The sequence below is a fragment of the Pinus tabuliformis genome, chromosome 8, assembly GCF_031772625.1.
Source record: "Pinus tabuliformis cultivar Carrire ecotype Pingquan chromosome 8, CPIR1, whole genome shotgun sequence".
Lineage (NCBI taxonomy): Eukaryota > Viridiplantae > Streptophyta > Pinopsida > Pinales > Pinaceae > Pinus > Pinus tabuliformis.
Genome location: NC_142294.1, coordinates 138,144,178 through 138,216,266, shown reverse-complemented (window position 1 = coordinate 138,216,266; position 72,089 = coordinate 138,144,178). Strand labels below are relative to the sequence as shown.

The window sequence follows — 72,089 nt, the reverse complement described above, 5'->3', positions numbered from 1 at the left end:
CAGATCTCCTGGAAGAACCCCGCCCGCTCTGCGAATTATCTGTCCATTCTCTCCTGCTGCCGGTGAGCCTCTTCAATGTTTGCTTCAGAGATTGCAAATATACCTTGCGCTCCTCCTGAGAACCGGCAGATGATTCTTGATTCCTCGGATAAGCCGGCATCCTGTGCTCCGAAGATGATCTGAGAAACGAAGAGGGATACATGGATGATATGGTAAATCGCTCTGATCTCAAACCACGCTCATACCAACGCCGTCCTGATCCACTGATGTCTCGGCTGCACGAGGCGGCGCCGCTCATTGAAGCCTGCTTTGACAGACGAGGGCGTGTTTCAGAGGTGGACGGACCCTCAGAGCGCGAGTAAGAGAGCGCAGTGACGCTACAATTCCTTTGTAGACCCGGTTTTAGCCCTTGTGGGGTGCAAATATACCATTCGGTGGCCAATTGATCCGACTCCTTGCGCAGCCTCACCAGAGAATGCCCCGTGGAGTACGAGCGACGGAATTTCTTGCCCTGATCCAGGCCCAGCCCGGAGAGCGATTCTTGGGAATCGGCGCTCTCTGGTGCCATCCCGTTCCTCGCTCCGTCTACCACAACCGTTACCTCCTCCGATGGCGTGATCTCGGGGGGCTCGACGAGTCCGTAGCCGGTGCCCGTGGAGCTCGCGTCGTCCGTGGGCACCAGATCGGTTCGGCAGACGGGGCACGTTGTGTGCGAGAAGAGCCACGTGTCGATGCAGTCCGGATGGAAAGCGTGGCTGCACTTGGGCAGCAAGCGGAGCGGCTCGTCGTCTTCGAATTCGCTGAGACAGACCGCACACTCGACGATTTCTTTGGTCTGCGTCTTGAGGCCCTTCACAAGATCGTAGCTGAACACCGGAAAGCTTTCAATCACGGCCCTGTCGAGACCACGGTTGCCCTCGTTCTGCCTCCGGGCCTGTGCATTGGCCCCTCTCGTCCCTTCTCTCGGGCTTTCGTCTCCTCGGCCGAATTTACAGAAGCAGATAAAGACAGAGCCCGCGAAGAAAAACAAGCCCACCAGCACGAAGAGGATAATAGTGGAGGATGGGCTGAAACTACCGTTAAAGCCGCCGTAGAGATTGTTGTTGTTATCGGGAGGGCTATTGCTGTTATCGGCCAATCTCAGGGCAGAAAATGGGGCAGCAAGACTGAGATTCTCAGAGTTTCCCACAACGATCAAATTAAAACTTCCGCCATTCGCAAGTGGGTCATTCGAATGGTTCACCAGCTTTAATCGTCTGCTCTTCATTCTTAACCTGATCAATTCACACGACTGATAAAATTGAAATTAGAACGACCTCCGTGCAGAGAAAAGGCTCATAGCATCTTGGTTTATATAAAATAAAAAGTCACAGCACATGTATTTAGACTTTGATTCTATGTTGCCGTGGCCTTCCAGAACTCTATGCATCTAGTAAGCCATAATTCTCGATAGGGCGGCTGCATCAACTTAATTTTGAACAGATCAAAACTAACTCCTGCCAGCAATGTCATTCAAGAGCTACCCTTCATCTGTAGGCCCGGGATATTTATTATAGCAGGTGTGGGGAAGTCAATAACGATATCAATTTAACGGGTAAAGTTTTATTTTGCTTAGATATTTTATAAACGAAAAAATTATATAAATTGTTTTAAAATGAATTGTATCATTTAAATTTTTATTTTCATTAATGGAATAGAATTATATATTTTAATTTAAGTTAGAAAAAGATATTTTTTAAATAAAATTTTGAAGTTTTAGTGTTTTTGAGTGTAAGGTTATATTGTGATTAGAAAATTACTTTAACTTTATAAACTAAAATTCAAATAAAATTATATTAAAAATATATAAATTTATTAAAAATAATCTTAATAATGTTAAGAAAATATAAGGAATATTGTCCACAAATATGCCTAATGGATTTCATTCTCTTATTTTTATATATATATATAACCTAAAGCAGTGGCTGATGTCTAATTAGAAAGCGTAATAGGTTGGCTGTAACCAGTGATGCACTGATCATCTTTAAAGAAATGAAGAGTGAGTATACTAGTGATCCATATTTTGGCAGCACTATTGTAACTGTAAGTGAACAAGACCTTGCTACTTTACATTATTTTGAGGAATTCCCGCTGTTATTTTAAAGCATTCTCAGCATTTCATTCCCAATAAAGCATAGGATGTCTTTATTATATTAAATAAAAATATTTAAGAATTTTTTATTAAAAATATATGAATTTATTAAAAATGGTATTAATAATAATAATAAATTTCATTTTATTTTTTATATTTAAATCGTTTTTTACTTTAAAACAAAATTTTAATTTTCAAAAAAATTATTTTTTAAATATAATTAAACAAAAATTAATACTTAAATTGAAAAGCACTCTAAAGTTCACTATCAATAAAAGAAAACAATAAGAGAGAAATATTGTAAAAGCTAGTAAAATGAGAAATATTGTAAAAGCTAGTAAAATGTGGTATTAGATCTAAAAAAAATATACATAATATTGATTTAATTAAATAAATTATAAAAGTAATAATAAATCAAAGCAATAAATCATTTTAATTCAATTAATTATATTGTAATTTTGTTTTTATTAATAAAATTTAAATTAAAAAATCATGATATACACATCACATTAAAATAGATTTAATAATAATGATTCATATGTGTAAGTATAATATTTCAAAATTTATAATTAATAAACATATGAAAATTTAAATGCATTGAGGGTTAGTTTAATTGGTTGAGTTTGTTGGACATTGGATAAACCAATTTTTCTCGTGTGTTTAATGACATGGACTATTCTCATGGATCCTTATCTCTAGTGATGTGATCGTTAACTAACACCTGCAGTTTTTGGTTTAGCAACAATCGTGATTCCCAACAAGTGGTACCAGAGCGTAGGTCACGAGTTCGATACACACCCAGCTCGGAATGAGGGCAAGTTCGATACATATCCCACTCGGGATGGGGATAGATTGTTGGACATTGGATAAACCAATGCTCCCCGTGTGTTTCGTGACATGGACTAACCACCTCTCGTGGATCCTTATCTCTGGCGATGTGATCGTTGATTAACACCTATGGCTTTTGTTTAATGGCAATCATGATTCCGAACAGAGTTTTTGTTTTTAAAGCACATTTTTTATGGGAGGTCATGAGATAATCTTATTGATATCGCTCTAAAGTTGTGATAATTAAATTCAAACTGGTCACCATTGATATTGGATATTTTAGGGTTGCAATATATCTAGAGAATTGTGGAGGACTAACGCATTGATCCAAAAATAATTTATAACCTACAACTTCAAGATTAAAGAAAATACTCCCTACACTATCCTCTTGATTGAAGCTTGCATTTCTCATATTAAAAGAATGACTATATTTAGGTATCTAATGTATAAGAAGAAGCTTTACAACATGGAATTCAAGAGGTTCCCCAAAATTGTTTCTAATTCTAGCCAAAACCTGCACCTCTAACTTAAGGAAGACTAGCATAAGGATACCAAGCCTTGGCTCAACCATTGAGGGATAAATGAGGAGATCATCTTGGAGAATAAAGATAATATTAAAAATACTATTACTTCCAAATTTAACGATAAGTTGTGGGATGATAAGGAGTTATAAGGGAAAAAGAAGCTGAGGTATTAAAAGGAGGTGACCAACCTCAATTTTGATAACCAAAACTATATTTGTGTGTTGATGAGTGGTAAAAATAAAATGAACATTGCAAAGATAAGAACTAATTCTCATGGGCTTTGAAGTGAAATTATATATTGGGACTAAAGATTCTCTCACCTTTGTGATACTAAGAGTGTTGAAGTTGGAAAACACTTTCTCTTGGATTACCTGACTCTAACTCATATTTGTTCTCATTTCCAAGCTTCTTGACTTGTTAAGTGAGCAAAACTATAGTGATCTAGGAATGTTTCTCTCCCTTGAATCTTTTTTATCATAGAAATAAACTTTTAAAGAGTCTCATTTAATCTCTTACTTTTTTAAGGTCTAATAGACCATATTTTTCTTAATGGACATTAATCATCATCCTTAAAATAATTATTATTCATAACCATAATGTGATAAAACTTCATATTTAAATTTAATTTTATTTGTCAAGTTGTTTGAGTTCTCAAGAGATTACATCAAGGGTGACCTATAGCTTGAGAAACCCAAAACCAGACACAACAAATTATAAAACATGCCATATATATATAAATATAAAATTAAAATTAAAACTTTTAACCAATTATAAAACATGTCATAAAAATAAAATCTATAAAACATTCGTTTATTTATTTATTTAAACTTTTAAAAATAAAAATAAAATCTATAGAATATTCATTTATTCATTTAAACTTTTATTATCCAAGCACTTCAAATATTCTATAAAAAATAAAATTTCAGAATTTTACTACATTTTAATACAAGTTTACTTGTTCCATATATTAAGTTAATTATTTATTATTCATATTTATTAAATATTTTAATTTATGTGAATGGTTGGGTTTTAATATTTTTAATAGATTAAATCGCTAAAGTTATAACTCATTAAATTTTCGATACCATTTTTAAATTAAAATAATGATGATGATGGTTAACGTCCATTTAGACCAAACTTTGGTCTATTGAAGTTAAAGAAACGAACTATTTAGTTTGATTTCAGATTTTATTCCTATGCTCAAAAAGCTTGGAGAAAAGCCTTTCAAGGTCACCATAATTTTGACATCGTAAAAGGCTAGGAAAGTCAATATTGCAACAGAGATTTTGAAACTGAGATCTAATGTGGTTGTTTGAGAGAAGCCTTTCGAGGTCACCGTAATTTTGACATAGGCTAGGAAAGTCAATATTGCAACAGAGATTTTGAAACTGAGATCTAATGTGGTTGTACACGGGGCACTGAAAGGAAGTGATTTTCATCTTCGATGTTCGTATTCTTACACAGACGGTGGAACCTTTCCATCCATGGTGTTTTAGGAACTATCCAATGACCAGTTTCACTATGGAGTTTATGAGAGTTCATTCTAATTAACTATATTAATTTTCTTCTATAAACTAGTTAAAACAAAATATTTGAAAAACTAATCCTAAATTTTTTTATATCAATAAATAAATATATATATTAAATTTCCAAAAACAAAATGACGATTTTAAAATATAACCACCCACTCAAAACCAATTGACGAGCGCAACGGAGAGAGACGAACGGTGAGATAGAATGCCGTTGCCTTCTAGTCAATCGACCTCACACCCTTACAATGTCAAGGCTTCAAGTTTCGTCAATCCATACCTTCTAGATGATTAGATTGGTTCCACCGCCGATCTCGGAATTCTCCGTGCTGCCACGTCAGAGCACTGCTCAGATCAACTTCCATGAGTTTGATAAGTCAACGACGTCAGGCCGCTATAATTCAGCCATCACTGAAGATGTTGTAGAATATTTTCGTTATATCTATTTTTTGAAATTTTTGGGAGCTGAAGTTTATTGGGTAAATTTATATATTAACAAAAATAAAATTTAATTTTTTATTAAAAAATTTAATTATTATTATTTTTCTTTAAATTATTTATTTTATTTTTACACAATAAAATTATTTTATCTCAAAATATTTTTTTTTAAATGTATAAGAGTTTCAGAAACTATATATATATATATATATATATATCTTTTGAAATAAAATATTTTTAGTGTGCTTCGGATGCGGGTGTTAAATAAGTCATTAATGCGCATGATCTGTCGGACAAGCATGTGGCTAATCCGTATGGCAACCTGCGCCTTCCCTTGTGGGAAATTAAGGTAAGTTCTAGCTCCTTGGTCGGCGCCATTAACCAATTTGGAAAATCGAGAAATTCTCTGCAAATTCAGAAATATGGAGCAAAGCCCCCCGCATTCACCTATACGACCTCTCAGTTGTTCTTGCCATCCCTCTGCAGCAGAGCTGAGCCTTCGCACTGCTACGGGAAGATGTTGCAGACTCCTCTGTTGCGTCGACCTGGGCAATGGTCACCATTTTTCTCAGTCCTCTCTTTGCCACCTGCATTTTGAGGTCTCGGCCCCTTCCTCTGGTCCGGATTTGAATTCCCCTGCTCCTCACAACATCCCCTCTGCCATTCTTGGCCCGCCTCCTAACCCTGCAATTCATCGCTCGCTGCAACTTTCTAGACGAAGAATCATGCACCAACACCATAGAATGAGGTGCAGGCGAGGTGGTAGTCGGGGCGGTGCTACTCGCCCTTCATCCCTGCCCCCTTTTGTCTCCACATCCCCGTCTGCCTCCCCTCCCTCAAGCCCCTACAATACCCCCTTCCTTGGCAGATACCCGGACACCCGCAGCGGCCAAGGCAGAGTGGGCACCAGCGAGGTTCGACATTCAGGGGGATTCGCCCAGCGAACTGCTACCATTGCTTCCTCCCAGCAAGCGCAATTCCAGTTTCGTTGCTCCATGGAAAAGCCGCTCATCATTGCCACCGTCACGGTGGATTTCATAGAGGTCATTGACTCCTGCCCCGAACCAAAGCTCAGCCCGAAAACAAACCAGGATCCTCCAAATCCGGGCATCTTTCAAGGGGAGCCGAGCTCCAGCCACCCGCCGAGAGACATGGAAAACCCATCCAACAACCGACAGCAGACTCTAGGAGGCGAAGCCACCCACAAGGACAAAGGAATTCAAATGGAGGACACTGCAGGTGGTGGGCGTGCAGCAGATACTGATTCAAAAGAATATGGATGGTGTCCGATCGTGGAGGAAAAGCCAACAGAAGCCACCTTGCTGCTGCATGCCAGGTCACATGTCAGGGCCTGAGTTCGGTTTTGCTTATTTTCATTTTTATTATGGTCAATTTTGAAGTTCCTTCCAGCTCGGGTTACAAGCATTGGTTATCATGAGTTGTTTCACTGTGGAGAATTTTGAGCTAAACTGTGGGTTTCACTATGGATGTATTACTGAAATTTACAGTCTTTTGGTTAAAATTTTTGAATTTTGGAACTGTAGCTCCTGTGAGAGTAAAATGAACTTTCCTTATCTCGTTCTCGGACTGGTTTTCCCAACTGTGGTAGTCACGATATCAAGGCTTGATGTTTAAAATGGTCATATAACTGACCTAGTACCGCAAAGACCGGTACCTATATGTACATTATATCTTTATCAATAAATCAATTTTACCTAACAAAAATAAATAAATTAGTATGTCAAAATTATATATTTATATATATAAATATAAACATAAACTAATATCGCATTAATTTTGCTCTTAAAAGATGAGAGATAACGCTATCTGAAGGATGGTTTAGTTATCACTAAAATTCCCCACAAACACATGTATTGGTTTGAATGCTCTCCAAAGTTTTTATGTTGAGTGTTTGACAAAATTTTCATGTCAACAAAACGTTGTTATGTTAAGTGTTTGACAAAATTGTCATTAAGAAGAAATTTCAACTCAATGGAATATTGTGTGTTTTTTTGGTGGTTGCATTCCATTATATTTTTCACATATTTAAGAAAACAATCATATGTTTTAATAGTTTTTATGGAGTATGGATGTTTCAATTTTTTTTAATGTAAACAACTAGCCATTGAATCCTGGTCATCTAGCTATAACGTATGTAAATATTTGAAATTATTTATTTAGTCTTAAATTTATGTGGGAGTAATGAGCTCAACAATTTTAATGTTTACATTTTTCAAAAAAAATATCTAAAATGAAAAACTTTGTAGTTTAACTACTTTAACTTCTTTGTGTGTTGCCTATATTATAGATAAAGTGGAAAATGAGCTATTGGTGGAGATTGGAATGTTAAAGATCACTCATATTCATCAAAACTATGAATCAACAACTATTATCTATAGATTAAATGGTTATGATGTTCATCAAAATTATGAATCAACTATTATCTATAGATTAAATGGTTATTATTCTATTAGCCTCTTGGATCAATTTGTAACTATAGAGTCACTCATATTAAAGAAAAAATTGTGAGATATCTTTGATTTGTTTTAGAGGGTTTTCTCTTTTTCTTTTTCTTTTTTTTTTATAGTTTAGTTTTGATCATGCTAATTATAAGACATTTTCAGGGAAGCATCCTTGGTTTTGGGGAAATTATGAGAACATATATATAACTCCTTGGTTCCATAATTTGATCCAAACTCTATGTCTTGGATGTCACTTTGGGTTTGTCTTCCTAATTTTCCACCAGCAAAATAAGAGAAAAGGGATGAAGAGAATTAAAAAACACAAAATTTTTAAAAGGTTAATCTTATAAGTCTAAAGGTGTCATTTGGTGAACCTTATCTTGTCTGAAAGAATAACAAAAAAGCCAAGGAATTTGGGATTTCCTCCCCAATGATGAAAGGTGTATATGGTAACTCTTTTCAGGAAATGAAGTTGTTTCATAAAACTAAAACCTCTAAGTCCAATAAGAAATTGGTCATATTTTCACTTCTTAATCTCTCTATTATAGAGTTATACCCGTGGCCAATGTGAATCCTTCTTCATTGATGTCTCATGAAGCTAAAAATAGAGGAAAAAGAAAATTATTGAAGATTATTTTTTATAAAGTAAGAAAAGGCATGCACATTAATTATGTCATTTTATTTTTGTTAGTGCAACCTTTGACTATATCTACCTTACATATATAATATGTTTTGAACACTTGCAAAACATGATTTTTATTCTAAGTTAGAATAGAAAACTATGATTTTCTTTCTTTGATAAAAGGACAGTTTTTGGCAATCCTTATTTCAATAATTTTTTCAATACCCATCACTATCTCATTTTCTATCTCCACTTCATGAATGGATGTATCAAATCTTCTAAGTACACAATTTTTATTTGTTTTACAATTTGAGATTTATTTTAGTAGTATTTTAATCTTGTTTCCAAATAGGTTTTCTTTCAAAGCACTTTACCTATCATATTTGTTCCTTAAAACTTAAGAGTAAGTAGAATTTTTCAGGGAAAATTTTAGGGGTTAATATTCATAGGTGGGCTAATTTTCAATTTTTTTCCAAAAAGAAAAATTGCCAAATGTTTCCATTTTTCCTAAAAATGATTCATTAAATTTTATAATATAAAATTATATCTATGTTAAAAATTGCTAAAATTTTATAGAAGCTATAGAAAATCATTATATATTTGAGCCCCAAGGGTTAGCTCAATTGTTTGAGTCCCCACTGTTAAAACACCTTTGTTATTGAGAGGTTTGAGTTTAATTCTCTTGACATCCTCGAGGCTAGGCTCTAGCGTTGAGCCGATAGGAAGTGATCCATTTAGGTGGATCTTCCTAGTACAAATATTATGTGGATGTAATGATCATCAATCTCTAGAGTTTGTGAACCACAAAAAAAATAAAAATTCATTATATATTTGAACATTCTTACAAAAATATAACCAACTATTTTCCAATTTGCATTTTAAAAATAGAAATATTTCGATATAGAATGTTTTAATAATACAAGCTACATCATATCTTGTGACCCATTAGCATATTCAATTTTAGATTTTAATAAAGATAAATATATAAATTAAATTAAATTGAATATCCCACCCTAACTTCATTTTTTTTCCTAAATAATATTCACAAATAGAGGACATCACTATTTAAAACAACTTCCATCTTCTATGTAAAAAAAAGTCCGAAAGCTACTTAATTAATATTATTTTTTTTAATTAAAAAAATAGTATTCTTGTAAAGGGGATAAAAGATTTTAAATCATAAAGCTATTACATAAAACTAATTATTTAATAGTGTTTATATTTTTCTCATTATTCATTTAATAGTGTTTATATTTTTCTCATTATTCACACACAAGTGCACACGAAAGGAGTTAGTCTAGTCACTTAGATACGTGACTTTAGGAGTTTTAAAGTAGAGAAATGAAATATATTTTTGTTCACGAACCAATCTATAAATTGTCAGAGATATTTTATTAAACAAACATATATAGTAAAAATACATTGAGATCTATGGTAGGAAGGTTAACCTTCTTAGATTAAACATTTATTAATTCTTGTTTTCTACTTACGCATTTATGTATGTATAGATAAAATGTGAAAAATAGAAAATAATGAATACAATCTTACACCAACCGTAATGAATATAAGATATGCTATGGGAAATTCTTAAGGGAGAAAACCTAGCTGTAAGGCGAGATTACTCTGCTCTCTTTTTTCTGGAATGGAAATAATGCAAGTACAAAGGAGAAGGCACTTTTTGTCGAGTTAATTGGGACTTATGGTTGGATGGGTTGCTATAGGCACTAAACCCTGTATGTTGTGCTCTCTCACTCCCACTTCGAAGTTGTTGTACTCTATTATGGAGCAAGATAAAATCGAATTGAATGGAACCCCTTTTCCTTCTAGTGGATTGGTTATAACACTAATTGATAGCCAACTAGGGGTTAATTTTGACTCCAACTCTCAACCAAAGTTACAACTTTGACCCTTCTAAAGCATTATTCAACATTGTAACATCCCTCAGAAGAATGCAAATATTTAATTTACCTTTCTTAAATGACATGGATAACTGAAGGCTATATGGAAGGCCTGATATGAATAAGTAATAGACATGAATGTTCATTTTAATTTATTTGTATTTTATTAATGAGAATTAGTTGTGGTCAACCACCGAAATTACGGGAAGGAAAATATGCTAAATGAGAATTTCACTTACCAAATAGTTAGAGGACAATTTTCATCTCCCTAGAGATAAATTATCTCAGTTAGGGAAAAGGAAGCCAAGAGGGTGTGAGGAAAAACCCGAGGCAACCAAAAAGAGGAAATAGAAGATAGGACAATGTTGAGGGGAGGCATGATGCTGCCAAAAGGAATTCTTGAGTTGGTTTTCCAGTGGAGTTCATGTCCAGACTTGTAGAACCTGAGAAAATCCTAGGTAGGACCTGGTGTGGTCATACAATCCTAGGTGGACTTAATCTAGTCCCTGTCAAGTAGATTATTCTGGAAGTGAGATTGGCTTGGGGGGAGTTTAGTAAAGGTTACTTGCATTCCTTGGTTGGGAGGAGCATTCTTTTTCCCTATGAATTTTCATGGTAGCCTAACTAAATTACAGATAAGTATCATATGTATATTGTGTTATGATTCTTTCGAGTTGTAGTTTGTTTTTGTAGATTACTATGGTATAAATTTTATTTATTCAAATATAGATTAAGATCAATGGTAAACTAGTGACTGAAAGGACCAAAGAGAAAATATTTAATTCTAAGGATGAGTTAGATTAGCCAATCTGGGTGAGAATCGAATAGCCCAGAGGCATTTCTAAGTTCAACAAAAAAGGCTGGAGCGGTTAGGCAAGTTCGTTTCTAGACACGCGCATATTACTCTAGACTAAAAATATAAATATAAACTAGAACTGTCTTAAACCTAAGTCTAAAATGGAATGAGAAAGGAAATTGTTACACTAATGCATACATTAGAAAATAGCAAAGACGACATAAGTAAATGACTTCTTATTATTTCTGTACATAAAGAGAAACAGGTGACGAAAATGGCAGATTGGTTTAGGGTATAAATAACTCATGACTGTAGAAGAAACAATTTTTTGTTGAAAGGGTCGACCAACATAACAGAACCATTAATATGTAAAACCAATATGGCCCATAAAATAAAGATACATATAAAAGAATTGACAATAGGAACCCTGTAGGGTTGAATAAGAATCTTATAAAATTTGAACCATGTGCAACTATACCCATCTTTAAATTTGTAAACAAGGGTGCATAATATAATTGTAGACAATTTATTTCAAGGGTTATGGCGTGAGTATATTAATCTTTTAAAATAGAACTCAGTGCAAAACTTTTGCGTGAAGCGAGTCGGGACTTGACAATAACCCTCATAACAAAATAACGTGCAAGAACAAAACGAGAAATTATAAAAAAAGAAGACCCTTATTAGGGTTAATAGACACAATCATATTAATTAACAATATGTACATCAATGGAATTTTCACAAAATCGCAAAGAGACTGATACTATATACCATAAACTAGTTTACATGACTAAACAATACTACTCAACTTCAATTCGCCATATAGTAAGGAAGGTTGACGGCCAAACAAGTCTATATAATATTTAGTTTTATTTTTATTGGGGTATATTACAAACATATTCTTATGGATAGACCATTTTCCATGAGTAATGTGGGATAACATGGCATCCTCTCGAATTAAGGTGGTCAATCACGATAGGTCAACTTCTAGGAAACATAATTTACTTAATTCAATTGACATAGTTCTTGTATTGAAGGAAAGATACATAACTAGTACAATAGTTTCACGGGGTCCAATGCCTAAGAGGAAAGGTTTTACCCCCAAAAAAACATAATTTAAGGCCTCAAATTGGCCCTAGAAGGTTTTAGGTTGTAATTCTCCAAATTAGTCCAACTGATAAAAATACTCCTATATGCTAATTTCTTTAAATTTTCCACTTTAAAAGCATTGATATGGGTGAAAAATTATATAGTGGTTCAATTCAATAGATTTTTACTTGTAGATTCAACCGCTTATGTGATATGCTAAAACATAAGATAAGAATATACTCTACTCATCAACCAAAACAAAATTGATCAATGAAAACACTAAGTATAAAAGGAAGAATTGCAATCGCACATAACATAATATTTTTCTGGGGAAAGAATCTGCTCAAAACCTCGATTATTTATATTGCATTAACCAGAAGATCTGACAAGAAAATACAATGCGCATTCAACCTGAACAATTCTTGCACAAGTACCATCTATCTCTTTGCTTTACAAACCAACTCAAGCCAACACTTAGCCAAATCTGCTACCTTCCAAGCCCTTACTTCCTTGTGCAATTCCTGAGAAAATTAGCCCATATTTAATGGAAAAATCACTCACCACAACTGCGCAATCCATCCATAGGCCTTCTACTGATTGCATGCACCATCTGTACAACTTGGAAAATTATACAATTGATAGTACAATTTCCCTGAACTCTAATCTCAATTGGGTCTTCCTCTGAATTGACATGCATGAGTTATTTATGAGTGAATCTTCAGTTAACTGGTGGAGCAATGAAGTTTCACTGATGTTGATCCCCACTATTAGACCTCCTACTAGTTCCTCCAGTTGTTTGAACTAGTTTAACTGACTATAACTCAGTTAGACTGAGTTAATTAATTACAACGCAAAAGAACTCAGCCTGGGCCCATAAAATTTAGGGATCACTCTACATGACTCTATATAGCCTTCTAACTTAAATTTACTGAGCCAACTAAGTCAAATTAACTTAGTTAACTATTACAAGTTTCTATGAGAATAGAATTTCTATTTAATTCCTAATTTAATTCAAGGACAAATTAAATTAGGATTTCTTATTGTTATTTTTAACACTCCCTCTCAACAAGAAAAGAATTATCTGCTACCCCGATCCTACCTCCGTGAAACTCGAATTTTCATCTTGACAAGGCCTTTGTCAAAATATCTGCATCTTTTTCCTCTGTAGGAATGTACTCCAGCGACATGATTCTCCTTTGCACACAATCTCGAAGATGATGATACTGGATATCAATATGCTTAGACCAATCAAGAAAAAATTGATTCTCATAGAGTTTGATACAACTTTGATTATCATAGTAATTCATTGTTGGATCCATATGATGACAAAATAAACCAACAAGAATCTTCCTCATCCAAATAGCCTCACAAGTTGCTTGACTAGCATCCATGTACTCTACTTCTGTTGAACTGAGTACAACTAATATATGTTTCTTGTTGTACGAAGAAACACCTGTTGACCCAATAATAAAGATCCCACTTAATGTGTTTTTCTTGTTGGACGGACTCCCTGCCCAATCTGCATCGATGAAGCCTTGAAGCTTCACTCCCTTTGTCTATTTGTACCAAAGACCAAACTTAGTGGTGCCTCTAAGGTATCTCAACACATGTTTAGTTTCCTTCCAATACAGTATGGTTGGCTTAACCATAGCTTGACTACGCTGGTTAAGTGCATAACACATGTCCAGTCGTATGTTAACCAAATACATGAGTGAACACACAAGCTTCCTATAAAGAGTAGCCTCCACTACTTCACCTGGTGTAGCATCCTCCTTCCTCTAGTTACCAACTAGAGTAGTCTCCATGGGTTTACTACTCTCTATGTGGAAATTCTTCAGTATTTCGTTGATATACTTTCCTTGAGAAACAAATAGTTCCTTATCTCCTTTCCATACTTCCATCCCCAGAAAGTAGTGCATGAGCCCCAAGTCCTTCATTTCGAACTCTCTTGCAAGATCCTCTTTGCAAGACTTGATCAACTTATTATCACCTGTCAGAATCAAATCGTCGACATATAAAACAATAATCAATGATTTACCTTTAACCACAATATGGTAAAGGTTTGCATCTACTTCACTTTTGGTGAAGCCCAACCTAGTGAAATAGCTATCGATCCTAGTGTACCAAGCACAGGGTGCTTGTTTCAGTCCATACAATGCTCGCTTGAGTCTGCACACATGTGAATCTTTGTTGAAGGTCTCAAATCCTTCAGGCTGCTCATATACACATCTTCCTCAATCGTGCCACTGAGGAATGCTCTCTTTACATCCATCCGCTATATCTTCCATCCCATCTATGCTCACAATGCTAGAATGGATCTGATTGATGAGTACTTTGCTACAAGAGAAAACGTCTCATCGTAATCAATCCCCTCCACCTGAGGGAAACCTTTGGCCATAAACCTGACCTTGTGTTTCTCCACGCTACCATCAGCTACTTGCTTTACCTCTTAAAGACATCTGGAACTCACCACTAACTTGTCTGCTAGTCTTGGGACCACTTCCCAAACACTTTTCTGTATAATGGAGTCATACTCCTCAACCATGGCATCAACCCAAATTGGTTGTTGCACTACTTCCTCAAAAGAGGATGGATCAATCTCTACACTCCCGCTCATCAGATCCATGTAGCCAATATACCTCTCTGGTGACCTCCTCTACTTGCGCTATGATGTAGGTGCTCCCACATTCTCTCTAGCATCATGCAATAACCTGTCAGCCTCTCTAGTGTGCTTTCTCCCATCTCTAGAAGACTCTGCATGAATGAGTGTTTCCCCTCCCCGCTCCTCTGCATGTCGCTGCTCCACATCATCTTAAGGTTCCTCCTTTGGAGCTAAAATCTCCTCAACCACATGTGGTTGAAGCTCCCTCTCAAGGGAACATCTCGTGGCCTTCTCTTCATCAAATTTTACATCTTTTTGAACCATTATCATCCTATATGTTAGTTGGTACACTTGATAATTGTGAGGTGTATCAGTGCACCCCACAAATATGCCCAACTATGTTGTTGGCTCTAGCTTTTTCCGTGCATCTTTTGCAACATGGTAGTAGACCGATGAACCAAAAATCCTGAAGTGTGACACATCTGGTTTCTTCCCTGAAAAATCCTCTTCCAATGTACTCATCCTGAGAATTCAATGAGGGCTTATGTTCTACAAATAAATAGTTGTGTTGCATGTTTCAGCCCACAAGTGTAATTGTAAGTCGTGGTCATGCAACATCACCCATGTCGCTCCCACAATACTCTTCTTCTTCCTTTCAGCCACCTCATTCCATTGTGGGTTATGAGCTGCTATCAACTGCCATCGAATGCCTTTTGATGCACAGAAGTTTTTGAACTCATTCGACACATACTCTCCACCATTATCGCTTTTGAGAGCTTTAACTTTTCTACCGATATCTTTCTCGACAAGTGCTTTGAATTCAAAAACTTTGTGAATGTATGATATTTCTTCAGTATGAAGAAAATATAACACTTACGAGAAAAAAAATCAACAAATATAACATAATATATGTGTTTGGTCGGGGATGCTATTGAGAACAGTGCACATACATTTGAGTGAACTTGATCAAGGATCGAATGTGATCGACTGTCTTTGTCATGAAAGGAAGCTTTGTTGCACTTCCCCAATATACACCCTTTACATGTGTCTCTTTGCTCTAGTGTACCCTTGGGAAGCCCTGTAGAAATTTGTTGTAATATCTTCAAATCTCCATGATGTAAGTGACTCAATCCCCTATGCCATAAGTCACCGATGTCTCAGCTTTGCACCTTCTCTAATTTAGTGCTCAAAGCAGCGCAATCTTCTACCTGTAATTTGTAGAGATTATTCACTCGAACCCCTATCTTATGGCTATGTGAGAAAGGAACACCTTTCCTTTACTAAATATGACATCATAGCCTCTATCCTCCAACATGGCAACAAAGACCAAGTTCTTCTTCAAACCAGGAACATACATGACATCTCGCAAAGTGAGGGGAGAACCAGACTCCCTCTGAAAGGTAATTGTATTGATCCCAGTTGCGCAATACCTCCCATCATCACCCATCTTGATATGAATCTGGAGATCCTTCTCCTCTAAGTTACTGAAGAGCTCATTGTTATCAGTCATATGGAATGAAGCTCCAATGTCCAACTACCACACACTGCCCATCATCAATGACACCATACAAGCGATGAGGGTAAAATCTAGTTCGAATTGTGAAGCAAGAGCTTCACCTGCCACTCCTCCTAAGGGCTTCTTAATGTCCTTCTTATGTAGACACTTTATGGCAAAGTGTCCCAACTCGTGACAGTGAAAAAACTTGATTTTCGACATGTCCTTCTTCTTGTCACCTTGACAAGAATCTGATTTAGAATGGGATGGGATGACTTCCCCTTCCCTTTCTTTTCCTTACCCGCTAAGGCAAAATTCTCCTCATCATCATGCTTTGATGAGGATCCATCTTTGGTGCTCTACCGAATCTCTTCCTATACCAAGTCAAACCACAATCGCTCCCACTTTAGTAACTTTTCCCTCCCATTAACTAAGTCCTGGTAATTGTGCTACCTCTTGGGAAGTCTAGAAGTGCTAGGCTCACTAGATCGTCTTCAGCAATAGTAATCTCGACACTTCCAAGATCATCCCGACATTTAGTGAACTTGGTCAAGTACTTGGTCACTCCTATTTTGAAATAGGTTCGTCAATGGCTTCCACATTGCAAATGGATTTTCCTTATCGTGGAGATACGAGATAATGTGATCTTGAACTCCTTCTAGGATAATCCTTCTCGCTTTGGCCACACACTTTCTCCATTCAGCCAGATCTTTAACATTATATGTTGAAGGCTTCAGAATATCATGATCTATGAATTCCTTCAGCCCGATGTCTTTCAACAATGCCTCGAGCATGTCCTTCCAAGCTATGTAATTCGAACTTTCCTTTAGGGCATACTCAAGTCTCAAACCATAGAATGACATATTGCTAACTCTAAAGTATGAACTTGCAAATTCGAATCCACCTGCACAACAAACTCGAATTCTCCTCTTTTATAATATTTATAGCTCTGATACCGTGTAGATTTTTACTTGTAGATTCAACATCTTATGTGATATGATAAGACATAAGATAAGAATCTACTCTACTCATCAACAGAAACCAAAATTGATCGCTGAAAACACTAAGCAAAAAAGGAAGAATTCCAATCACTCATAACATAATATTTTTCTGGGGAAATCAACTGCTCCAAACCCCGACTATCTATATTGCATTAACCAGAAGATTTAAGAAAAAAATGCAATTCTTGTTCAACCCAAACAATTCTTGCACAAGTACAATCTATCTCTCTGCTTCACAAACCAGCTCAAGACAACACTTAGCCAAATCTGATGTTTGTCAAGCCTCTACTTCCTTGTGCAATTCCTAAGAGAATTAGCCCACATTTAATTGGGAAAATTCATCACCACAACTATGAAATCCATCCATATGCCTTCTACTGATTGCATGCACCATCTATACAACTCGAAAAATTATACAACTGATAGTACATTATCCCTAAACTCTAATCTCAACTGGGTCTTCCTCTGAACTTACATGCATGAGTTATCTATGAGTGAATCTTCAGTTAATTGGTGGAGCAGTGAAGTTGCACTGAAGCTAGTCCCTGCTACTATACCTCCTACTAATTCCTCCAACTATTTGAACTAGTTTAACTAACTATAACTCAATTAGACTGAGTTAATTAATTCCAACTCAAAAGAACTCAAATTGGGCCCCTAAAATTTAAGGATTGCTCTACATGACTCTAGATAGACTTCCAACTCAAATTTACTGAGCCAACTAAATCAAATTAACTTAGTTAACTATTACAAGTTCATATGAGAACATAATTTTGATTTAATTCCTAATTTAATTCAAGGACAAATTAAATTAGGATTCCTTATTGCTATTTTTAACAAATCCATATCACAATATAATTATAATGGCATGAAAAATGAACAATCTCTAACTTGTAGTGATCTAAATAATTCCTATAATTCAATCCTATTAATAAATAATAATAGAAGGCATAGGTGTTAAATGCACATTTATATTCATTTAATGTTGCTTATTTGTGTGACTCTCAATGAAGTGACTCTCTAAGCAAATGGTAGGGATGTTTTCATGTGATCCTTCCAATACTTACCAAAAGCTTTGACCCATGACTTAAGTCTTAGTCACTAATTTTAGGAAGTAGTGATGGTAATGGTAATGTCAAGGCCCTTAGTAAGTTTTCATTTGATCCTTTAGATCCATCTAAATAATAGTTTGGCTCATGTTCTAAATCCTCGTGATTAATTTTTGGAAGTGATTATGGTTACCAACAAGGCCACAAGGAATTCCACAACTTTTATTTAGAGGTTTTGTTTATTTTTGTCGCAACCTTCAAGGTCGCAAAACTATTTTGGGAAAATGATTATGGGCCTGGCTTTTTCATAAATTATGGTAACAAAATTTTCAGTGAATTTTTATGTTCATTAAAATAATTTTAACCTAGATGTGATGTTAATGACTTAAAGAAAATGAGGGATGACTACATCCTCCATCTGGAAAATAAACAAGATGGGCTATTAAGGCAATTTGAGGTGCAAGGTTGGAGTGGCTAGATTAGGGAGATGGTTGTAGGTACAAGGGAACTTGATGGAAAATATTATTATGGAAACAATTAGGCACATCAATGAGCAAGTTGGATTAGATAGCAGTGTAAACAAGCAACTAGTTGCATCTTAGGATAATGATGACGATGGACACCAGGTTTTGGAGTTAGATCTACTTTTAATCTGCACTTATCTTCCTCTTGGGTTGTTTTTTCCTTTTTGTCACAGGTTATCACTGATTTTTGCTTCATGTTCTTGTTGAATTCTATTAGTTCACCCAATTTTAGTTATCTATGTTTCTTTTCTATACCTAATTGGTTTCAATTCTTTCTTTGTTCTAGTCCTGGAGTTTCTGCTCTCTCTTTGAAAGTTACTCTCAACATTCTATTTATTTGTTGCTATATCTTATTACCATTTTGAAATTTTCACTAGCTAAAATGCAAAATAATAATTACACATTTTCATAAAACTACATGCCAATTTATTTAAAACATCATCTTTAATAATTCAGTTTACTATTAAAATAATAATTATCATTTTATATAAAACTAACCAACCCCTTAACATATTAAAACTCCATAGATTATAAAACAAAACCATCATTTTATTTTAACGTAATTAATAATTATTAAACAATAAAATATGATAAAATATTAAACTTTCCTCTATAAAAAATAATAATAATATAGAAAATATTAAAATCTCATGCAAAAAGAAAGATCCATTTCCATATCATACTCGTTTTATTTTAGAATTTAAAAATAAATTTCACATCCAGATATTAGCTATATATTTGACTTGATATCGATTTGAGATTGCATTTTATATTAAGGTTCAATTACAAAGTTTAGTAGTTGGATTTTTTTATAGCTCAAATTTATAAAGATAATTACATAGGCAATATTTTAATATATAATTATATGATAGGTATATTTATTTTAAAATGAGGTTTTCAGAATTGTAATTTCATATATTTATGATTATTAAATAGATAATAAAGAATTAACTTTTATGGAACATGGAATATTTTAGAATGTTTTTAGTTTTTTTATATATATAAAAGTTGAAATTACGAGTTTTTGGGTAACAAAGTTTATCTACAAATTAAAAATCTCTATAATAAAGTAGGGTGTAAATCCCCATAGTTCATACTTTTAAAATGTATATATATTTTTAACACATATATTAATTCTTTTTATGAATAATAATAATAATAATAATAATAATAATTATTATTATTATTATTATTATTATTATTATTTAAAATAAAATTATAATTTAATTAGTTTTTATGATTTTTATAATTTTAACAATATCAAGTATATCATAAAGTAAATATTTTTATGTTTATTATAAATTGATACATACAAGTATTTACCAGCCATTTAATCTATATAGCTATATTAATATAGTCAAATTTATAATTAAGTTTAAGCATATAATATAGTCAATTTTAAATAAATAAACTAATAAAAAATCTAAATTAATAACTAAATATTTCTCTCACAACCAAAAAAACATATAAAAATAGTTCAACTTAATTGCTTCTCTAATAAGATTATAATTAAAAATGTGTAAATAAAATTAAATGATGAGTATTTGAAAATAAAAATCAATTTTAAAGAAATAGTTAACTCTAATTATGAAAATCAAATAGTTAATTAAAATCAATTCACCTTGAATCCAATACTTTACTAGCTCCATTACTCTTAAATCAAAGCATGCTATTTTAATCATATTTTGTTCTGTTTCATTTTCTTGACCATGAAAAACACCAAATGTTCTCATTTTGAAAAGAGAGTTCATCTGGTCAAAATTTTGCGTTAGAGCTTAAAAGTAGTACAAAAATCTTCTGCTTATTAAAAGAATTATCATGTTTTCTATCATTGCAACAACTTGAAGAAAAAAAAAAAATCATTGTGAAATATATCAATCACACAGTCCGCATGTAACTTTCTAACGGGAAATTATAACAATTTTAAGTTTACATTTTAAAATGTTTGGATCTCAATAGGATAATGGAAAATATGGTCTCCGAAATTGACATGGAAGTATAAAAGCATTATTAATTCCATCCAAAAAGTTGTGAGTTTTCTACATTTATACTGTGATTTCAAGTTCCAAGCACTTCCATATACGTCTCTGAGGTTTTTGAGCTTTTTGGCCAATGATGTTAATAACTCTTTCACTACCTTAAAATTGCACGACAACCTTAATCTTCAATGAAGTTTTCATTTGTTGTTTTCCCAGATTGGATTGTTAGCAAACAGAAAATAATTTAGGCAGAGATACTATTAAATGTTTTTGTAGATATAACATAGGCCTTAAACTTTGAAAGACAATACAAGTCTCGGAAGTTGTCATAATACATGTGCTTCGCAGTGGAGGCTTTTGAGAAAGGTCCATATACATCAGAGTGGATCTTTTCAAGGATTGCATGTCCCTTGTTGTCCCGATCATTGAAGGTGGATTTTGTGTACTTCCCCAAGGTGCACCATTTACATGTATCTCTCTGCTCTAATGCTCCATTGGGGAGGCGTGTAGAAATCTATTGCATGATCTTCAAAGTGCCATGATGTAAATGACCAATTCTTCTATGCCATAATTCATTGACATCTCAACTTTGCACCTTCTATGATTTTGTGTTCAGTGATCCAAAGTCTTCCACATCTAATTTGTAGAGGTTCTTCACTTGAACCCCAATCTGCTTCACTTGTCTCGTGGTGATGTGTCTCAAGAAATCCTTCCTTTTGTTGAATATCACATCGTAGCCACTATCTTCCAACACCGTGATGGAAACTAAATTCTTCTTTAGAAACGGTACATAAATCACATCCTTGAGTCTGATAGGGGAGCCAGACTCCCTCTGAAAAGTAATTGTACTAATGTCGATTGCGCTATACCTTTCATCATCTCCCATCTCGATGTGCATCTCGAGATCTTTCTCCTCCAAGTCACTAAAAACTTCTTTGTTGCCCTTCATGTGGAATAAGGTATCGCTGTCAACATACCATACACTACCCATCACTGTGCTTGCCATGCATGCAATGAGGGTAAATCAAGTTCAAATTGTGAATCCAAGGCTTCACCCACTACTCCTCCTGGGGTTTTCTTGCTTGCTTTCTTGTGTGGACATTTCATGGCATAGTGTCCCAGTGCATGACAGTGAAAGCACTTGATTTTGGACAAGTCTTTCTTCTTTCCCCCTTGACCAGATTCTGCTTTGGATTTGAATTTCTTCTGTTTCCCTTTCTTTGCCTTTCCATCCAAGGCACAGTTCTCTTCATCCTCACCCTTGGATGAAGTCCCATCTCTGTTGCTCCACCTTACTTCTTCCTACACTAGATCAGACCATAACCACTCCCGACTTGGTAGTTTCTCTCTACCATTTACTGAATATTGATAACTACGTCGACTCTTGGGAAGGCTCAAGAGGGCTAGAACTACCAGATCTTCTTTAGGGACAGTAACACTGACCCCACTAAGTTCATCATGACACTATGTAAACTTGCTCAGGGACTTCAGAATTGTTTCATTCTTTTGCATCTTAATACTTCGAAGCTTGTCCTTAGGCGTCATATTCTTATTGCCACGATTGTTATCAAACAAATCTGTTAGTGTTTTACACGTCGTGAATGAAGTCTCTTTCCCATGGGGATTCAAGAAAATATGATCCTGAACTCCCTCCAATATGATCCTCCTCACTTTAGCCACATCCTTCTTCCACTGAGCAAGATCCTGGGAATCATATGTTGGGGGTTTTTCTACATTTGCCTTAATGTATTCTAGCAACCCATTATCATCCAATACTGCCTCCATGCAGATCTTTCATGCCACAAAAATTGTAGTTCCTTCCAAAGCATACTTAAGCCTGAGTCCATTGAAAGTTTTCTTTTTAGTCCCAGAGAAAACCTATAACATTGATCTTCAAATTAAAACTTCAAATTCGAACCTCTTGTAATGACAACTTCAAAATCTCTTCTCTACTATGAATCTAGCTCTAATACCATGTAGAAATTACTGTGTATATTATAAGCTTCTCATGAGATTTTCTAAATTACAAGACTAGAAGCTACTCTACTGTTCAATGAAACTAAATTTACGGTCAGAATAAAAAATTATTAACATGCATCAAGATTCAACACATATACACACAGATTTATCTAGGGGAAAGCAACTGCTCAAAACCCCTTACTATCTATATTGCATTAATCAAAGAATCTGGATGAATACAATATGCTCTACCCAAGCTTGAGCTCAACCTGCATCTGTATCTTCTATCTTCTACCTGAATAATTGACCTTCGCCAATACTTAGCCAAAATTTTGAGCCTCCAAGCTCATATTTCCTTGTGTTCTTCCTTTGGGAAATTGCCCCTATTATTTAGTAATTTCACACCAAGGAGTTGTGCAATTACCATAGGGAAATCCTCTTACTGCATGCACCACCTATACAACTTGGTTTTGTTTACAACTGATAGTACATTTCCCTTGAACTCCAATCTCAACTAGGTAACTCGAATTCTCTGCATGCAAAAATTATTTTTGGTTGATTGATTAGTTAACTGGATGATTTCTCAGTGTGAAAAAAAAGTTACACACCCTCAACTTGACCTCCATTAGTTCCATTGACAGTGACAACTAGTTAAACTAACAATACCTCAAATTAACTGAAATAGATTGCTACCAAGGCAAAGTCAAAACTAGATTTTCTGGTTTCATTTTTAACAGAGGTTACTGATAGTTGTTAGTCCCTTATTTGAGTTTCAAGGGGGGGAATTTAGATTATGCCAGATACGATATCAATGTTTTGTTTTTATTGACTATCTTTGATGAGTGTGGTGGTGATGGTGTTCAAACATCCTTGTGAGTATTATTGTTCCATGTTTGAGTTAAGTTTTCCATACTTGCAAGCCTCATTGTATATTTTTTGGTTGATGGTGTTGCTTCTGTTTGAAGCCTTTGTCCTAGTTCTTTACTAGCACCTATTTTCGCTGAAGCATTTATGAGGAACTTTTTGGTTTTTGCCTTTCTTGTGCCTCTACAACATAATATACTTCAAAGATCAACCAAGTTCACTAAGGTTTCTTAGCTCTCATCTTCATAATTTTTGGTATTTCCTAATTGGAGCAAGCCTTTATTCTTTCCATTTAGTGGATTGTTGTGGGATCTATAGTTTCATCTCCACACTTATTTGAGCAGTAACATATTTTTATCTTTTGGAGAGGAGTTTCTTTCCTACTAGTTTTTCTTCTTTTCTCCACTTATGAGAGTTTATACTTGGGTATCTTATCAGACTTCATTGTTGTTGGGTACGTGTTATATTCTTTGCTCCCGAGCTTTGTTATGTTGTGTCAGGTTCAATAGGGGGGTCACGGTGGCGGGGGTGGTTGCAGTATCTTGCCCTACCAAGGGGTTTAGAGAGGCGTGGTAGCCCCCATACACGGGGTTCGGGTCAGTGCCTCAAAAAATAATAAAATTGGGTTGAATCACTCATAATAGGGCAGACCCACCCATGGTTTTTCACATGCTTTTGTGCATCATTTTATGCATGATGGTTTTGGCCATGTATTTTGTAGATTCGATCAAGGGAACTATGATTATGTTCTTACCCATGGTAATTGGATTGAGGGTTTATGAAGGATTTTGCATATGTATAATGAATTGCAACATTGAAAGGAATATAATGAAAAATCAATCTGGTTTTCCCAGTTTTAGGTTTCAAGAGAAAAAAAATTGTGTATATTTTTTGTTTTCGCCATTGTATATTTTCTATTTTTTTTAAGAATTTGTTTGCAGTTAATTTTTGTACATAGTTAAAACCTTAAGTTTTTGAGACAAATTTTTTCTTTATTTTTACTCTTTGTATTTCGCATAAGGGGAGGTGCTAGAATTGGCCATTTCCAATGCTTCTCCTAATGTGCTAGCTATAATAATTTGTAAGCTCACATACGGATTTGTATTTACCCAATTGTTATAGTTATATTTAACCAACACACAGCTTCCTCCACTGTGAAAAATGGAGGATATCTATGTATTTTTACAACAAGGTGAGTAATACTATACTCTTTCACAATCCTACAAAAAGACCCCCCTCTTCTTTGAGAGTTATCTACATCCCCCCTAAAACATCCCCACTTACTCTAAGAATTATCTGCCCATTCTCTATCTCTACCACTGAGCCTCTTTAATGTGTGCTTCAGAGATTGAAAATATATGTTGCGCTCTTACTGAGAACTAGTAGAAGATTTTTTATTTCTAGAATAAGTTGGCATCCTTTGATGTGAATAGAACCTTACAAATGAAGAAGGATTGATGGATGATATGGTCAATCAATTTGATCTCAAACCAAATTTAGACCAACGACGCCACAATTTAATAATTCCTCAATTTCATGAGGTGGTGTCATTCGTTAAAGGCTGATTCAAGAGGCTAGGGTGGGTTTCATAGGTGCACAAGCTTTCAGAGTGTGAGTGAGAAAGCATAGTGAGACTATAATTTTTTTGCAGACCTGGTTTTATCCCTTTTTTAATGCAAATATACCATTATGTGGCGAGTTGATCGATGTTTTTGCAACTCTCATTAGAGAATGCCCCGTGGAGTATAAGAGACAATTTATTGCCCTAATCGATGCCCATTGATTAGAATGATGGTAATTGTGATTACAGAAGTTGTGACAGCTACACCCTAAACTGCCAATGACATGTTTTACATAGGTTGCGAAACACTCACAGTGTTTTCCAATATTACCAAAAGTTCTATTTTGAAATACTAGAAAATGATAATATACAACTTGATTTAATGATTCGATGCCAAACTATGATGTAATGCAAACACAATGTGTAAATTGGCTCCTTGCTAATAACAAAGGAGAAAATTCTCATTTTAATATTTGAATCTATAAGTTGTATGGGGTTTCTTCTTTAATATTTAGAAAATTTGTTTTTCATTTGTGAATGTATATGCACATGGTTGAAGCTTAATTAATTAGCTACTCAATTTCATTCAATGATACTCTCTTCTAGGAGAAGGGCCCACTCCTATCAGTCAGGATTATTATGGGTTTTAAAATTAGAATTAGATTGCTAATGTGTTAAGGAAGTCATGAGATTGTTTAAGACCCATCTTAACCAGGAATCCACTACAATCGAGAGCGATCAAATCTCATTATATGCAAACCTCTTTAAACCTCTTTTTAGAATGCAAAACTTGAAAATGATTTACACTCCAAGAGGCTTAATCCCTTTTAGTGCTTGATAAATTGGTTTTCTCTCTCTATTACTCTGTAATTTTTTATTGTTAAAGTTGTATTTTTGAATAAATTTTTATTATTAATGTTATAATGGAAATTGAATTAGATGTAGGATATGGATTTGACTTGGTGAGTTGTTGTAGATTGGTTGTAGATAAATTTATCTCTGATAAAAATTTGTAGCCTACATAGATAGTGCATAATAGCCTTAAAAAAATACTTACCTTGGATTGACAAATAAATTATGTAATGATTTGATTGTTTATTCAAAGAAATTAAGTAATGACAACAATGAGATCTTACTTTTCAAAACCTAAAGATAGTTTTAATATAAATAGAATTAAGCAAAGTATTTCGGTAGAAATCACATAAGAGAATTTTTTGGCCGACGCTTTTTGAACCAACAAGTGTGGTTCATCATTAGAAATGAACTACACTTGTTGGTTTGAAACGCGTGAGCTAAAAAATTCTCTTATGTGATTTCTACCGAAAGACTTTGCTTAATTCATTATGGATCACAGAAGCTTGAATACAAAAATAAATAAAATTCATAAATTGCTTATCCCTTATGATCATCACAAAAATGTATTAGCAATCTTTAACCTTAATATCATATATAAAACTAGAAATTATTTTTTGTTATAATATTACATCTAACCTTATAAACCTTACTACATGATTTTTTTTCCGGAGAAAATAATCAAAACTTTTTATTAACGGTATAAAAAGTTACATTTTTCGGATAAGCATCATCGAACCACCAAGAAGTGGTATCTAAACTGATAGGTCTGTTCCCTATTTTAGAACTGTGAACAGAGAGAAGAGGGACCCATAGTCAACCTCCAACTTACAAAACCAAAAGTAAAAACGTAAGCAGAGGATCTGAAACTGTCGCTAGTGAGCAAAATTAACTGTTCTGGTTCTCTGAATCCATACAAAAACTTCTTCATGATCCATTTTGAAAGGACTATGTGGCCTCCTTCATATAAACATATAAACAGCCACGAATATACTGTAAACTTTTTTATGAATGTACAGGATGCAAAAACTCTGTTTCAGCATTTTATGAATGTACAGGATGCAGGAAAAAACTCTGTTTCAGCATATTGTGTGAGAGATATAAAGAACGCGTCCCTCCTGAAGATGACACCAACCTTACTACATGATTTATTATGAAAGAAATGAAATTTATTATTAATGATTATTTTTTACTATTTTTTAAATTATTATTTGAACTTTATTTATTTTTCTTTTATTTTGTTGGAATTGTTCATCAATTTTTGTCCATCACATAAAAATGGTCAACCATCACATTTCTAAAATTTTAAAATCTATAGTCAAGTCTTAGTAGCACAACTAGTTGAGGATGAGTCTCCTTAGCAAGGCGAGTCACCTAGGATCAAACCTGGCTGCGAGTGGTTGTGCCCAGTGCTAAGGGGAGGAGACAGCTAAAAAATTAAGTCAACTTAGGGCTAGTGTGGCCGAGGCTAAGTGCAATCCTCGGGTAACTTTGAGGCATTAGATGCCACCTAGATTGGATACAATCCCCGAATAACTTTGACGCATTAAATACCCCTGAATAACCCCTCTTAAAACGACAAATCAAACCTAAAAAATCCTTATAAAATAATCTACCATCATATTTATCAAATTTCTAAAAGATTCTACGACCTATATAAAAATAACCAACAATACCTTTATTAGAACCCACAAGATATTCAACCCATAACATACGACATATATTTAGCAAATTTATTTCCTAGAAGATTCTAGAATCTATATAAAATGACCAACAATACCTTTACGACATCCCAGTGGAACCGCACCTTGTCCTCCCTATTTTTTCGGTCAAACTCATCAAATCGACGCGTCTCCAGCGCTCACCTACTATCATGATACGGAAAATCTTATTTCCACCACTATAGGATCATTAATGCGCTCTTACATGCGCGGGAGATAAACGTTTATAACTAGATAATAAAAATAAACACGGCGCGTAACCCCTGCGCGTGTTATAAAAGTCTATCTCCCGCGCATGTAAGAGCGCATTAATGATCCTATAGTGGTGAAAATAGGATTTTCCATCATGATACCCTTTGGCTACGAACATTCCATAGGCCAAGCCAACCCAACCCTATTCTCTTTTGGACAATATTGCAGCTTTCGTTTGCCCATTCTTAAACCTGTTACAATGTGAAGTCCCATTCAATCTTGATAATATGCTTATAACTCTTTCTAGGATGGATAATAATATTATTGGAGACATGTGATGAATAGGAAGCTCATAATCTGCAATTAAATCATGTCTCACACCAAAAGGAACCCTTCTATCCAGCATCAAACCACTCACAGAACGGTGAACTTAAATTGATGGCAGATTCTCTTAATATTTGAGAATCTAACGGACCCATGTCCGTTGGATGTATTTGGAAAATCTGCAATCGACTCGAGAGTGGCCTTGGCCCTCACAGGAGCTTACAGACAAACTAGGAGAATGAGAACCTCTTCGGAGAATCTGCAATCGACTCGAGAGTGGCCCTGGCCCTCACAGGAGCTTACAGAGAGTGGCCCTGGCCCTCACAGGAGCTTACAGACAAACTAGGAGAATGAGAACCTCTTCGGAGAATCTGCAATCGACTCGAGAGTGAGAGTGGCCCTCACAGGAGCTTACAGACAAACTAGGAGAATGAGAACCTCACATTCCTCAGGCTGAGAATATCCAGCAAAATTTGATTGATAATAGCACATAGATGATGAAGTCAGAAGCAGAGCATGTTGCAAACTTAAAATAGCAAAAGAGGATTTATGCACACATTCTGGCATTAAATATAGAGGTTAATAGGTTATGTGCTAATAAACATGCCTTCTCTATTCAGCTGCAAGAGTAATTAATTACTAAATCAGGTGGATTTGAATTTTGAGCACTACAAGCTGCCCATTGAGTCATCAGAACGCACCCTAGAGTTAATAATCATTACGAATGGGCAACGCTTTTTTGGTTTTCTTAAAGAGCGCACATCAAGGGACCGATGAAGGGCAGTTCCTTTCGGTAGCAACGTTTTCCTTCTTTCTCGGCACGCTGAATTGGGAATCGTCGAATACCGCTCCTTCACCTCCTTGTCTCAAAAACTCATCATTGCTCTCAACCCAAGTCTTGCAACATTAGATTCTTGCTTGCAGATTTTTTACTGAAATCTTTCAACAAATGCTAAGCTGTAGTGGTAGCTTTAGCTTTACCGGCCAACCATTTTTCATCAAAAGGGTCGCAATGCAAAGCAATTGTTAGCACACAATTAAGCCCGGCTGCCCAGAAGCTTCTTATGCAGTAATAGGACCCCAGCTCTCCACCGCAACCCTCATGGAAGACTCCCGCCCGCTCTGTGAGTTATCTACAGCCCTCATGGAAGACCCCCATCCGCTCTGTGAGTTATCTACAGATCTCCTGGAAGAACCCCGCCCGCTCTGCGAATTATCTGTCCATTCTCTCTTGCTGCCGGTGAGCCTCTTCAATGTTTGCTTCAGAGATTGCAAATATACCTTGCGCTCCTCCTGAGAACCGGCAGATGATTCTTGATTCCTCGGATAAGCCGGCATCCTGTGCTCCGAAGATGATCTGAGAAACGAAGAGGGATACATGGATGATATGGTAAATCGTTCTGATCTCAAACCACGCTCATACCAACGCCGTCCTGATCCACTGGTGTCTCGGCTGCACGAGGCGGCGCCGCTCATTGAAGCCTGCTTTGACAGACGAGGGCGGGTTTCAGAGGTGGACGGGCCCTCAGAGCGCGAGTAAGAGAGCGCAGTGACGCTACAATTCCTTTGTAGACCCGGTTTTAGCCCTTGTGGCGTGCAAATATACCATTCCGTGGCCAATTGATCCGACTCCTTGCGCAGCCTCACCAGAGAATGCCCCGTGGAGTACGAGCGACGGAATTTCTTGCCCTGATCCAGGCCCAGCCCGGAGAGCGATTCTTGGGAATCGGCGCTCTCTGGTGCCATCCCGTTCCTCGCTCCGTCTACCACAACCGTTACCTCCTCCGATGGCGTGATCTCGGGGGGCTCGACGAGTCCGTAGCCGGTGCCCGTGGAGCTCGCGTCGTCCGTGGGCACCAGATCGGTTCGGCAGACGGGGCACGTTGTGTGCGAGAAGAGCCACGTGTCGATGCAGTCCGGATGGAAAGCGTGGCTGCACTTGGGCAGCAAGCGGAGCGGCTCGTCGTCTTCGAATTCGCTGAGACAGACCGCACACTCGACGATTTCTTTGGTCTGCGTCTTGAGGCCCTTCACAAGATCGTAGCTGAACACCGGAAAGCTTTCAATGACGGCCCTGTCCAGACCACGGTTGCCCTCGTTCTGCCTCCGGGCCTGTGCATTGGCCCCTCTCGTCCCTCCTCTCAGGCTTTCGTCTCCTCGGCCGAATTTACAGAAGCAGATAAAGACAGAGCCCGCGAAGAAAAACAAGCCCACCAGCACGAAGAGGATAATAGCGGAGGATGGGCTGAAACTAACGTTAAAGCCGCCGTAGAGATTGTTGTTGTTATCGGGAGGGCTATTGCTGTTATCGGCCAATCTCAGGGTAGAAAATGGGGCAGCAAGACTGAGATTCTCAGAGTTTCCCACGACGATCAAATTAAAACTTCCGCCATTCGCAAGTGGGTCATTCGAACGGTTAACCAGCTTTAATCGTCTGCTCTTCATTCTTAACCTGATCAATTCACACGACTGATAAAATTGAAATTAGAACGACCTCCGTGCAGAGAGAAGGCTCATAGCATCTTGGTTTATATAAAATAAAAAGGCACAGCACATGTATTTAGACTTTGATTCTATGTTGCCGTGGCCTTCCAGAACTCTATGCATCTAGTAAGCCAAGCCATAATTCTCGATTGGCCGGCGGCATCACCTTAATTTTGAACAGATCAAAACTAACTCCTGCCAGCAATGTCATTCAAGAGCTACCCTTCATCTGTAGGCCCGGGATATTTATTATAGCGTGTGGGAAGTTAATAACGATGTCAATTTAATGGGTAAAGTTTTCTTTTGCTTAGATATTTTTTAAGCAAAAAAATTATATAAATTGTTTTAAAATGAATTGTATCATTAAAATCTTTATTTTCATTAATGGAATAGAATTATATATTTTAATTTAAGTTAGAAAAAGATTTTTTTAATAAAATTTTGAAGTTTTAGTGTTTTTGAGTGTAAGGTTATATTGTGATTAGAAAATTACTTTTAACTTTATAAACTAAAATTCAAATAAAATTATATTAAAAAATATAAATTTATTAAAAATAATCTTAATAATGTTAAGAAAATATAAGGAATATTGTCCACAAATATGCCTAATGGATTTCATTCTCTTATTTTTATAGATATATAACCTAAACCAGTGGTTGATGTCTAATTAGAAAGCGTATATGTTGGCTGTAACCAGTGATGCACTGGTCATCTTTAAAGAAATGAAGAGTGAGTATACTAGTGATCCATATTTTGGCAGCGCTATTGTAATTGTAAGTGAACAAGACCTTAAGGCCTTGCTAGTTTACATTAATTTGAGGAATTCTTGCTGTTATTTTAAAGCATTCTCAGCGTTTCATTCCCAATAAAGCATAGGATGTCTTTATTATATTAAATAAAAATATTTAAGAATTTTTTATTAAAAATATATGAATTTATTAAAAATGGTTTTAATAATAATAATAAATTTCATTTAAATATAAAATTTTAATTTTCAAAAAAATTGCTTTTTTAAATATAATTAAACAAACATTAATACTTAAATTGAAAAGCACTCTACGGTTCACTATCAATAAAAGAAAACAATAAGAGTGAAATATTGTAAAAGCTAGTAAAATGTGGTATTAGATCTAAAAAAATAATACATAATATTGATTTAATTAAATAAATTATAAAAGTAATAATAAATCAAAGCAATAAATCATTTTAATTCAATTAATTATATTGTAATTTTGTTTTTATTAATAAAATTTAAATTAAAAAAATTATGATATACATATCACATTAAAATAGATTTAATAATAATGATTCATATGTGTAAGTATAATATTTCAAAATTTATAATTAGTAAACATATGAAAATTTAAATGCATTGAGGGTTAGTTTAATTGGTTGAGTTTGTTGGACATTGGATAAACCAATTCTTCCCGTGTGTTTAGTGACATAGACTATTCTCATGGATCCTTATCTCTAGCGATGTGATCGTTAACTAACACCTGCAATTTTTGGTTTAGCGACAATCGTGATTCCCAATAAGTGGTATCAGAGCTTAGGTCACGAGTTCAATACACACCCATCTCGGAATGGGGGCAAGTTCAATACATATCCGACTCAGGATGGGGACATATTGTTGGACATTGGATAAACCAATGCTCCCCGTGTGTTTCGTGACATGGACTAACCGCCTCTAGTGGATCCTTATCTCTGGTGATGTGATCGTTGTGTGTTTCGTGACATGGACTAACCGCCTCTCGTGGATCCTTATCTCTGGTGATGTGATCGTTGATTAACACCTTTGGCTTTTGTTTAATGGCAATCATGATTTCGAAGAGAGTTTTTGTTTTTAAAGCACATTTTTATGGGAGGTCATGAGATAATCTTATTGATATCGCTCTAAGTGATAATTAAATCCAAACTGGTCACCATTGATATTCGATATTTTAGGGTTGCAATATATCTAGAGAATTGTAGAGGACTAACGAGTTGATCCAAAAATAATTTATAACCTACAACTTCAAGATTAAAGAAAATACTCCCTACACTATCCTCTTGATTGAAGCTTTCATTTCTCATATTAAAAGAATGACTATATTTAGGTATCTGATGTATAAGAATAATCTTTACAACATGGAATTCAAGAGGTTCCCCAAAATTGTTTCTAATTCTAGCCAAAACCTGCACCTCTAACTCAAGGAAGACTAGCATAAGGATACCAAGCCTTGGCTCAACGATTGGGGGATAAATGAGGAGATCATCTTGGAGAATAAGGATAATATTAAAAATACTATTACTTCCAAATTTAATGATAAGTTGTGGGATGACAAGGAGTTATAAGGGAAAAAGAAGCTAAGGTATTAAAAGGAGGTGACCAACCTCAATTTTGATAACCAAAACTATCTTTCTGTGTTGATCAGTGGTAAAAATAAAATGAACATTGCAAAGATAAGAACTAATTCTCATGGGCTTTGAAGTGAAATTATATATTGAGACTAAAGATTCTCTCACCTTTGTGATACTAAGAGTGTTGAAGTTGAAAAGCACTTTCTCTTGGATTACCTGACTCTTATTCATATTTGTTCTCATTTCCAACCTTCTTGACTTGTTAAGTGAGCAAAACTATAGTGACCTAGGAATGCTTCTCTCCCTTGAATCTTTTTTATCATAGAAATAAACTTTTAAAGAGCCTCATTTAATCTCTTACTTTTTTAAGGTCTAATAGACCATATTGATCTTAATGGACATTAATCATCATCCTTAAAATAATTATTATTCATAACCATCATGTGTTAAAACTTCATATTTAGATTTAATTTTATTTGTCAAGTTGTTTGAGTTCTCAAGAGATTACATAAAGGGTGACCTATAGCTTGAGAAACCCAAACCCAGACACATATAAGTCGTCAAAATCACCGGTGGATCATACCGAACCTTGGCCAAACCAGCTTTTAACATGGCTAAATTTTTACCGAGTAAAAAATAAACATATAAAAACTTAATACTTATAATAAACACCCCTCTCTCTACATCTATATATTCAATGCTACACATATCATATTAACAAATTATAAAACATGCCCTCTATATATATATTCATAAAATTAAAATTAAAACTTTTAACCAATTATAAAACCGTTCATAAAAATAAAAGCTATAGAACATTCGTTTATTTATTTAAACTTTTAAAAATAAAAATAAAATCTATAGAATATTCATTTATTCATTTAAACTTTGAGGCACTTCAAATATTCTATAAAAAAATAAAATTTCAGAATTTTACTACATTTTAATAAAAGTTTACTTGTTCCATATATTAAGTTAACTATTTATTATTCATATTTATTAAATATTTTATGTGAATGGTTGGGTTTTAATATTTTTAATGGATTAAATGGCTAAAATTATAACTCATTAATTTATTTTTATACTATTTTTAAATTAAAATGATGATGATGATGGTTAATGTCCATTGAGACCAAACTTTGATCTATGGAAGTTAAAGAAACGAATTATTTAGTTTGATTTGAGATTTTATTCCTATGCTCAAAAAGCTTGGAGAGAAGCCTTTCGAGGTCACTGTAATTTTGACATCGTAAAAGGCTAGGAAACTCAGTATTGCAACAGAGATTTTGAAACTGAGATCTAATGTGGTTGTACAGGGGGCACTCAAAAGAAGTGATTTTCATCTTCGATGTTCGTATTCTCACAAAGATGGTAGAACTTTTCCATCCATGATGTTTTAGGAACCATCCAATGACCAATTTCACTATAGAGCTTATGAGAATTCATTCTAATTAACTATATTAATTTTCTTCTTTGAACTAATTAAAACAAAATATCTAAAAAAAATCCTTAATTTTTTTTATTTCAATAAATAAATAAATATATATATATTACATTTCCAAAAACAAAATGACGATTTTAAAATATAACCACCCACTCAAAACCAATTGACGAGCGCAACGGAGAGAGATGAACCGTGAGATAGAATGCCGTTGTCTTCTACTCAATCCACCTCACGCCCTTACAATATCAAGGCTTCAAGTTTCGTCAACCATACCTTCTAGATGATTAGATTGGTTCCACCGCCGATCTCGGAATTCTCCGTGCTGCCACGTCAGAGCACTGCTCAGATCAACTTCCATGAGTTTGATAAGTCAACGACGTCAGGCCGCTATAATTCAGCCATCACTGAAAATGTTGTAGAATATTTTCGTTATATCTATTTTTTGAAATTTTTGGGAGCTGAAGTTTATCGGGTATATGCTCCACTCTTACCTGCTTTTGCTACAATCTGAACAATATCTACAGGAATTGTTAGGGAATTTACTCTTCTCCCACTCGCTTTCGATTTGCTCTCTCTGGCAGAGATCTTTTCTCTCCATGTATTTTTGATCATTATATGCTCTTAATATAATTTATTTTGCTTTTTCGCTCTGGAAGTTTATCGGGTAAATTTATATATTAACAAAAATAAAATTTAATTTTTATTAAAAAATTTAATTATTATTATTTTTCTCTAAATTATTTATTTTATTTTACACAATAAAATTATTTTATTTCAAAAATAATTTGAAATAAAATAATTTTTTAAATGTATAAAAGCTTCACAAATTATATATATATATCTAATTTTTGAAATAAAATATTTTTAGTGTGTCTCGGATGCAGGTGTTAAATAAGTCATTAATGTGGATGAGCCGTCAGACAAGCATGTGGCTAATCCATATGGCAATCTACGCCTTCCCCTGTGGGAAATTAAGGTAAGTTCTAACTCCTTGGCCGGCGCCATTAACCAATTTGGAAAATCGAGAAATTCTTTGCAAATTTAGAAATATGGAGCAAAGCCCCCTGCATTCACCTATACGGCCTCTCAGTTGTTCTTGCCATCCCTCTGCAGCAGAGCTGAGCCTTCGCACTACTACGGAAAGATGTTGCAGACTCTGCTGCGTCGACCTGGGCAATGGTCACCATTTTCTCAATCCTCTCTTTGCCACCTGCATTTTAAGGTCTTGCCCCCTTCCTTTGGTCCGGATTTGAATTCCCTTGCTCCTCACAACATCCCCTCTGTCGTTCTTGGCCCGCCTCCTGACCCTGCAATTCATCGCTCGCTGCAACTTTCTAGACGAAGAATCATGCACCAACGCCATAGAATGAGGTGCAGGCGAGGTGGTAGTCGGGGCGACGCCACTCGCCCTTCATCCCTGCCCCCTTCTGTCTCCACATCCCCGTCTGCCTCCCCTCCCCCAAGCCCCTCCAATTCCCGCTTCCTTGGCAGATACCCGGACACCCGCAGCGGCCGAGGCAGATTGGGCACCAGCGAGGTTCGGCGTTCAGGGGGATTCGCCCAGCACACTGCTACCACTGCTTCCTCCCAACAAGCACAATTCCAGTTTCGTTGCTCCATGGACAAGCCACTCATCATTGCCACCGTCACGATGGATTTCAGAGAGGTCATTGACTCCTGCCCCGAACCAAAGCTCAGCCCGGAAACAAACCAGGATCCTCCAAAGCTCGGCATCTTTCAAGGGGAGCCGAGCTCCAGCCACCTACCGAGAGACATGGACAACCCATCCAACAGCCGACAGCAGACTCTGGGAGGCGAAGCCACCCGCAAGGACAAAGGAATTCAAATGGAGGACACTGCAGGTGGCGGGCATGCAGCGGATACTGGTTCAAAAGAATATGGCTGGTGTCCGATCGTGGAGGAAAAGCCAACAGAAGCCACCTTGCTGCTGCATGCCAGGTCACGTGTCGGGCCCTGAGTTCGGTTTTGCTTATTTTCTTTTTTATTATGGTCAATTTTGAATTTCGCTTCCAGCTCGGGTTACGAGCATTGGTTCTCATGAGTTGTTTCACTGTGGAGAATTTTGAGCTAAACTGTGGGTTTCACTATGGATGTATTACTGAAATTTATAGTCTTTTGGTTAAAATTTTTGAATTTTGGAACTGTAGCCCCTGCGAGAGTAAAATGAACTTTCCTTATCTCGTTCTCGACTGGTTTTCCCAACTGAGGTAGTCACGATATCAAGACTTGATGTTTAAAATGGTCATATAACTGACCTAGTACCGCAAAGGCCCTTTGTACATTATATCTTTATTAATAAATCAGTTTTACCTTAAAATAAATAAATAAATTAATGTGTCAAAATTTTATATATATATATAAACCTAAACTAATATCGCATTAATTTTGCTCTTAAAAGATGAGAGATAACGCTATGTGTAGGATGGTTTAGTTATCCCTAAAAGTCCCACAAACACATGTATTGGTTTGAATGCTCTCCAAAGTTTTTATGTTGAGTGTTTGACAAAATTTTTCATGTAGACAAAACGTTCTTAATTGTCATTAAGAAGAAATTTCAACTAATAGTTAAGGTTTTCAATGGAATATTGTGTTTTTCTGTGGTTGCATTCCATTATATTTGTTACATATTTAAGAAAACAATCCTATGTTTTAATAGTTTTTATGGACTATCGATGTTTCATTTTTTTTAATGTAAACAACTAGCAATTTAATCCTGGTCATCTAGCTATAACGTATGTAAATATTTGAAATTATCTATTTAGTCTTAAATTTACGTGGGAGTAATGAGCTCAACAATTTCAATGTTTACATCTTTCAAAAAAAATCTAAATGAAAAACTTTGTAGTTTAACTACTTTAACTCCTTTGTGTGTTGTTTATAGTGTAGATAAAGTGAAAAATGAGCCATTGGTGGAGATTGGAATGTTAAAGATCACTCATATTCATCAAAACTATGAATCAACAACTATTATCTATAGATTAAATAGTTATGATGTTCATCAAAATTATGAGATTAAATGGTTATTATGTTATTAGTCTCCTGGATCAATTCAATTTGTACTTATAGAGTCACTCATATTAAAGAAAAAATTATGAGATATCTTTGATTTGTTTCATAGGGTTTTCTCTTTTTCTCCTTTTTTTTATAGTTTAGTTTTGATCATGCTAATTATAAGACATTTTTAGGGAAGCATCCTTGGTTTTGGGAAAGTATGAGAATATATATATAACTCCTTGGTTCCATAAATTTGATCCAAACTCTATGTCTTGGATGTCACTTTGGGTTTGTCTTCCTAATTTTCTATCAGCAAAATAAGAGAAAAGGGATGAAGAGAATTAATAAACACAAAATTTTTAGAAGGTTAATCTTACATGTCTAAAGGTGTCATTTGGTGAACCTTATCTTGTCTCAAAGAATAACAAAAAAGCCATGGAATTTGGGATTTCCTCCTCAATGATGAATGGTGTATATGGTAACTCTTTTCAGGAAATGAAGTTGTTTCATAAAACTAAAACCTCTAAATCCAATAAGAAATTGGTCATATTTTCACTTCTTAATCTCTCTATTATAGAGTTATACCCGTGGCCAACGTGAATCCTTCTTCATTGATGTCGCATGAAGCTAAAAATAGAGGAAAAAGAAAATTATTGAAGATTATTTTTTATAAGGTAAGAAAAGGCATGCACATTAATTATGTCATTTTATTTTTGTTAGTGCAACCTTTGACTATATCTACTTTACATATATAATATGTTTTGAACACTTGCAAAACATGATTTTTATTCTAAATTAGAATAGAAAACTATGATTTTCTTTCTTTGATAAAAAGACACCTTTTGGAGATCCTTATTTCAATAATTTTTTCAATACCCATCACTATCTCATTTTCTATCTCCACTTCATGAATGGATGTATCAAATCTTCTAAGTACACAAATTTTATTTGTTTTACAATTTGAGATTTATTTTAGTATTATTTTAATCTTCTTTCCAAATAGGTTTTCTTTTAAAGCACTTTACCTATCATATTTGTTCCTTAAAACTTAAGAGTAAGTAGAATTTTTCAGGGAAAATTTTAGGGGTTAATATTCATAGGTGGGATAATTTTCAATTTTTTTTCCAAAAAGAAAAATTGAAAAATGTTTCCAATTTTCCTAAAAATGATTCATTAAATTTTATAATATAAAATTATATCTATGTTAAAAATTGCTAAAATTTTATAGAAGCTATATAAAATCATTATATATTTGAGCCCCAAGGGTTAGCTCAATTGTTTGAGTCCCCACTGTTAAAACACCTTTGTTATTGAGAGGTGTGAGTTTAATTCTCTTGACATCCTCGAGGCTAGGCTCTAGCGTTGAGCCGATAGGAGGTGATCCATTTAGGTGGATCTTCCTAGCAAGAATATTATGTGGATGTAATGGTCATCAATCTCTAGAGTCCGTGAATCAGACAAAAAATAAAGATTCATTATATATTTGAACATTCTTACAAAAATATAACCAGCCATTGTCCAATTTACATTTTTAAAATAAAAATATTTCGATATAGAATGTTTTAATAATACAGGCTACATTGTGACCCATTAGCATAATCAATTTTAAATTTTAATAAAGATTAATATATAAATTAAATTAAATTAAATATCCTCACCCTAACTTCATTTTTTTCCCTAAATAATATTCACAAATAGAGGACATCACTATTTAAAACAACTTCCATCTTCTATGTAAAAAAAGTCCGAAAGCTACTTAATTAATATTTTTTTTAATTAAAAAAAATAGTATTCTTGTAAAGGGGATAAAAGATTTTAAATCATAAAAGCTATTACATGAAACTAATTATTTAATAGTGTTTATATTTTTCTCATTATTCACACACAAGTGCACACGAAAGGAGTTAGTCTAGTCACTTAGATACGTGACTTTAGGAATTTTAAAGTAGAGAAATGAAATATATTTAGGAATTTTAAAGTAGAGAAATGAAATATATTTTTGTTCACGAATTCTCATTATTCACACACAAGTGCACACGAAAGGAGTTAGTCTAGTCACTTAGATATAGAGAAATGAAATATATTTTTGTTCACGAACCAATCTATAAATTGTTAGAGATATTTTATTAAACAATTTATTAAAAACATATATAGTAAAAATACACTGAGATTTATGGTAGGAAGGTTAACTTTTTTAGATTAAACATTTATTAATTTTTCTTTTCTACTTATGTAATTATGTATGTATGTATAGATAAAATGTGAAAAATAGAAAATAATGAAATACAATCTTACACCAGCGGTAATGAATATAAGATATGCTATGGGAAATTCTTAAGGGAGAAAATCTAGCTGTAAGGCGAGGCTACTCTGCTCTCTTTTTTCTGGAATGGAAATAATGCAAATACAAAGGAGAAGGCACTCTTTGTCGAGTTAATTGGGACTTATGGTTGGATGGGTTGCTATAGGCACTAAACCTTGTATGTTGTGCTCTCTCACTCCCACTTTGAAGTTGTTCTACTCTATTATGGAGCAAGATAAAATCGAATTGAATGGAACCCCTTTTCCTTCTAGTGGATTGGTTATAACACTAATTGATAGCCAACTAGGGGTTAATTTTGACTCCAACTCTCAACCAAAGTTACAACTTTGACCCTTCTGAAGCATTATTCAACATTGTAACATCCCTCAGAAGAATGAAAATATTTAATTTACCTTTCTTAAATGACATGGATAACTGAAGGCTATATGGAAGGCCAGATATGAATAAGTGATAGACATGAATGTTCATTTTAATTTATTTGTATTTTATTAATGAGAATTAGTTGTGGTCAACCACCGAAATTACGGGAAGGAAAATATGCTAAATGAGAATTTCACTTACCAAATAGTTAGAGGACAATTTTCATCTCCCTAGAGATAAATTATCTCTGTTAGGGAAAAGGAAGCCAAGAGGGTGTGAGGAAAAACCCGAGGCAACCAAAAAGAGGAAATAGAAGATAGGACAATGTTGAGGGGAGGCATGATGCTGCCAAAAGGATTTCTTGAGTTGGTTTTCTAGTGGAGTTCATGTCCAGACTTGTAGAGCCTGAGAAAATCCTAGGTAGGACCTGGTGTGGTCATCCAATCCTAGGTGGACTTAATCTAGTCCCTATCAAGTAGATTATTCTGGAAGTGAGATTGGCTTGGGGGGAGTTTAGTAAAGGTTACTTGCACTCCTTGGTTGGGAGGAGCATTCTTTTTCCCTATGAATTTTCATGGTAGCCTAACTAAATTACAGATAAGTATCATATGTATATTGTGTTATGATTCTTTCGAGTTGTAGTTTGTTTTTGTAGATTACTATGGTATAAATTTTATTTATTCAAATATAGATTAAGATCAATGGTAAACTAGTGACTGACAGGACGAAAGAGAAAATATTTAAGTCTAAGGATGAGTTAGATTAGCCTTAGGCCAATTTGGGTGAGAATCCAATAACCTAGAGGCAGTTCTAAGTTTAACAAAAAAAGGCTGGAGCGGTTAGGCAAGTTCGTTTCTAGACACGCGCATATTACTCTAGACTAAATATATAAATATAAACTAGAACTGTCTTAAACCTAAGTCTAAAATGAATGAGAAAGGAAATTGTTACACTAATACATACATTAGAAAATAGCAAAGACAACATAAGTAAATGACTTTTTATTATTTTTGTACATAAAGAGAAACAGGTAACAAAAATGGTAGATTGGATTAGGGTATAAATAACTCATGACTGTAGAAGAAACAATTTTTTGTTGAAAGGGTCGACCAACATAACAGAACCATTAATATGTAAAATCAAGGTGGCCCCTAAAACAAAGATACATATAAAAGCATTGACAATAGGAACCCTGTAGGGTTGAACAAGAATCTTATAAAATTTGAACCCTGTGCAACTATACCCATCTTTAAATTTGTAAACAAGGGTGCATAATATAATTGTAGACAATTTATTTCAAGGGTTATGGCATGAGTATATTAATCTTTTAAAATAGAACTCAGTGCAAAACTTTTGCGTGAAGCGAGTCGGGACTTGACAATAACCCTCATAACAAAATAACGTGCAAGAACAAAACGAGAAATTATCAAAAAGAAGACCCTTATTAGGGTTAATAGACACAATCATATTAATTAACAATATGTACATCAATGGAATTTTCACAAAATCGCAAAGAGACTGATACTATATACCATAAACCAGTTTACATGACTAAACAATACTACTCAACTTCAATTCGCCATATAGTAAGGAAGGTTGACGGCCAAACAAGTCTATATAATATTTATTTTTATTTTTATTGGGGTATATTACAAACATATTCTTATGGATAGACCATTTTCCATGAGTAATGTGGGATAACATGGCATCCTCTCGAATTAAGGTGGTCAATCACAATAGGTCAACTTCTAGGAAACATAATTTACTTAATTCAATTGACATATTTCTTGTATTGAAGGAAAGATATATAACTAGTACAATAATCTCACGGGGTCCAATGCCTAAGAGGAAAAGTTTTACCCCCAAAAAAACATAATTTAAGGCCTGAAATTGGCCCTAGAAGGTTTTAGGTTGTAATTCTCCAAATTAGCCCAACTGATAAAAATACTCCTATACGTTAATTTCTTTAAATTTTCCACTTTAAAAGCATTGATATGGGTGAAAAATTATATAGTGGTTCAATTCAATAGATTTTTACTTGTAGATTCAACCGCTTATGTGATATGCTAAAACATAAGATAAGAATATACTCTACTCATCAACCAAAACCAAAATTGATCAATGAAAACACTAAGTAGAAAAGGAAGAATTTCAATCGCACATAACACAATATTTTTCTGGGGAAATAATCTGCTCAAAACCTCGATTATCTATATTGCATTAACCAGAATATCTGACAAGAAAATACAATGCGCATTCAACCCGAACAATTCTTGCACAAGTACAATCTATCTCTTTGCTTTACAAACCAACTCAAGCCAACACTTAGCCAAATTTGCTACCTTCCAAGCCCTTAATTCCTTGCGCAATTCCTGATAAAATTAGCCCATATTTAATGGGAAAATCACTCACCACAACTGCGCAATCCATCCATAGGCCTTCTACTGATTGCATGCACCATCTGTACAACTTGGAAAATTATACACTTGATAGTACAATGTCCCTGAACTCTAATCTCAATTGGGTCTTCCTCTGAATTGACATTCATGAGTTATTTATGAGTGAATCTTCAGTTAACTGGTGGAGCAGTGAAGTTGCACTAAAGTTGATCCCCACTACTAGACCTCCTACTAGTTCCTCCAGTTGTTTGAACTAGTTTAACTGACTATAACTCAATTATACTGAGTTAATTAATTACAACTCAAAAGAACTCAGCCTGGGCCCATAAAATTTAGGGATCACTCTACATGACTCTATATAGCCTTCTAACTCAAATTTATTGAGCCAACTAAGTCAAATTAACTTAGTTAAAACTATTACAAGTTTCTATGACAATAGAATTTCTATTTAATTCCTAATTTAATTCAAGGACAAATTAAATTAGGATTTCTTGTTGTTATTTTTAACACTCCCTCTCAACAAGAAAGGAATTATCTGCTACCCCGATCCTAACTCTGTGAAACTCGAATTTTCATCTTGACAAGGCCTTTGTCAAAATATCTGCATCTTTTTCCTCTGTAGGAATGTCCTCTAGCAACATGATTCTCCTTTGCACACAATCTCGAAGATGATGATACTGGATATAAATATGCTTAGACCAATCAAGAAAAAATTGATTCTCATAGAGTTTGATACAAGTTTTATTGTCATAGTAATTCATTGTTGGATCCATATGATGACAAAATAAACCAACAAGAATCTTCCTCATCCAAATAGCCTCACAAGTTGCTTGACTAGCATCCATGTACTCTACTTCTGTTGAACTGAGTGCAACTAATCTATGTTTCTTGTTGTACGAAGAAACACCTATTGACCCAATACTAAAGATCCCACCTAATGTGTTTTTCTTGTTGGACGGACTCCTTGCCCAATCTGCATCGGTGAAGCCTTGAAGCTTCACTCCCTCTGTCTATTTGTACCAAAGACCAAACTGAGTGGTGCCTCTAAGGTATCTCAACACATGTTTAGTTTCCTTCCAACACAGTATGCTTGGCTTAACCATAGCTTGACTAAGCTGGTTAACTGCATAACACATGTCCAGTCGTATGTTCACAAATACATGAGTGAACACACAAGCTTCATATAAAGAGTAGCCTCCACTACTTCACCTGGTGTAGCATCCTCCTTCCTCTAGTTACCAACTAGAGTAGTCTCCATGGGTTTACTGCTCTCTATGTGGAACTTCTTTAGTATCTCGTTGATATACTTTCCTTGAGAAACAAATAGTTCCTTATCTCCTTTCCATACTTCCATCCCCAAAAAGTAGTGCATGAGCCCCAAGTCCTTCATTTCGAACTCTCTTGCAAGATCCTCTTTACAAGACTTGATCAACTTATTATCACCTGTCAGAATCAAATCATCGACATATAAAACAATAATCAATGATTTACCTTTAACCACAATATGGTAAAGGTTTGCATCTACTTCACTCTTGGTGAAGCCCAACCTAGTGAAATAGCTCTCGATCCTAGTGTACCAAGAACGGGGTGCTTATTTCCATCCATACAATGCTCACTTGAGTCTGCACACATGTGAATCTTTGTTGAAGGTCTCAAATCCTTCAGGCTTCTCATATACACATCTTCCTCAATCATGCCACTGAGGAATGTTCTCTTTACATCCATCCTCTATATCTTCCATCCCATCTATGCTCACAGTGCTAGAATGGATCTGATTGATGAGTACCTTGCTACAAGAGAAAATGTCTCATCGTAATCAATCCCCTCCACCTGAGGGAAACCTTTGGCCATAAACCTGACCTTGTGTTTCTCCACGCTACTATTAGCTACTTGCTTTACCTTGTAAAGACATCTGGAACTCACCACTAACTTGTCTGCTAGTCTTGGGACCACTTCCCAAACACTTTTCTGTATAATGGAGTCATACTCCTCAACCATGGCATCAACCCAAATTGGTTGTTGCACTACTTCCTCAGAAGAGGATGGATCAATCTCTACACTCCCGCTCATCAGATATGTAGCCAATGTACCTCTCTGGTGAACTCCTCTACCTGCGCTATGATGTAGGTGCTCCCACATTCTCTCTAGCATCATGCAATAACCTGTCAGCCTCTCTAGTGTGCTTTCTCCCATCTCTAGAAGACTCAGCATGAATGAGTGTTTCCCCTCCCTGCTCCTTTGCATGTCGCTGCTCCACATCATCTTAAGGTTCCTCCTTTGGAGCTAAAATCTCCTAACCACATGTGGTTGAAGCTCCCTCTCAAGGGAACATCTCATGGCCTTCTCTTCATCAAATTTTACATCTTTGTGAACCATTATCATCCTATTGGTTAGTTGGTATACTCGATAATTGTGAGGTGTATCAGTGCACCCCACAATTATGCCCAACTATGTTGTTGGCTCTAGCTTTTTCCGTGCATCTTTTGCAACATGGTAGTAGACCGATGAACCAAAGATCCTGAAGTGTGCCACATCTGGTTTCTTCCCTGAAAAACCCTCTTCCAATGTACTCATCCTGAGAATTCAATGAGGGCTTATGTTCTGCAAATAAATAGTTGTGTTGCATGTTTAAGCCCACAAGTGTAATTGTAAGTCGTGATCATGCAACATCACTCGTGTCGCTCCCACAATACTCTTCTTCTTCCTTTCAGCCACCCCATTCCGTGGTGGGTTATGAGCTGCTATCAACTCCCATCGAATGCCTTTTGATGCACAGAAGTTTTTGAACTCATTCGACACATACTCTCCACCATTATCGCTTTTGAGAGCTTTAACTTTTCTACCGATATCTTTCTCGACAAGTTCTTTGAATTCAAAAAACTTTGTGAATGTTTGATATTTCTTCGGTATGAAGAAAATATAACACTTATGAGAAAAAAAATCAACAAATATAACATAATATATGTGTTTGGTCGGGGATGCTATTGAGAACTGTCCACACACATTTGAGTGAACTCAATCAAGGATCGAATGTGATCGACTGTCTTTGTCATGAAAGGAAGCTTTGTTGTACTTCCCCAATATACACCCTTTACATGTGTCTCTTTGCTCTAGTGTACCCTTGGGAAGCCCTATAGAAATTTGTTGTAATATCTTCAAATATCCATGATGTAAGTGACCTAATCCCCTATGCCATAAGTCATCGATGTCTCGGCTTTGCACCTTCTCTAATTTAGTGCTCAAAGCAGCGCAATCTTCTACCTGTAATTTCTAGAGATTATTCACTCGAACCCCTGTCCTGTGGCTATGTGAGAAAGGAACACCTTTCCTTTACTAAATATCACATCGTAGCCTCTATCCTCCAACATGGCAACAAAAACCAAGTTCTTCTTCAAACCAGGAACATACATGACATCTCGCAAAGTGAGGGGAGAACCAGACTCCCTCTGAAAGGTAATTGTGTTGATCCTAGTTGCGCGATACCTCCCATCATCACCCATCTTGATATGAATCTGGAGATCCTTCTCCTCTAAGTTACTGAAGAGCTCTTTGTTATCGATCATATGGAATGAAGCTCCAATGTCCAACTGCCACACACTACCCATCATCAATGAAACCATACAAGCGATGAGGGTAAAATCTAGTTCGAATTTTGAAGTAAGAGCTTCACCTGCCGCTCCTGCTGAGGGCTTCTTAACGTCCTTCTTATGGAGACACTTTATGGCAAAGTGTCCCAACTCGTGATAGTGAAAAAACTTGATTTTCGACATGTCCTTCTTCTTGTCGCCTTGACAAGAATCTGATTTAAAATGGGATGGGATGACTTCCCCTTCCCTTTCTTTTCCTTACCTGCTAAGGCAAAATTCTCCTCATCATCATGCTTTGATGAGGATCCATCTTTGGTGCTCTACAGAATCTCTTCCCGTACCAAGTCAGACCACAATCTCTCCCACTTTAGTAACTTTTCCCTCCCATTAACTGAGTCTTGGTAATTGTGCTACCTCTTGGGAAGTCCTAGAAGTTCTAGGCTCACTAGATCGTCTTCGGCAATAGTAATCTCGACACTTCCAAGATCATCCCGACATTTAGTGAACTTGGTCAAGTACTTGGTCACTCCTATTTTGAAACAGGTCTGTCAATGGCTTCCACATTGCAAATGGATTTTCCTTATCATGGAGATACGAGATAATGTGATCTTGAACTCCTTCTAGGATAATCCTTCTCGCTTTGGCCACACACTTTCTCCATTCAGCCAGATCTTTAACATTAGATGTTGAAGGCTTCAGAATATCATGATCTATGAATTCCTTCACCCCGATGTCTTCCAACAATGCCTCGAGCATGTCCTTCCAAGCTATGTAATTCGAGCTTTCCTTTAGGGCATACTCAAGTCTCAAACCGTAGAATGACATATTGCTGACTCTAAAGTATGAACTTGCAAATTCGAATCCACCTGCACAACAAACTCGAATTCTCCTCTTCTATAATGTTTATAGCTCTGATAATGTGTAGATTTTTACTTGTAGATTCAACATCTTATGTGATATGATAAAACATAAGATAAGAATCTACTCTACTCATCAGCATAAACCAAAATTGATCGCTGAAAACACTAAGCAGAAAAGGAAGAATTCCAGTCACACATAACATAATATTTTTCTGGGGAAATCAACTGCTCCAAACCCCGACTATCTATATTGCATAAACCAGAAGATTTAAGAAAAAAATACAATTCTTGTTCAACCCAAACAATTCTTGCACAAGTACAATCTATCTCTCTGCTTCACAAACCAGCTCAAGACAACACTTAGCCAAATCTGATGTCTGTCAAGCCCCTACTTCCTTGTGCAATTCCTAAGAGAATTAACCCACATTTAATTGGAAAAATTCATCACCACAACTATGAAATCCATCCATATGCCTTCAACTGATTGCATGCACCATTTATACAACTCGAAAAATTATACAACTGATAGTACATTATCCCTAAACTCTAATTTCAACTGGGTCTTCCTCTGAACTTACATGCATGAGTTATCTATGAGTGAATCTTCAGTTAACTGGTGGAGCTCAGTGAAGTTGCACTGAAGCTGGTCCCCGCTACTATACCTCCTACTAATTCCTCCAAATATTTGAACTAGTTTAACTAACTATAACTCAGTTAAACTGAGTTAATTAATTACAACTCAAAAGAACTCAAATTGGGCACCTAAAATTTAAGGATTGCTCTACATGACTCTAGATAGACTTCCAACTCGAATTTACTGAGCCAACTAAATCAAATTAACTTAGTTAACTATTACAAGTTCATATGAGAATATAATTTTGATTTAATTCCTAATTTAATTCAAGGACAAATTAAATTAGGATTTCTTATTGCTATTTTTAACAAATCCATATCCCAATATAATTATAATGGCATGAAAAATGAACAATCTCTAACTTGTAGTGATCTAAATAATTCCTATAATTCAATCCTATTAAAAAATAATAATAGAAGGCATAGGTGTTAAATGCACATTTATATTCATTTAATGTTGCTTATTTGTGTGACTCTCAATGAAGTGACTCTCTAAGCAAATGGTAGGGATGCTTTCATGTGATCCTTCCAATACTTACCAAAAGCTTTGACCCATGGCTTAAGTCTTAGTCACTAATTTTAGGAAGTAGTGATGGTAATGGTAATGTCAAGGCCCTTAGTAAGTTTTCATTTGATCCTTTAGATCCATCTAAATAATAGTTTGGCTCATGTTCTAAATCCGAGTGATTAATTTTTGGAAGTGATTATGGTTACCAGCAAGGCCGCAAGGAATTCCACAACTTTTATTTAAAGGTTTTGTTTATTTTTGTCGCAACTTTCAAGGTCGTAAAACTATTTTGGGAAAATGATTATGGGCCTGGCTTTTTCATAAATTATGGTAACAAAATTTTCAGTGAATTTTCATGTTCATTAAAATAATTTTAACCTAGATGTGATTTTAATGACTTAAAGAAAATGAGGGATAACTACAACCTCCATCTGGAAAATAAACAAGATGGGCTATTAAGGCAATTTGAGGTGCAAGGTTGGAGTGGCTAGATTAGGGAGATGGTTGTAGGTACAAGGGAACTTGATGGAAAATATTATTATGGAAACAATTAGGCACATCAGTTAGCAAGTTGGATTAGATAACAGTGTAAACAAGCAACTAGTTGCATCTTAGGATAATGATGACAATGGACACCAGGTTTTGGAGTTAGATCTACTGTTAATCTGCACTTATCTTCCTCTTGGGTTGTCTTTTCCTTTTTGTCACAAGTTATCACTGGTTTTTGCTTCATGTTCTTGTTGAATTCTATTGGTTCACTCAGTTTTAGTTATCTATGTTTCTTTTCTATACCTAGTTGGTTTCAGTTCTTTCTTTGTTCTAGTCCTTGAGTTTCTGCTCTCTCTTTGAAAGATACTCTCAACATTCCATTTATTTGTTGCTATATCTTATCACCATTTTGAAATTTCACTAGCTAAAATGCAAAATAATAATTACACATTTTCATGAAACTACATGCCAAGATTTAATTTATTTAAAACATCATCTTTAATAATTCACTTTACTATTAAAATAATAATACCATTTTATATAAAACTAACCAACCCCTTAACATATTAAAACTCCATAAGTTATAAAACAAAACCATAATTTTATTTTAACGTAATTAATAATTATTAAATAATAAAATATGATAAAATATTAAACTTTCCTCTATAAAATAATAATAATAATATAGAAAATATTAAAATCTCATGCGAAAAGAAAGATCCATTTCCATATCATACTCGTTTTATTTTAGAATTTAAAAATAAATTTCACATCCAGATATTAGCTATATATTTGACTTGATATCGATTTGAGATTTCATTTTATTTTAAGGTTCAATTACAAAGTTTAGTAGTTGGATTTTTTTATAGCTCAAATTTATAAAGATAATTAAATAGGCAATATTTTAATATATAATTATATGATAGGTGTATTTATTTTAAAATGAGGTTTTTAGAATTGTAATTTCATATATTTATGATTATTAAATGGATAATAAAGAATTAACTTTTATGGAACATGGAATATTTTAGAATGTTCTTAACTTTATATATAAAAGTTGAAATTATGAGTTTGTGGGTAACAAAATTTATCTACAAATTAAAAATCTCTATAGTAAAGTGGGGTATAAATCCCCATAGTTCATACTTTTAAAATGTATATATATTTTTAACACAAATATTAATTCTTTTTATGAATAATAATAATTTAAAATAAAATTATAATTTAATTAGTTTTTATGATTTTTATAATTTTAACCATATCAAGTATATCATAAAGTAAATATTTTTATGTTTATTACAAATTGATGCATACAGGTATTTACTAGTCATTTAATTTATATAGCCATGTTAATATAGCCAAATTTATAATTAAGTTTAAGCATATAATATAGTCAATTTTAAATAAATAAACTAATAAAAAATCCAAATTAATAACTAAATATTTCCCTCACAACAAAAAAAAACATATAAAAGTAGTTCAACTTAATTGCTTCTCTAATGAGATTATAATTAAAAATGTGTAAATAAAATTAAATGATGAGTATTTGAAAATAAAAATCAATTTTAAATAAATATTTGACTCTAATTATGAAAAAAAAAAAATCATTGTGAAATATATCACACAGTTCGCATGTAACTTTCTAACGGGAAATTATAACAATTTTAAGTTTACATTTTAAAATGTTTGGATCTCAATAGGATATTGGAAAATATGGTCTCCGAAATTGACATGGAAGTATAAAAGCATTATTAATTCCATCCAAAAAGTTGTGAGTTTTCTACATTTATACTGTGATTTCAAGTTCCAAGCACTTCCATATAAGTCTCTGAGGTTTTTGAGCTTTTTGGCCAATGATGTTAATAACTCTTTCACTACCTTAAAATTGCACGGAAACCTTAATCTTCAATGAAGTTTTCATTTGTTGTTTTCCCAGATTGGATTGTTAGCAAACATAAAATAATTTAGGCAGAGATACTATTAAATGTTTTTGTAGATATAACATAGGCCTTAAACTTTGAAAGACAATACAAGTCTCGGAAGTTGTCATAATACATGTGCTTCACAGTGGAGGCTTTTGAGAAAGTTCCATATACATCAGAGTGGATCTTTTCAAGGATTGCATGTCCCTTGTTGTCCCGATCATTGAAGGTGGATTTTGTGTACTTCCCCAAGGTGCACCATTTACATGTATCTCTCTGCTCTTATGCTCCATTGGGGAGGCCTGTAGAAATCTGTTGCATGATCTTCAAAGTGCCATGATGTAAATGACCAATTCTTCCATGCCATAATTCATTGACATCTCAACTTTGCACCTTCTATGATTTTGCGTTCAATGATCCAAAGTCTTCCACATCTAATTTGTAGAGGTTCTTCACTTGAACCCCAATCTGCTTCACTTGTCCCGTGGTGATGTGTCTCAAGAAATCCTTCCTTTTGTTGAATATCACATCGTAGCCACTATCCTCCAACACTGTGATGGAAACTAAATTCTTCTTTAGAAACGGTACATAAATCATATCCTTGAGTCTGATAGGGGAGCCAGACTCCCTCTGAAAAGTAATTGTACTAATGTCGATTGCGCTATACCTTTCATCATCTCCCATCTCGATGTGCATCTCGAGATCTTTCTCCTCCAAGTCACTAAAAACTTCTTTGTTGCCCTTCATGTGGAATAAGGCATCGCTGTCAACATACCATACACTACCCATCATTGTGCTTGCCATGCATGCAATGAGGGTAAAATCAAGTTCAAATTGTGAATCCAAGGCTTCACCCACTACTCCTCCTACGGTTTTCTTGCTTGCTTTCTTGTGTGGACATTTCATGGCATAGTGTCCCAGTGCATGACAGTGAAAGCACTTGATTTTGGACAAGTCTTTCTTCTTTCCCCCTTGACCAGATTCTGCTTTGGATTGGAATTTCTTCTGTTTCCCTTTCTTTGCCTTTCCATCCAAGGCACAGTTCTCTTCATCCTCACCCTTGGATGAAGTCCCATCTCTGTTGCTCCACCTTATTTCTTCCTACACTAGATCGGACCATAACCACTCCCGACTTGGTAGTTTCTCTCTACCATTTACTGAATATTGATAACTACGTCGACTCTTGGGAAGGCCCAAGAGGGCTAGAACTACCAGATCTTCTTTAGGGACAGTAACACTGACCCCACCAAGTTCATCATGACACTATGGAAACTTGCTCAGGGACTTCATAATTGTTTCATTCTTTTGCATCTTAATACTTCGAAGCTTGTCCTTAGGTGTCATATTCTTATTGCCACGATTGTTCTCAAACAACTATGTCAGTGTTTTCCACGTCGTGAATGAAGTCTCTTTCCCATGGGGATTCAAGAAAATATGATCCTGAACTCCCTCCAATATGATCCTCCTCACTTTAGCCACATCCTTCTTCCACTGAGCAAGATCCTGGGAATCATATGTTGGGGGTTTTTCTGCATTTGTCTTGATGTATTCTAGCAACCCATTATCATCCAATACTACCTCCATGCAGATCTTTCATGCCACAAAAATTGTAGTTCCTTCCAAAGCACACTTAAGCCTGAGTCCATTGAAAGTTTTCTTTTCAGTCCCAGAGAAAACCTATAACATTGATCTTCAAATTAAAACTTCAAATTCGAACCTTTTGTAATGACAACTTCAAAATCTCTTCTCTACTATGAATCTAGCTCTAATACCATGTAGAAATTACTGTGTATATTATAAGCTTCTCATGAGATTTTCTAAATTACAAGACTAGAAGCTACTCTACTGTTCAATGAAACTAAATTTACGGTCATAATAAAAAATTACTAACATGCATCAAGATTCAACACATATACACACAGATTTATCTAGGGGAAAGCAATTGCTTAAAACCCCTTACTATCTATATTGCATTAATAAAAGAATCTGATGAATACAATATGCTCTACCCAAGCTTGAGCTCAACCTACATCTGTATCTTCTATCCTCTACCTGAATAATTGACCTTCGCCAATACTTAGCCAAAATTTTGAGCCTCCAAGCTCATATTTCCTTGTGTTCTTCCTTTGGGAAATTGCCCCTATTATTTAGTAATTTTACACCAAGGAGTTGCGCAATTACCATAGGGAAATCCTCTTACTGCATGCACCACCTATACAACTTGGTTTTGTTTACAACTGATAGTACATTTCCCTTGAACTCCAATCTCAACTAGGTAACTCGAATTCTCTGCATGCAAAAATTATTTTTGGTTGATTGATCAGTTAACTGGATGATTTCTCAGTGTGAAAAAAAAGTTACACACCCTCAACTTGACCTACATTAGTTCCATTGACAGCGACAACTAGTTAAACCAACAATACCTCAAATTAACTGAAATAGATTGCTACCAAGGCAAAGTTAAAACTAGATTTTCTTATTTCATTTTTAACAGAGGTTATTGATAGTTGTTAGTCCCTTATTTGAGTTTCAAGGGGGGGAATTTAGATTATGCCAGATACTATATCAATGTTTTGTTTTTATTGACTATCTTTGATGAGTGTGGTGTTGATGGTGTTCAAACATCCTTGTGAGTATTATTGTTCCATGTTTGAGTTAAGTTTTCCATACTTGCAAGCCTCATTGTATATTTTTTGGTTGATGGTGTTGCTTCTGTTTGAAACCTTTGTCCTAGTTCTTTACCAGCACCTATTTTCGCTGAAGCATTTATAAGGAACTTTTTGGTTTTTGCCTTTCTTGTGCCTCTACAACATAATATACTTCAAAGATCAACCAAGTTCACTAAGGTTTCTTAGCTCTCATCTTCATAATTTTTGGTATTTCCTAATTGGAGCAAGCCTTTATTCTTTCCATTTAGTGGATTGTTGTGGGATCTATAGTTTCATCTCCACACTTATTTGAGCAGTAACATATTTTTATCTTTTGGAGAGGAGTTTCTTTCCTACTAGTTTTTCTTCTTTTCTCCACTTATGAGAGTTTATACTTGGGTATCTTATCAGACTTCATTGTTGTTGGGTACGTGTTATATTCTTTGCTCTCGAGCTTTGTTATGTTGTGTCAGGTTCAGTAGGGGGTCACGGTGGCGGGGGTGGTTGCAGTATCTCGCCCTACCAAGGGGTTTAGAGAGGCATGGTAGCCCCCATACACGGGGTTCGGGTTAGTGCCTCAAAAAATAATAAAATTGGGTTGAATCACTCATAATAGGGCAGACCCACCCATGGTTTTTCACATGCTTTTGTGCATCATTTTATGCATGATGGTTTTGGCCATGTATTTTGTAGATTCGATCAAGGGAACTATGATTATGTTCTTACCCATGGTAATTGGATTGAGGGTTTATGAAGGATTTTGCATATGTATAATGAATTGCAACATTGAAAGGAATATAATGAAAAATCAATCTGGTTTTCCCAGTTTTAGGTTTCAAGAGAAAAAAAATTATGTATATTTTTTGTTTTCGCCATTGTATATTTTCTATTTTTTTTAAGAATTTGTTTGCAGTTAATTTTTGTACATAGTTAAAACCTTAAGTTTTTGAGACAAATTTTTTCTTTATTTTTACTCTTTGTATTTCGCATAAGGGGAGGTGCTAGAATTGGCCATTTCCAATGCTTCTCCTAATGTGCTAGCTATAATAATTTGTAAGCTCACATACGGATTTGTATTTACCCAATTGTTATAGTTATATTTAACCAACACAAGGCTTCCTCCACTGTTAAAAATGGAGGATATCTATGTATTTTTACAACAAGGTGAGTAATACTATACTCTTTCACAATCCTACAAAAAGACCCCCCTCTTCTTTGAGAGTTATCTACATCCCCCCTAAAACATCCCCACTTACTCTAAAAATTATCTGCCCATTCTCTATCTCTACCACTGAGCCTCTTTAATGTGTGCTTCAGAGATTGAAAATATATGTTGCGCTCTTACTGAGAACTAGTAGAAGATTTTTTATTTCTAGAATAAGTTGGCATCCTTTGATGTGAATAGAACCTTACAAATGAAGAAGGATTGATGGATGATATGGTCAATCACTTTGATCTCAACCCAAATTTAGACCAATGACGCCACAATCTAATAATTCCTCAATTTCATGAGGTGGTGTCATTCGTTAAAGGCTGATTCAAGAGGCTAGGGTGGGTTTCATAGGTGCACAAGCTTTCAGAGTGTGAGTGAGAAAGCATAGTGAGACTATAATTTCTTTGCAGACCTGGTTTTATCCCTTTTTTAATGGAAATATACCATTATGTGGCGAGTTGATCTATGTTTTTGCAACTCTCATTAGAGAATGTCCCGTGGAGTATAAGAGACAATTTATTGCCCTAATCGATGCCCATCGATTAGAATGATGGTAATTGTGATTACAGAAGTTGTGACAGCTACACCCTAAACTGCCAATGACATGTTTTACGTAGGTTGCGAAACACTCACAGTTTTTTCCAATATTACCAAAAGTTCTATTTTGAAATACTAGAAAATGATAATATACAACTTGATTTAATGATTCGAAGCCAAACTATGATGTAATGCAAACACAATGTGTAAATTGGCTCCTTGCTAATAACAAAGGAGAAAATTCTCATTTTAATATTTGAATCTATAAGTTGTATGGGGTTTCTTCTTTAATATTTAGAAAATTTGATTTTCATTTGTGAATGTATATGCATATGGTTGAAGCTTAATTAATTAGCTACTCAGTTTCATTCAATGATACTCTCTTCTAGGAGAAGGGCCCACTCCTATCAACCGGGATTATTATGGATTTTAAAATTAGAATTAGATTGCTAATGTGTTAAGGAAGTCCTGAGATTGTTTAAGATCCACCTTAACCAAAAATCCACTACAGTCGAGAGCGATCAAATCTCATTATATGCAAACCTCTTTAAACCTCTTTTTAGAATGCAAAACTTGAAAATGATTTACACTCCAAGAGATTTAATCCCTTTTAGTGCTTGATAGATTGGTTTTCTCTCTCTAGACCATCTGTAATTTTTTATTGTTTAAATTGTATTTTTGAATAATTTTTATTATTAATGTTATAATGGAAATTGAATTAGATATAGGATATGGATTTGACTTGGTGAGTTGTTGTAGATTGGTTGTGGATAAATGTATCTCTGATAAAAATTTGTAGCCTACATAGATAGTGCATAATAGCCTTAAAAAAATACTTACCTTGGATTGACAAATAAATTATGTAATGATTTGATTGTTTATTCAAAGAAATTAAGTAATGACAACAATGAGATCTTACTTTTCAAAACCTAAAGATAGTTTTAATATAAATAGAATAAGCAAAGTATTTCGGTAGAAATCACATAAGAGAATTTTTTGGCCGACGCTTTTCGAACCAACAAGTGTGGTTCATCATTAGAAATGAACCACACTTGTTGGTTTGAAACGCGTGAGCTAAACTCTTATGTGATTTCTACCGAAAGACTTTGCTTAATTCATTATGGATCATAGAAGCTTGAATACAAAAATAAATAAAATTCATAAATTGCTTATCCCTTATGATCATCACAAAAATTTATTAGCAATATTTAACCTTAATATCATATATAAAACTAGAAATTATTTTTTGTTATAATATTACATATAACCTTATAAACCTTACTACATGATTTATTATAAAAAAAAATGAAATTTATTATTAATGATTATTTTTTACTATTTTTTAAATTATTATTTGAACTTTATTTATTTTTCTTTTATTTTGTTGGAATTGTTCATCAATTTTTATCCATCACAAAAAAATGGTCAACCATCACATTTCTAAAATTTTAAAATCTATAGTCAAGTCTTACTAGCACAACTAGTTGAGGATGAGTCTCATTAGCAAGGCGAGTCACCTAGGATCAAACCTCGCTGCGAGTGGTTGTGCCCAGTGCTAAGGGGAGGAGACATGCTAAAAAATTAAGTCAGCTTAGGGCTAGTGTGGCTGAGGCTAGGTGCAATCCTCGGATAACTTTGAGGCATTAGATGCCACCTAGATTGGATGCAATCCCAAAGTAACTTTGACACATTAAATACCCTTAAATAATCGCTCTTGAAACGACAAATCAAACCTAAAAAATCCTTATAAAATAATCTACATCATATTTATCAAATTTCTAAAAGATTCTACGACCTATATAAAAATAACCAACAATACCTTTATTAGAACCCACAAGATATTCAACCCATAACATACGACATATATTTAGCAAATTTATTGCCCAGAAGATTCTAGAATCTATATAAAATGACCAACAATACCTTTACGACATCCCATGGGAACCGCACCTTGTCCTCCCTATTTTTTCGGTCAAACTCATCAAATCGACGCGTCTCCAGCGCTCACCTACTATCATGGCCACGAACATTCCATCGGCCAGGCCAACCCTATTCTCTTCAGGACAATATTGCAGCTTTCCTCTGCCCATTCTTAAACCTGTTACAATGTGAAGTCCCATTCAATCTTGATAATATGCTTATAACTCTTTCCAGGATGGATAATAATATTATTGGAGAAATGTGATGAATAGGAAGCTCATAATCTGCAATTAAATCATGTCTCACACCAAAAGGAACCCTTCTATCCAGCATCAAACCACTCACAGAACGGTGAACTTAAATGGATGGCAGATTCTCTTAATATTCCAGAATCTGATGTACATGGGCGCGGTCAAAAAATTGACCGCACCCATGTCCGTTGGATTTGCAATCGACTCGAGAGTGGCCCTCACAGGAGCTTACAGACAAACTAGGAGAATGAGAACCTCACATTCCTCAGGCTGAGAATATCCAGCAAGATTTGATTGATAATAGCACATAGATGATGAAGTCAGAAGCAGAGCATGTTGCAAACTTAAAATAGCAAAAGAGGATTTATGCACACATTCTGGCATTAGATATAGAGGTTAATAGGTTATGTGCTAATAAACATGTCTTCTCTATTCAGCTGCAAGAGTAATTAATTACTAAATCAGGTGGATTTGAATTTTGAGCACTACAAGCTGCCCATTGAGTCATCAGAACGCACCCTAGAGTTAATAATCATTACGAATTGGCAACGCTTTTTTGGTTTTCTTAAAGAGCGCACATCAAGGGACCGATGAAGGGCAGTTCCTTTCGGTAGCAACGTTTTCCTTCTTTCTCGGCACGCTGAATTGGGAATCGTCGAATACCGCTCCTTCACCTCCTTGTCTCAAAAACTCATCATTGCTCTCAACCCAAGTCTTGCAACATTAGATTCTTGCTTGCAGATTTTTTACTGAAATCTTTCAACAAATGCTAAGCTGTAGTGGTAGCTTTAGCTTTACCGGCCAACCATTTTTCATCAAAAGGGTCGCAATACAAAGCAATTGTTAGCACACAATTAAGCCCGGCTGCCCAGAAGCTTCTTATGCAGTAATAGGACCCCAGCTCTCCACCGCAACCCTCATGGAAGACTCCCGCCCGCTCTGTGAGTTATCTACAGCCCTCATGGAAGACCCCCGTCCGCTCTGTGAGTTATCTACAGATCTCCTGGAAGAACCCCGCCCGCTCTGCGAATTATCTGTCCATTCTCTCTTGCTGCTGGTGAGCCTCTTCAATGTTTGCTTCAGAGATTGCAAAGATACCTTGCGCTCCTCCTGAGAACCGGCAGATAATTCTTGGTTCCTCGGATAAGCCGGCATCCTGTGCTCCGAAGATGATCTGAGAAACGAAGAGGGATACATGGATGATATGGTAAATCGCTCTGATCTCAAACCACGCTCATACCAACGCCGTCCTGATCCACTGGTGTCTCGGCTGCACGAGGCGGCGCCGCTCATTGAAGCCTGCTTTGACAGACGAGGGCGGGTTTCAGAGGTGGACGGGCCCTCAGAGCGCGAGTAAGAGAGCGCAGTGACGCTACAATTCCTTTGTAGACCCGGTTTTAGCCCTTGTGGCGTGCAAATATACCATTCCGTGGCCAATTGATCCGACTCCTTGAGCAGCCTCACCAGAGAATGCCCCGTGGAGTACGAGCGACGGAATTTGTTGCCCTGATCCAGGCCCAGCACGGAGAGCGATTCTTGGGAACCGGCGCTCTCTGGTGCCACGGGGATTTCGAAATCGTGGTCCATCCGAACGCTCCCGTTCCTCGCTCCGTCTACCACAACCGTTACCTCCTCCGGTGGCGTGATCTCGGGGGGCTCGACGAGTCCGTAGCCGGTGCCCGTGGAGCTCGCGGGGTCCGTGGGCACCAGATCGGTTCGGCAGACGGGGCACGTTGTGTGCGAGAAGAGCCACGTGTCGATGCAGTCCGGATGGAAACCGTGGCTGCACTTGGGCAGCAAGCGGAGCGGCTCGTCGTCTTTGAATTCGCTGAGACAAACCGCGCACTCGACGATTTCTTTGGTCTGCGTCTTGAGGCCCTTCACAAGATCGTAGCTGAACACCGGAAAGCTTTCAATCACGGCCCTGTCGAGACCATGGTTGCCCTCGTTCTGCCTCCGGGCCTGTGCATTGGCCCCTCTCGTCCCTCGTCTCAGGCTTTCGTCTCCTCGGCCGAATTTACAGAAGCAGATAAAGACAGAGCCCGCGAAGAAAAACAAGCCCACCAGCACGAAGAGGATAATAGCGGAGGATGGGCTGAAACTACCGTTGAAGCCGCCGTAGAGCTCGTTGTTGTTATCGGGAGGGCTATTGCTGTTATCGGCCAATCTCAGGGCAGAAAATGGGGCAGCAAGACTGAGATTCTCAGAGTTTCCCACGACGATCAAATTAAAACTTCCGCCATTCGCAAGTGGGTCATTCGAACGGTTCACCAGCTTTGATCGTCTGCTCTTCATTCTTAACCTGATCAATTCACACGACTGATAAAATTGAAATTAGAACGACCTCCGTGCAGAGAAAAGGCTCATAGCATCTTGGTTTATATAAAATAAAAAGGCACATGTATTTAGACTTCGATTCTATGTCGCCGTGGCCTTCCAGAACTCTATGCATCTAGTAAGCGAAGCCATAATTCTCGATTGGCCGGCAGCATCACCTTAATTTTGAACAGATCAAAACTAACTCCTGCCAGCAATGTCATTCAAGAGCTACCCTTCATCTGTATGCCCGGGATATTTATTATAGCGTGTGGGGAAGTTAATAACGATGTCAATTTAATGGGTAAAGGTTTTTTTTGCTTACATGTTTTTTAAGCAAAAAAATTATATAAATTGTTTTAAAATGAATTGTATTATCAAAATCTTTATTTTCATTAATGGAATAGAGTTATATATTTTAATTTAAGTTGGAAAAAGATTTTTTTAAATAAAATTTTGAAGTTTTAGTGTTTTTGAGTGTAAGGTTATATTGTGATTAGAAAATTACTTTAACTTTATAAACTAAAATTCAAATAAAAATATATAAATTTATTAAAAATAATCTTAATAATGTTAAGAAAATATAAGGAATATTGTCCACAAATATGCCTAATGGATTTCATTCTCTTATATATATATATATATATAACCTAAAGCAGTGGCTGATGTCTAATTAGAAAGCGTAATATGTTGGCTGTAACCAGTGATGCACTGGCCATCTTTAAAGAAATGAAGAGTGAGTATACTATTGATCCATATTTTGGCAGCACTATTGTAATTGTAAGTGAACAAGACCTTAAGACCTTGCTAGTTTACCTTAATTTGAGGAATTCTCGATGTTATTTTAAAGCATTCTCAGCATTTCATTCCCAATAAAGCATAGGATGTCTTTATTATATTAAATAAAAATATTTAAGAAATTTTTATTAAAAATATATGAATTTATTAAAAATGGTTTTAATAATAATAATAAATTTAATTTAATTTTTATATTTAAATAGTTTTTTATTTTAAAACAAATTTTTAATTTTCAAAAAAATTGCTTTTTTAAATATAATTAAACAAAAATTAATAGTTAAATTGAAAAGCACTCTACAGTTCACTATCAATAAAAGAAAACAATATGAGAGAAATATTGTAAAGCTAGTAAAATGTGGTATTAGATGCAAAAAATAATACATAATATTGATTTAATTAAATAAATTATAAAAGTAATAATAAATCAAAGCAATAAATCATTTTAATTCAATTAATTATATTGTAATTTTGTTTTTATTAATAAAATTTAAATTAAAAAATTATGATATACATATCACATTAAAGTAGATTTAATAATAATGATTCATATGTGTAAGTATAATATTTCAAAACTTATAATTAATAAACATATGAAAATTTAAATGCATTGAGGGTTAGTTTAATTGGTTGAGTTTGTTGGACATTGGATAAACCAATTCTCCCCGTGTGTTTAATGACATAGACTATTCTTGTGGATCCTTATCTCTAGCGATGTGATCGTTAACTAACACCTGCGTTTTTGATTTGACGACAATCGTGATTCCCAACAAGTGGTATCAAAGCGTAGGCCACGATTTCGATACACATTCGGCTCGGAATGGGGGCAAGTTTGATACACACCCCGCTCGGGATGGGGGCAAATTGTTGGACATTGGATAAACCAATGCTCCCTGTGCGTTTCATGACATGGACTAACCGCCTCTCGTGGATCCTTATCTCTGGTGATGTGATTGTTGATTAACACCTGTGGCTTTTGTTTAATGGCAATCATGATTCTCAACAGAGTTTTTGTTTTTAAAGCACATTTTTTATGGGAGGTCATGAGATAATAGTTTTTGTTTTTAAAGCACATTTTTTATGGGAGGTCATGAGATAATCTTATTGATATCGCTCTAAAGTCATGATAATTAAATCCACACTGGTCACCATTGATATTCGATATTTTAGGGTTGCAATATATCTAGAGAATTGTGGAGGACTAACGCATTGATCCAAAAGTAATTTATAACCTACAACTTCAAGATTAAAAAAATAACTCCCTACACTATCCTCTTGATTGAAGCTTGCATTTCTCCTATTAAAAGAATGGCTATATTTAGGTATCTGATGTATAAGAAGAAGCTTTACAACATGGAAACCAAGAGGTTCCCCAAAATTGCTTCTAACTCTAGCCAAAACCTGCACCTTTAGGTCAAGGAAGACTAGCACAAGGATACCAAGCCTTGGCTCAACCATTGGGGGATAAATGAGGAGATCATCTTGGAGAATAAAGATAATATTAAAAATACTATTACTTCCAAATTTAATGATAAGTTGTGGGATGATAAGGAGTTATAAGGGAAAAAGAAGCTAAGGTATTAAAAGGAGGTGACCAACCTCAATTTTGATAACCAAAACTATCTTTTTGTCTTGATCAGTGGTAAAAATAAAATGAACATTGCAAAAATAAGAACTAATTCTCATGCGCTTTGAAGTGAAATCATACATTAGTCAATTCCCAAAACACCTTGGGACTAAAAATTCTCTCACCTTTCTGATACTAAGAGTGTTGAAGTTGAAAAACACTTTCTCTTGGATTACCTGACTCTTACTCATATTTGTTCTCATTTCCAACCTTCTTGACTTGTTAAGTGAGCAAAACTATAGTGATTTAGGAATGCTTCTCTCCTTTAAATCTTTTTTATCATAAAAATAAACTATTAAAGAGTCTCATTTAATCTCTTACTTTTTTAAGGTCTAATAGACCATATTGGTCTTAATGGACATTAATCATCATCCTTAAAATAATTATTAATATTCATAACCATCATGTGTTAAAACTTCATATGTAGATTTAATTTTATTTGTCAAGTTGTTTGAGTTCTCAAGAGATTACATCAAGGGTGACCTATAGCTTGAGAAACCCAAACCAAACACATATAAGTCATCAAAATCACTCATGAATCATACCCAACCTTGGCCACACCAGCTCTTAACATGACTAAATTTTTACCTAGTAAAAAACAAACATATAAAAACTTAATACTTATAGTAAACACCTCTCTCTGTATATATATATTCAATGCTACACACATCATATTAACAAATTATAAAAAATGTCATATATATGTTTTCATAAAATTAAAATTAAAACTTTTACGAATTATAAAACATGTCATAAAAAATAAAATATATACAACATTCGTTTATTCATTTAAACTTTTAAAAATAAAAATAAAATATATAGAATATTCATTTATTCATTTAAACTTTTATTATCAAGGCACTTTAAATATCCTATAAATATAAATATAAATATAAATATATATATATATATATATATATATATATAAAATATTCATTTAAACTTTTATTATCAAGGCACTTCAAATATTCTATAAATATAAATATATAATATATATATATATATATATATATATATATATATATATATATATAATATTCATTTATCCATTTAAACTTTTATTATCAAGGCACTTCAAATATTCTATAAAAAATAAAATTTCAGAATTTTACTAATTTTAATAAAAGTTTACTTGTTCCACTTATTAAGTTAATTATTTATTATTCATATTTATTAAATATTTTATTTTATGTGTATGGTTAGGTTTTAATATTTTTAATGGATTAAATCACTAAAATATAACTTATTAATTTATTTTTATACCATTTTTAAATTAAAATGATGATGGTTAATGTCCACTGAGACCAAACTAAAAATTAAAATGATGATGATGGTTAACGTCCACTGAGACCAAACTTTAGTCTATCAAACTTAAAGAAACAAATTATTTAGTTTGATTTAAGATTTTATTCCTATGCTCAAAAAACTTGGAGAGAAGCCTTTCGAGCTCACTGTGATTTTGAGATCGTAAAAGGCTAGGAAGGTCAGTATTCCAATAGAGATTTTGACACTGAGATCTAATGTGGTTGTACGTGGGGCACTCAAAGGAAGTGATTGAAGTGATTGTCATATGTTCGTATAATGTGATTGTACCCGGGGCACTCAAAGGAAGTGATTGTCATCCTCGATGTGATTGTACGCGGGGCACTCAAAGGAAGGGATTGTCATCTTCTAGATATTCATATTTTCATAAAGATGGCAAAACCTTTATATCCATGGTGTTTTAGGAACTGTCCAACGACCCGGTTCACTATGGAGCTTATGAAAATTTGTTTTAATCTTAACTATATTAATTTTTTTCTTTGAGCTAGTTAAAACAAAATATTTCTAAAAAAATCCTGAACAATTTTATTTCAATAAATAAATATATATATTAAATTTCCAAAAACAAGGTAACGATTTTAAAATATGACCACCCACTCAAAACCAATTGACCAGCGCAACGGAGAGAGATGAACGGTGAGATAGAGTGCCGTTGTCTTCTAGTCAATCGACCTCAGACCCTGACATTGTCAAGGCTTCAAGTTTCGCCAATCGATACCTTCTAGATGATTAGATTACTTCCACCGCCATGAGAGTGCAGTTGTCTTCTGGTCAATCGACCTCACACCCTCACAATGTGAAGGCTTCATGTTTCGCCAATCCATACCTTCTAGATGATTACATTACTTCCACCGCCGATATCGGAATTCCACGTGCTACCACGTCAGAGCACTGCTCAGATCAACGTCCATGAGTTACAGAAGTCAAGGACGTCAGCCCGCTTTACTTCCGCCATTACTGAAAATGTTGTACAATACTTTAGCTGAATTTAAATTTATATACTAAAAAAATAAAAACTTATATTTTTTATTAAAATAATCTCTTTATTATTATTTTTTTTCCATTTAATTTTGACACAATAAAAGTATTGTACTTCAAAATAATATTTTTTTTTTTAAATGTATAAAAGTTCTAGAAACTTGAATATATATATACCTATACTAATTTTGTTGTTAATATATAAAAACTAACCTTACACTAATTTTGTTATTAAAAGATAATAATGTGCAGAAAGGTATAGTAATCATTAAAATTCGACATATGTATGGGTTTGAATGCCATTCAAAGTTTTTATGTTAAGTGTTTGACAAATCTTTCTGCGTCACACATTTGACAAAACACCTCGTAGAAGTATTTCGTGAATTGTCTGCCTGTCAAGTAGGTATTGACATTTTTGTCATCAAAAGAAATTTCAACCACTGGTTAGGGTTTTCAATAGAATATTATGCTTTTTGTGGTTGCATTTTATTTATATGTCATATGTTTAAGAAAATATACATAGTTTTTATCGACCATTAATGTCTTATTTTTTAAGTAAATAATTAGCAATTCAATCTTGGTTATTTAGCTATAATGTATGTAAATATTTGAAACTATCTATTTGGTTTTACAATTATGGGAAGGAGCAGCGGGCTCTATAATCGAACGAAGGTTTTATTAGGAAGAAATACCATACCACATGGGTTCATATTGAGGGATATATATTGAGGAAAAAGTGACATAATATACTGGGGGATATATATGGAGTAAAGGATTTTTATATTGGCAGGTATAAAAAATGAAGCTCAAAGTTAATGAAAAAATGTTAATGAAAAAATGGATACCTACAATTTCTAATGAGAGTAGGGGTTTTTAAATTCGAAAAGTGTATTGAGTTTATATTGGTAAGGGGTTAAATAATGTGATTTTTAGAGGTATTTTCCAATATGTAGTCAAATTAGGGGTATTGTTTAGTATGTCACGAACACACATGATATGTCAAAGGTACATTGAGTGAAGCCCCTGTGTACAATCTCTACAACTTCAATGCCTACATCCTTAAAAAATGTAGCAAAACATGAAAAGCTTTATAGTTCAACTACTTCAATTCCTTTGTGTGGTGCTTATATTGTAGATAAGGTGGAAGATGAAGCATTGGTGGAGATAGGAATGTCAAAGATCACTCATCTTCATCAAAACTATGAATTAACTACTATTATATATAGATTAAATGGTTATTAGTCTCCTTCATCAATTTGTACCTATGGGGTCACTCATCTTAAAGAAAAAAATTGTGAGAAATCTTTGATTTGTTTAAGAGAGTTTTCTCTTTTTTTCCATTTCTTATAGTTTAGTGTTTTGATCATGCTAATTATAAGAAATTTTAGGGAACCATCCTTAGTTTTGAGAAAGTATGAGAACATATATATAACTCCTTGCTTCCAGAAATTTGATCCAAACTCTATGTCTAACTCTATGTTACTTGGATGTCAATTTGGGTTTGTCTTCCTAATTTTCTCTTATATTTTTGTCATATATTTATGATATAGGATATTATGAATACTATGGGTAGCTAATTAAATATATTTTTGTAGATTTTAACCCCGTACAGAAATTACCTGCATACGAATTCTAAAAACAGAAAATAAACAATGGCGAGAGCATAAAACATAAAATAGATATACATAGATATTTTCCCTTGGATCCTAAAATTGGGATTACCAGATTGATTTTTCATTATTTCTTTCAATGTTACAATACATATATATACATGTTGAAGCATCCTTAAACCCTAATCCATTAACCCTGGATTAGAACATAGTTGTAGTTCCCTTGACTAGATCTACAAAATACCATGGACAGAAAGCCATAATGCCCAAAACCATGTGCGAAATCCATGCACAAAACTATAGGTAGGTCCACCCACCTAATATAGGGTCCAAAAAAATTTCCCGAGGCACTACCCCAAACCTCGTGCAACGGGGCTACTGCTCCCCTACTGTGCCTGATACAACGTACAGGGGGGGCTACCATCCCCCCACGCGTGGGGTAGTTGTAGAAAGAATATAACACACACCCAACATTCTCCCACTTGTTGTTTTCTTTCCATAGGGGACCACAAGAGAGCTGAGCCATTGGTCCAGAATTGTAATGCCCATTGTTTCTCTACACCAAGAGAACTTCTCAGTGCTTACAGACATTGTCAATGCATCTGCAATATTCTTCAAAGTGTCCACCTTTACCAACAACACCTTTTTATACTCAACCATATCCCTCACAAAGTGATATTGAACATCAATGTGCTTTGTCTTTGAATGATAAGAAGGGTTCCTTTCCAGGAAAATTGCACTTTGGTTGTCACAATCTATCCTTATAGCTCGATGTACTTACCCCATACTTGAACACAATCTCTGCAACCAAATTGCTTCCTTGCTTGCATGAGTTTTTGCCATGTATTTTACCTCTGTAGTTGAAAGCGCCACTAAATGCACCTCCAAATAGGTTAAACACATACCCACTTATAGATCTTCTCTGATCCAGATCTCCAGTCCAATCTACATCAACAAAGCCAGGGATGTCCAAAACGTTGTCCAAAACATTGTCTAATTCTAGTCTTCCTTGGTAGCACAAACCATAATCACTAGTGCCACACAAATACCTGAAAACTCACTTCACTGTTGTCCAATTCTCCTTCCCTGGTTTTGACAAAAACCTGCTCAATATTCCCATTGCATGTGCAATGTATGGTCTAGTACAAACCATTGCATACATCAAGCTACCGACTGCACTTGCATATATGGAACATGGAACATGTCCTCTTCCTCTTCTTGTGTCTTGGGACACTGTTCAACAGATAAATTTACACCTACATGAATAGGAACCTTCATCGGTTTACTATCCTGCATATTAAACCTTTGGAGTATTGTCTCAACATACTTCCTTTGGTTTAACCAGAGCTTCCTCTTTTCCCAATCTCGTTTAATTTCCATGCCCAAAATATAGTTTGCAGCACCAAGATCTTTCATGTTGAATTTGGAGTACAATTGGGTCTTCAAATCTTGGATAATTTCTTTGTTATTTCCAACCAACAATATATTATCTACATACAAGACCATAAAAATAACATGGTAACCAATTAATTTAAAATGCACACAGTGATCTTCTTTGCTTCTGGTGAAGCCAAGTCCCCATATAAATGTATCAAATTTTTGATACCACATTCTTGGTGATTGTTTCAACCCATACAAAGACTTTTTTAATTTGAATACCAATTCTTTCTTACCCTTCACCGCAAAGTCTTCAAATTGCTTCATGTAAATCTATTCTTCCAGATCCCCGTGAAGAAATGTTGTCTTCACATCCATCTGTTCTAACTCAAAATCAAAAGCAGAAACAACAAATAAAATTAATCTAATAAAAGCTATCTTGGCATCAGGAGAAAAATTATCACCAAAATCAATTCCCGAGACCTCAGAATAAACTTTTGCTACCAACCAAGCTTTTTGTTTCTCCACCTTTCCTTCTGCATTCATATTCTTATTAATTTGTTGTCAATGGTTTTCCTTCCAGCCAACAACTCCACCAATCCCAAGCCTCATTTATGTGCAAAGATGTCATTTCATCAGCCATGGCCTCTATCTAGAGTTTTCCATCCTCTAAATCTATTGCTTCCCTCACAGTTATGCGATCATCATCAGTAATAGATAAAGAAAATTTTGAACAAAAAGCAGATGGACTATACCTTTATGGTTGCCTTCTTTCTCGCACTGATCTTCTCACAACTGGAGTTTGTGGCTCCTCATCTTTTGATTCCTCTTCTTCTGTAGAGTATGATTCTTCCTCCTTTAGCTCAAACTCTATCTTCTCAGATTCCTTTGATAGTACTTCATGTTTAATAACATCTTTCACCCCTCTAAACACCACATCATGGTTGTACATGTTGTAGCTTATATTGTGTTTAAGCTTATTTATCACTTTGTTCACAATGTGTGGTCTAAAAACATCTTTCACCCCTCTAAACACCACATCATGGTTGTACATGTTGTAGCTTATATTGTGTTTAAGCTTATTCATCACTTTGTTCACAATGTGTGGTCTAAAAATCATTGCAGGGGTTCAAGCTTAATGAAGCTCTCTTATTTTCTTTACATCGTAGAGTCTAAGGGAAATGAAGTATTTTGTTTATTATACATTGAAATTGCAAAAGAAAGAATTGTAAAAGAATTGGCCACAGAGTAGCCAAAGTTGCTATACAATATATAAATGGTTATATGGAACTAGACCCGATATATATATATATATATATATATATATATATATATATATATATATATATATATATATATATATATATATATATATATATATATTGTGTTTAAAAGTCTCATCGAATCCGCTGTATCGAAAAGCACTAAATAACCGACCCGAAAACATATATATATCGCGTTTATAATTCCGATGGGTCCACTGTATCACAAATCGTTAAGGTTTGGGTATATGGATTCCGCCGATTGTGATTGTGATAGGCCGGACCTGATATAACATATATTATGTTTGATTCTCCCATCGGGTCTGCGATCATCGCATAACGCTTATGACTTATACCGATTGCGATTTGCGACAACGATCTGGACCTGATATTATATATACCATGTTTTATATTTCCGGCGGGTCCACTAATTGCAGTTTGTTAAGGTTTTGGGTTAATACCCTAATTGAAAGCGCCGATTGCGATTGCGATGGGTTTTGGACCCGATGAATTATTAAATACAGATCTATGTATAATCAAGTCCCTAAAGGTATTAAGGCATATTTAAAAGGCGAATGGGTGGATCCGATAGTTTATGCAGCAGATTTAATTCATTTTAAGTTCCGCAATTACCAAAGGTTGCATTAATTCCGCTAAATAAAGGTAAAATTAGTGTTAAAGCCGAATCCGAAGAAAAGGTGATTGGTCGGGTTATTTGGTGTTCTCACCATCAGATCATTCCTAACATATATATATGGACCTCTTTCAAAGCTTTTGGTGCAGTTTATATATTTTCTGAGTCTTAATATTGTATATATAATAAAGTTGAATAATTTCAAAGAGAAAATAGTTTTATAACTGCTATAAAGCAGTTTATTAGCTGTTCCAAGAAAGCAATTCCAAAACTGATTTGATAGAAGAGATAAAAGCCCGAAAAGGGAATTTTAAGGGTTGGTTGTTTGAATTTTGGAGAACCCAAAGGCAAAGCCATTGTATTCAAAGTATAATTGTTGATTAATGAAGAATCATAAATTTCCATACATTTGTTGGGTATGATTTTGTGACTTCTCTGTCATGTGTCATCTTGAGTTTTCTTCCTTCAAGTATGGTAATGAAGTTGCAGGTATTTATTTTCTTAGGTAGATAAAGTTAGAATTCCTTAAAAGAGCGCTCTTGTACTTGAAATTTCACCTTTCTCTCTAAGTTACAAATAGTAGTTTCTGTGCAAGGCAGCGTATTATCTTTAACTTCTTCAAGAGTCATAGATAGTAGGTTCTGTGTTAAACATCATATTGTCCATGATTCAGTTAGATCACCTTCATAATTCTTCTAAGTTACAGATAGTAGTTTCTGCGTAAGACAGCATACTATTTTTAATTCTTCAAGCTTTCTTCATTTATCATTCATATTCAGCTAATCAAATGGCATTCTGATTATTCCTAAGTATTAGCAGGTCCTTCATTTGAGAATGCAACATATATCTAAGTGACAAATAAGTGACAGTAAATAATATTTATTAATGTCTTAAGAACAATTTATCTACGGCCAGGAAATTGGTTTCTTAAGGTACAACATTAATTGGCGCCATTGCCGGGGAGAGAGGACAAGAACACTTTTCCTTGGGATTTTAAGATTTTCCTCTGGTTGTTCAGTGAGGAGGAAATACTTGGCTGTTTCGAATAAAAACAATAAAAGGCGACTCCATTGTAACAAAGACCACAACCTGCAAAATAATTGAATAAGAACACTTTTCCATAGGCTTATTAAGTTTGAAGCTGATCCTTGAGAGTGACAAGTTTCAGTAGTTGGTTGTACATTCACACCTGTGATTTTCACTTACAACATTGATTGGTGACTCCACTGTACTTTGAAGTTTTCTTTTCTGGGTTTTAATGGCTCTCCCTGCATTCTTAGTCCATAAATTTTATCCATTTGATTTTACTGGGATCATCGGCTATCCTCATGATATGCCTGCATTTTATGTCCGGGATGAGTATCTTCCAGAATTTAGTAGAAAGGAATATGAAGATCCAACTCAGCATCTCCAAGAGTTTCATGAATGCATGGAGCAGAAAGGCATCATTCATGAAGATGAAGTTGTTTTTGTTTTCTTTGGACCAAGAAGCTAGGGTTTGGTTCAGGTCTCTACCTCGTTCAAGCATTTCATCTTTAAAAGAATTCCATTTAGTATTCAATTCTTCTTGTAGAATTTATTATCCACACAAGTTTCTTTTTGAAGGTTGTTGTGAATATTATGATTCTAAAGAAACTTTAAAAGCTCATGATAATCTTGTTGAAGAAACTGTTGATCTCGTTGATAATATATCAAGCATTCAAAGAGATTATAGCCAAATTAACTATGAGCGGGTCTCTGAAAACGAGGAGCTATCATTTTCTCAAAATGATGCAGAGAAGTTTATAAAGCATTCTTCTTCAATAATCTCCCAAGCAGAGAATTGGCTGACTATGTTTCAAGCAGATCGAGCATCATTTTCTCAAAATGATGTGGAGAAGTTTAGAAAACATTTCTCTCCAATAATCTCCCAAGCAAAGAATTGGTTGACTCTGTTCCAAGCAAATCAAGAGATAATTCAGATGGAAGGAAGTTCTAACATGCATCAAGAGTCTCTGCTCAGCAGTAAAGAAGAGGAAGAAATAACTAAGTTGCAAATAAATCCCCAGAGTTCCTATTTTGTTAAATTTGATGATCCTCCTATTTATAATGAAAATGGTTTAAATGGGGATCAGGATGAAGCTCTTCAAGTTCATCAGTTGGGTGTTGAACAGACAAGAAGAGACTAGCAAGTGGGATATGTTGGATAGCAATATATTGAGCCATCTATCATAGCAAAAGAGGCTATCTTATGTAAAAGAAAAAGCTGATAAAGAGATTGTATATCATTGCATTGAAGAACATAAGGATGCCCATGGATCAAAGGTAAACAATCTATTTGAAGTTGATCGTATGTCATATATTGATGTGAAAAAAATTCTTTTTCTTCCTAGGGATATAATTACAAATTATTTTCAATTAAAGCTTAAAGATGAAAAGTGGAGACATGAAAGTGATGTAGATTATTTTCTTAAAGATGTTGTTGATTGTTCTGTCGAACATATTATCCCAACATAAGGTTTAATTGAGCAGGAACCTTTGTACATAGAGAATTTCTTTTTTGGAGCTAATCAAGAACATATTTTTTCTTATGCTTTTGAAGACCCCTGGCAGATTATGTGGAAGAATTTATCAGCAGTCTACACATATCATTTTGTGGATATACTCCTAATTTTTATTGTGAGTTGCCTTTATACATAGTTTATTTTCCATTCAAGATGAATTGTTTTTAAAGACTCACTGGCAAAATGGTTCTAGATTAAGCACCCAAATGCTAACCTGGTACCATTGGAAGATTGACTTCACTTGATGGAGATCA

The 72,089-nt window shown here is 34.8% G+C and overlaps 3 protein-coding genes across 3 annotated transcripts in view; all 3 read right to left on the bottom strand.

Moving 5' to 3' along the window:
* Positions 1–1,373, bottom strand: part of LOC149234501 (uncharacterized) — a 2,643-nt gene extending 1,270 nt beyond the window's left edge. Inside the window, exon 1 of the mRNA XM_089461191.1 lies at positions 1–1,373. This exon is cut by the window's left edge and continues 1,270 nt beyond it. Coding sequence (XP_089317317.1) covers positions 1–1,267 — 1,267 coding nt within the window. The 5' untranslated portion in view covers positions 1,268–1,373.
* A 27,425-nt stretch (positions 1,374–28,798) lies between these two features.
* On the bottom strand, positions 28,799–31,113 carry LOC149234500 (uncharacterized). Its single transcript, XM_089461190.1, has one exon. It carries the CDS (start codon positions 30,880–30,882, stop codon positions 29,500–29,502), a length of 1,383 nt encoding a protein of 460 aa, XP_089317316.1. The 5' UTR covers positions 30,883–31,113; the 3' UTR covers positions 28,799–29,499.
* Positions 31,114–57,205: 26,092 nt separating this feature from the next.
* On the bottom strand, positions 57,206–59,781 carry LOC149234499 (uncharacterized). Its single transcript, XM_089461189.1, has one exon. The coding sequence runs from the start codon at positions 59,663–59,665 to the stop codon at positions 58,250–58,252; it is 1,416 nt and encodes a 471-aa protein (XP_089317315.1). The 5' UTR covers positions 59,666–59,781; the 3' UTR covers positions 57,206–58,249.
* Between the last annotated feature and the right edge of the window lie 12,308 nt (positions 59,782–72,089).

Coding starts and splice junctions, on each gene's coding strand:
- LOC149234500 (XM_089461190.1), bottom strand. CDS start 30,882: ATGAAGAGCAGACGATTAAAGCTGGTTAACCGTTCGAATGACCCACTT.
- LOC149234499 (XM_089461189.1), bottom strand. CDS start 59,665: ATGAAGAGCAGACGATCAAAGCTGGTGAACCGTTCGAATGACCCACTT.